At 38.8% G+C, this 72089-nt stretch overlaps 1 protein-coding gene across 1 annotated transcript; it reads left to right on the top strand.

The window, feature by feature from the left end:
• The first annotated feature begins 54846 nt into the window (after positions 1-54846).
• On the top strand, positions 54847-61002 carry LOC140238772 (uncharacterized). Its single transcript, XM_072318671.1, has 8 exons — positions 54847-55567; positions 56103-56204; positions 57328-57455; positions 58009-58234; positions 59246-59392; positions 60033-60083; positions 60377-60519; positions 60929-61002. The coding sequence occupies exons 1-8, from the start codon at positions 54925-54927 to the stop codon at positions 60989-60991; spliced, it is 1503 nt and encodes a 500-aa protein (XP_072174772.1). The 5' UTR covers positions 54847-54924; the 3' UTR covers positions 60992-61002.
• The last annotated feature ends 11087 nt before the right edge of the window (positions 61003-72089 follow it).

Here is a 72089-nt window from a genome sequence, read left to right as displayed (position 1 = left end):
AGCAACAACAAAACAATTTCAAATTTCTCGCTTCAGATCAATTAAGCCCTGCAGTAAAAAAAAAAGTACTTTCAACTTTCATCTAACTTTCTTCGTTCAGTTCCTGTTCTTCTAGACTGACATGATGATAAGAGGGCAGGTAATAAACGAATTGAGCAAACATTTTTCATTGGACTTGAGGAACAACAACTTCTACAACTGTGGAGATATGTCTGATATGCAAGTTTGCTAATCACCTGGTTAACTGTCTTTGCAGCGCCCTGCACAGCTCCATCAGTTCCAGATGATCTCATCCACTTCGATTCGTCAACGGGAGGAACCCTTGACACGTACGAACACGAAGACGTTATCGAGTTCGCCTGTGCGGACCCTTCAAAGGATGTCGACATCATCATCAACCCGATCTGCAATGACGGCACTTGGGAAGGACTCGAGTATCCTTCATGTGAAGGTTAATACAAAGGAAGACCTCGTCTTTGTAGATTTGGATTCTTAAGCTATTTTTGATATTTCGGTAGCTTAAGATGTGACTAGAGGGTGAAGAGATGATTGCAAACTGGACATGTCTTAAAACTAACAAAGTTTTCTGAAACTGAGTCCTTGCCCATGTTGCCAACATTATGTAATAGCGTAAAGTCGAAATTTCCTTCTCAGACGGGCTTTTCGTGACGTTTTCACTAATGGAACCATTTGCCCTATATTCCACCTAAAGGTGTACAAGCTATTTTCTAAGTTGTTGCCCTTTCTTTGATTTTCTTTTTCAAGTTGTCTTTTTCTCAAGAGGGATAGTCTCTCCAACTTTTTGTTCAATTCACTTTATCACCTGGCAGCAGCTAATAAACGTGAATGAAAAAAAAAACAAAAACAAACAAACACCTATGATGTAGACAATGTAATGCAGAACTTAAATTTCTGCCTGTGTCTCATTAACAACAGCTGAAGCTTTACTAGCCGGAGACTAGCAGTATTTCTAGGTAACTTAAGGTTAACTTAAAGTGTATCCCCACGTTTTGCATATATAGACGTGAAAACTTAATCTGTGAAGATGCCCAGCCAAGAGTAGGACTATTATCCTCTCCATTATGAGCATGGTTGGTACCGTTAGCTGACTATCAGACTATTGCACAATCTCCTTGGATGGACCAGAACGGATTGGCACTTCGCGCCCATTCGTGGGATAGACCCCTTCAACGGGTTTGCACCACCTGCTCTTTGCGGGGAGTGAGCGGGAGCTTTTACAGTCGGGTTATGGGTTATGATTCTCCTAGACACGGGACATCCAATCTGTGTCCTATTAAAGGTGTAGTGCGTTTTGCTTCCTAATAAGCTGGAAAGCGGGGACGTTGTGAGAACACACAGTATTACTCAAGTATAGACTTTAAGCAGAGGTATTTGATTGCTAGGCAGGTATGCCACTAAACTGAGCCACTTTCGAATCCACACTCGCATACTTACAATAATGAGTTCCTCTTTACATTACACAATAAAAATGAATGTATGAATACAAAATGTGTCATGGTCGAATATAATAAGAAATGAATGATGTGAAACTTATGTGATTTTCGTTTTCATTTCAGACCCTGTCTGCACCATTCCGGATGATCTCGATTCCGACATCATTCTGAGCCCCGGGGAGGGCGAATTCGTGGAGGACGATGTTCTGCTCCTTTACTGCCCTCCTCCTCCCTTCACGAGCTCGGGAACACCCTTCTCCGTCTGCAGGAATGGTGCATGGGAACCAGATCTGTCCGAGAACGCTTGTTACGGTGAGGAATCAGTTTGTTTTCTGACTCTCTGCAGGAATGCCCTACTTACCTTGCAGTTACCCCGTTGTCCTCACGAAATATTATTTCCCCACAGATTTTACACGTCGATAAGGTTAGGTGGATTGTAAGGTTCTGAGAAATTATGATTGGATGTCCATGACATGTTTATAGTGTAGAGTGGATAAGAAATACTCAACCGTATCATTCTTACTGTCGAGACTCTTCACAAGCGTTAGTGAGGTCGTATGCCAGAGCAGAATAACAAACTCCAAGAACAGGCTATTGATAAGTAAAACGTGAAACTCCATAGGCAGTGTTTAGAAAAATAGGAAATAAGCATTAATCACTGAAATGTGTTAAGATAAACTATCATAAACTGAATGACGTGAAATGTGACACCTTGCTTTATACAGCACCATGCAAGCCGCCAGAGGTCGAGGAGAGAGTCAAGTACTCATTGCAAGGAGGTCTGCTCTATAATGAGCAGTATGAACACGAATCCGTCCTCTCCTTCAACTGTTCACAGGGCGTCCTGAACGGCGCCACAAACATGGCGTGTCTTGATGGCTCGTGGAGTCCCGACACTCCACCCGTCTGTGTAGGTAAGAAACACAATCACAAAGATGGGGAAAAAAAGCAAGAAAGGAAGACAAGAAGGCAAACAACAACAACAACAATATGTGATATGATACAACGAAAGCTGTTACAAAGAATTAGTGTATTGTACGGTTTCACCCAGTAATGTATTCTATTAAATTTCTTCTTTCCCTGAAGCGACAGTGTATATGGTTCGATACAATACATGTAAATCGTGTTCTAAACAAGTAACTTTCAAGCTAGTGACCATTTTAGCAGCTTTTATCAGATAAAACATGTTTGTTAAATATGGTGTCCATAGTTCTCGAGAGAAATAAGTGATAATTCTGAAAGGGGAAAAACTTCCGTCTTGGCCCGAAATTTCAGCATCGTTAAAAGTCGCTGAAAGGTCGCGTACGTCTCAACAATAAAACGCATGAGTGTTTATGAAAGGCTACTCATCAATGTAGCCATGCATTTTCTAATAACTAAGGTTGCAATTGATTCCTGTCAGAATAGAAGTGATGCAGATGACGGTATATCGCGTTATCGGTTTTAGATGTGACCACACCAACTGAGTCTGCCACAACGTTGCAACAAACGACAGAACAGACAACAGTCGTGACAACCACAACTCTTGATGTCACAACTGAGAAAGCAACAACGGCGCAACCGACAGTACACACGACAGAAGCAACGAAGACGCTCCTACCACAAGCCACAACAACTGATCTCAACCTCCCCACAACAAAGCATGAAACAACGAAGGAGTCTACAACGCTTGCAGTACCCACAACTACAACTCCAGGTATCCTGTAGTGGCTGTGTGTGTGTGTGTGTGTGTGTGTGTATTCGTGTGTGTTTTGTATTGCGTCGTACAGGGACAAAATATATAAGAAGTCACATGCACCGGCTAATGATCTTTGATGTAATACATGTAATTTGTATTTGGTTTCCATGTTTAAACGTGACTTGGTTTCCAAGTCACGTTAATTTCCTGCTGATGTGTAGACCTAATTGGAAACGCAACAGTGATGCTTACATCTACTGTATTGCTGTCGTCTTATGTAGACCTATTTTTGTCATAGAATTTGTATTTTTAATTGTCATTAGGTTATTATTGTTGCAATTATCATTATTGTCATAATTGCAACAAAAGCATAATTGTGTTTAAACATCATTAGCATTACGTCCGCTCGTGTGAACTGTTTGTTTGCTTGTTTGTTTTTGTAGAAACCGGCTGCGTACTTCCCGCCTCTCTCGACACAGATATGTCAATAAGCATCGTCAAGTCTCGATATGTCGTCGGAGACTTCATTCTCATGTACTGTCCCCCGACGCCGTATGTTCAAGTCGGAAACGTCTTCTCGTCATGCACAGAGTTTGGATGGGCTCCAAGCATCAGCGACAATGCCTGCTACGGTATGGTTCTTCAGAAATGCAGGTCTTGTTTGGTTGTTATTCGGTTACGAAATTGCAATGGTGTGAATTGCTATTATCAGACCTAGAGGCTCAGCTGCACCACTGCAGAAAGAATAAAGTAAAGACCCTCTCAGTAATGTAGGAATAGTGTGTTGCAGCGGATAAGGCTCTCGAAGCTTTAACCGTTTGTGTGCATTTATTGCCGATTGGTACAGAAAAGTCCATAGCGTTTTGCACACCGTTCAAAGTCCCGGCACTGAAAGGGTTAGTCGGAGATCGTGGTTTCAAATCCTGCCCTATGCGTAGTTACATTGTAACATGCTTGCTTTTGTCCACCACATGGTAGTCGGACCTAGGATATATGCACTTCACAATCCGGTGATGAAGTTATACCTGTGATCACTACAGGGGCCTCCGGAGTAGAGCGTCCATGTCACGTTATTGCACTTTACAAAAAAAAAAAAAAATGCTCGGTGCTGTCCAAATCGTTATAACAATTAAGAAGATGATGTGATATTTGGTCACACGATCGAAGGATATCGTGGTAAAGGAAGAGTACGTGTACGTGTACGTACGTGAGTGTTTGTTTTACAATTTTTAAGATACTCCTTTTTGCGTAGTTGGGCTCACCCTGCAACCAATGGGTTTCAATGTATCATTCATCTAATTATCCATGTATGTACATATGTATGTATAGGTATGTATGTATGTATGTATGTATGAATGTATGTATGTTTTATATGCATTTATCTATCTATACCTCTATCTCTATTTATCTATCTATCTATCTTTCAATGTATCAATAATCTATCTACATAGTATCACTATGTTTGCATTGTGCTTTGTACATGATAAAACTTCCATAGAAGAAAGGAAATATTTGAATTCCAACTGTATTGTGTAACTTGAATCTCACTCTGAACCGGTCAGCTCCCTGCACAGTGCCGTCAGTTCCAGATAGTCTTATCCATTTCGATTCGTCAACGGGGGAAACCCTTGAAACGTACGAGCACGAAGACGTTCTCGAGTTCGCCTGTGCGGACCCCTCTAAGGATGTTGACGTCATCATCAATCCGATCTGCAATGACGGCGATTGGGAAGGACTCGAGTATCCTTCATGTGAAGGTTGGTGCATACAACACGCATGCCCCATGTTTTCGAGACATTTTTTTCATTTTTATTATTTATTTATTTGTTTATTTAATTCTTTACATTTTATTAATCAATCAACTAATTAATTCATTTATTTATTTATTTTATTTATAATATATCATATATCATTTTTATTTTATTATTTATTATCATAATATTTTTTAAACATTTTTTACCAGGACTTTCACATTCAGTCGAAGCAGTATTCAAACTATGTATGCAGAATAGGTATTGAAAGTGTGTTTTTAGGCCCTATGTGTATTATTGTTTTAGTCGGGGGATGTTCGTTATTTCTTATCTGTGAAATGTATGATTCGCACTATTTTTTTATTATGGGAAAATATAACTAAATTATTTAACAATAGTTAGCTACCAACATCTGACTTCTAAAGAGTAAGACCAACTTTTACTTTGAAATATATGCAATCTTCAAATTCTCCATTTATTCACTCAGCAGGATGAAATACTCTCAACCCCACTTGGAAAAATAGTGAAGGGATTGACAAAGACAGCGGGCAAAATGACGGGGGAAAGAGCTCTTAAGAAGAGATAGAATAAAAAAAAAAAACCCAGAGGGAAATGTAAATAAAATACTATTGGAGACTCTGAATGAAATGAAAGTGCAAAGGGCACTAAATGAGAAGACGAGGAAATGGAGAAAAGGGGAAAGTGTTAGTACGAAAAATTTCGTGCATTAAAGAACATGACTATTAAAGGCAGCAGCTTTACTCTTGTTAGAGCGGTGTCAAATGAACCGTATCATAAGCTATTCCTAGCATACTACCAATTCCAACTAACAAGCGCCGCCATCGGTAGTAATGATGACAATAAGGATGTAATGAAAGGAGAAAATTACTTTTCTAGCACTTCCATTGTGCATCTTCAGATCCGACGTGCACGATTCCCGATGGCCTTGATTCGGACATATTTCGGAGTCCAGTTAAAGACGAATATCAGGAGCAGGAGGTTGTTCTCCTCTATTGCCCTCCCCCACCCTACATACAGGAGGGGATGATCTTCTCCGTTTGCTCTGGTGGTGTCTGGGAACCAGACGTCTTATTGACAGGATGCTACGGTGAGATTCTGTGTTTCTTTGTTTGTTGGGTTGGTTGTTTGGATGTTGCCTGCTTTCTTTGTTAGCTGTTTTACGTGGATGTTTACTGAAAAAGGATGAAAGATAAAAACCGCCACCAACAGAGCAAAACAGAGAAAGCTTAATCACAAATATCGTTTATAGAAAGTTCTCTAAATCATCAATTCTTGAATACATATATTTTTCATGCCTCCGCCACGAAGTGGTGCCGGAGGCATTATGTTTTCGGGTTGTCCGTCTTTCCGTCCGTCCGTCCGTCCGTAATGAATTTTGTGGACAGCGTAACTAAAAAACCCTTTGAGGTATTCTAATGGAATTTGGCATGTATGTGTATTAGGGGGTGAAGTCGTGCCTATCAACTTTTGGGTGCACATGCTCAAGGTCAAAAGTGAAAAGGTCAAGGTCAAATGATCAAAATTTCACTATTTCCCCCATATCTATACAATGCCCAAAGATATTTTCTTACAACTTAGTGTATACATGTATTACCCAATTAAGACTCTCTGGTGAAAGTTTGGGGTCATGAGGTCAAAGGTCAAAAGGTCAAGTAAAAATGCTATAATTTCACTTTTTTCTCCATGTCTTTCTCCATATCTTGGAAATGGTTTAAGGTATCTTCATGGAAGATGCATGTACTGACTAGCAGTGATTATCTAGGAAATTTTGGGTTCATTTGGTCAAAGGTCAGGGGTCAAAGGTCAAGGGCAACACTTCAAAATTTTACTATTTCCCTCATATTTATGCAATGCATGCAGGATTATGTATTAAAACTTGGTGTATGCATACTGTGTAACCCAATAGAGATTCTCTGGGAAGGTTGTTTTTTTTTTTACCAAAAAAACTCAAAGGTCAAAGATCAAGTGAAAGTGCTGAACTTTACTTCATCTTCCATATCTCGGTGGGTCAAGTTATCTTGAAACTTAGTACATATTTATGCATGTTCTACCTGACAGTGATTCTCTTATGAATTTTAGGGTCAAAGGTCAAGGGTCAAAGGCCAGATGAAAATGGTAACAATTTACTATTCAATACAGAAATTGCACTTTTTCTCCGTACCTTGAAAGTTACTCAATGCATAAACTTATGAAAGGGTCAAAGTCAAGTAAAAGTCCTAAAATCCCCAAATACATGCTCTCCCATTCATCCCATTAAACCTAGGTCAAGGAAGGTGAACATTCAACACATTTGTGACAAACATGTCATTCTAGTATTTTACCAATTTTGTGAAAATGTAGTCACATATTGTCCACTAAGTTTATAGACCTATTAGGAGAATCATGCATTATGGCGGAGGCATACCAGTCGCCAAAGGGACATTTCTAGTTTCTTTTGTAATGGACTCCTAGAGTCGGTGAATATGGAATCTTATGTGTGTGTTTAATTCAGTCATTCATTAGTACTAGGAATTATTATGATCGCATGGAAATCTTTAGAAATCGTACGAAAAAACCATTTTTATTCCTTTGCGATAACAAGTAAACGATTTCCTGATATGAATTTCCACTTATCTTATCTACGTGCGTGTGTATATTTCTGCCTCTGACAGCATCTGTATATTAATTAGAATTTATGAAGTGACTGGCTCCTAAACATTTTTTTTTTTTTCCCAACAGCTCCCTGTGACCCACCAGTGCTGTCAGATGGAGTGAACTTCACGCTGACAGATGAGAGCGCCCTCTCAGACGGCAGGTACAAGCATGAAGCGGTAATCACTTTTGGCTGTATCTACAGTAACGCCCTCCTCGACGGAGAAGAGAACATGCTGTGTCTTGATGGCGTATGGAATCCAACTGACCCCCCGGTTTGCCTGAGTACGCTTCCGACACTTTTCATTGCACCCTTTTCCCTCTCTCTCTCTTTTTCTACCGGGAAACCGTAAGCCATTATTTTACGAAGGATTGGTCATGAGACACCGAGTGTAAGCAGAAAAAGGAAATAAAGATTGGGACACAATATTTTTGTTTAATATCTCTAAGATTTATTTGTTTTATCTTAGCATTTTCTGGGGTAAATTATTTGATGTATACGGCACGAACTTTTCTCTCTTTCTCTTCTTTCTTTAAAACAACAAAAACAACATTGGGACACAATGTGTTTCATGAATTGATCTGTACTTTATATGGCATGATCTTGTCATAATTGTAAGAGGATGTTAGATTGTTAGATCACACCACTGAAATGATGTTTACCTCTGTAAAGCAAATCATATACATTGAATGAAAATTGGACGCACTATGGTCCGTAACATTCCATATTTTAATAGTTCTGTTGCAGCATTGTAAAACTGACAAACTACACTGCAAAAAGTCCGGTGTTAAATAGTGAACACCGAGCTGGTGTTAAATTTTCGGTGCTCATGTATGGTGTTAAATTAACACCTACAGGTGTCATTTCCAAATTTTAAACTGTTTTTTGAAGAGTTTCTTAGTAACTGCACTTCTTGTTGATTTTTAATTTAAACAAGACGATCAAGAATTTTACATTAAAATACTAGATTTTTGAAAAAATGTGAAAATAAATTTACACCAAAGTAACACCAGCTGGTGTGGTCCCTTATTGAAGCTGGACGGGTGTTAAACCATTGATATTAACACCAGCAAATATCAAATCAGCACCATGTGGTGTCATTTTTTAATTAACACCAGCACAGTGTCAAAATAACACCAGGTACAGTGTCAAATTAACACCACGAAGTGTCAGGTGAACACTTTTCAACACCATCACAGTGCATTTTTAACACCTGTGGGTGTGGTCCTTTATTGAAGTTTGATCGGTGTTAGATTTAACACCCGTGGTGTTAAATCTAACACCGATGTTTTTGCAGTGTATATGTCATTGCTTCTTTCTATTAACACGCATGTACATGCACACTCTCTCAGTCTGAGTGCTGATACCACTTTTGACCCGTTTGTTCGCTTTGATTCAGACACAACGACAGCTCCCCCTACTGTCATCACGACTGACGCAATGACGTCAGAAGCGACAGTCACTCTGACAGATACATTCACGCTTCCCGCCACCACGGACATACGAACAACCGATGTGCCCACGGAATTAATGAGCACGCTGTTGGCAACGTCGGAGATTGACACAGATGTTCCCACAGATTCCCAGGGTCCATCGACTGAAGTATATTACACATCCCTCCAAAATACTTTCGAAACTGATATAACCGTCAGTTACAATCCATTGACAGAAGTGTATTACACATCGGTTCCAAATACGATGGACACTGACACCTCTGAGAGCAGTACCTTCACAACTTCGACGGAACAAACAGAACAATTAGCCACTTCAGCTGGGTTGCCAACCGTTGTAACTGAGATGAACCCTGAATCCACCCTTATGACAAATGAAGATTTAACGACCCAAACAGCTACGGACGCCATTACTACACCGGTCTCCTGGCTCACCTCAGCAATTAGTTCTTTTGCGACTACGGAGACAAACCCGACGAGTGTGGATATCAAGTCAACACCTGATGTCACCCCAACGTCAGAAAGATGGACAACCACATTGGACCAGACCATGTCTACTGTAGAAAACCCACTAACTCAGAGCGCCTCATTTTCGTCAGTAGAGCAGACACGCTTATCGTCCGTGTCGACTCCAATGAACTTCAAGTCATCAACTGGTCGTGCGGAAACAACTCCAGTAATCATTAGTTTGCCTCCTGCCTCATCGCCTCAGTCTCTTACAACAGAACTTAGCGATGACTGGACGACCTCTGAATTGACTAGCGCCAGTGTTTCGACAAGTTTTACTGCTACCACTACGGATCCCTATACATCCACCTCCGAAGAGCTAGCAGAATCATCAGAACCACCTACTCTACGATTAGTAAGCACAGCAACGACGCCTGAAACATCAACGGTGGACTCCGATGAGTTCACAACTAACTTCGAAAGTCCAACCACGGAGACTCGTTTACTTACGTCAGAGGAAGTGATACATGCTACTTCAGATTCACCATCGCTGGAGACGACATCGTCCGGTCGGGAGCGGAGATCCTCAACAACCGATGAAAAGGGCACGACCATTAGACTTCCTTCGACGGGTGGTACAGACCCGACGACGGGTGTGCCCACTTCGGTGCACACTACCCAAGAAGGGATCTCCACGAGTGATGGTACCACGTCTCCACCACAGGGCTCAACCTCACCACCAGAACTCACTGCAGCTGAATCTACGATGCCAACAGCAGAGCAGATATTAACTACATTGGCAATAGGTAGTAACAATCTCTCTCAGCCTTTGTATGCAGAGTATGCGAGAATGACGTAGGATAATGATAATGAATTCAAAAATCTGGCATTATATACTTGAACAATATTGTTTAAGTAAATTTTGAGACCAGAATACAATTGATTTCACTGCGAAAAACTAAAACAAAATCATGGCGTTAGCCGAAATTCATTTATTTCGAGTCAGCATGGGACGCTAGTTCAATTCATTTTTGTCGAGCCCACTGGAGGTGCGGGGAGACAGGGATCGCCTGCGGCGTCTGTCAGTCCGTCGTCCGTCCGTCCGAAACGCTACAAAAACTTGAATCACTCTCTGCTAAGGACTCCAGTTTCAATCAAACTTGGAGGAAAGAGTGTTTATACAAAGTTGCACATTTCACCAAACATAAAGGCCACCTCAATGTCAAAGGTCACAGACAGAGGTCAATGAACTTTAGGGCCCAATATGCTAAGTTTTTACGACGCATTTCGATTATGGCTCATAACTTTTGATGTATATGTGCATTTGCGACCAAACTTGGATGATAGATGTCCCTTAGGGAGTTGAAGGTCACCACGAGGCCAAAGGTCACAGACAGGGGTCAACGAACTTTTAGGGCCCCATGTTAAGTTTTTACGGCGCATTTTGATTATGGCTCATAACTTTTGATGTATAAGTCCGTTTGTGACCAAACTTGGATGGTAGATGTCCCTTGGGGAGTCGAAGGTCATTACAAGGTCAAAGGTCACAGACAGGGGTCAACGAACTTTAAGGGCCTAATGTTAAGTTTTTTTAGGCGCGTTGCGATTATGGCTCATAACTTTTGATCCCTTTGTCCGTTTGTGACCAAACTTGGATGGTAAATGTCCCTTGGGGAGTTGAATGTCACCACAAGGTTAAAGGCCATAGACGGGTTAATGAACTTGCGGGAGTTAGAAAAACATTAATTTCTTCTACGTGACTTTGGCACAATTTGGAACAATTTGGCACTTGGCTTTATTTTCAAAAACTTTACAGAGTGATTTGCATGACTTTGAATATGTAGCCTTGTGCTCTACAGGTCATTATTTCTTTTCCTCCCTGGAACTCACAATGCTTAGGAATAACTCTCCATGCTGATATTTCATAGCGGTGTCAATATCCGCGGTCACACGGGCCAAACTTCACGAAGTTCACAAAACTTCGCGAAGTCTAAGTTCCCGTAGTTTTGCAAGTGTGAAAGCAACTAATTCATGTTCATCTTATAGTAGTGGTGTTTGTCTTGTTTCTTCAAAAGAGCCCGGATGCGTATTGCCGTCTGACTTTGAAGTTGACATCACTGTCAGTCCAACTAAGAGCAGATACCAAATCAGCGACTTCATCTTACTGTATTGTCCTCCTCCACCGTACATCCAAGTTGGCTCCTTATTTTCGTCGTGCCTAACGACAGGATGGGGACCAGATATTTCGGACAACGCGTGCATCGGTGAGCAGTGGCGCCCTCGAATGAATGAATGAATGAATGAATGAATGAATGAATGAATTGATGGTTGAATGAATGAATGAATGAATGGATGGATGAATAAATGAATGAATGGATGAATGAATGAATGAATGAATGGATGAATGAATTACTAAATGAATGGATGGATGAAAGAATGGATGAATGAATGAATGAATGAATGAATGGATGGATGAATGGATGAATGGATGAATGAATGAATGAAAGAAAGAATGAATGAATGGATGGATGAATGGATGGATGAAAGAAAGAATGAATGAATGAATGAATGAATGAAAGAATGAATATAAAGGAGAAAAAGAAAAATGTTTGCACCAACACCATGTTTGTAGCAATGTGGGAAAATTTCTAAATAACGCGAAAGACTGATTCATATATTTCAGCTTGTTGTTCTTTTTAATATAATCTTCCAGTCTGTCGAGTTAGTATGCTAGCTGTACATCTCATCTGTAATTCTAAGCGATAGTTAACGAACTGATCATGTTTCATATTTTTCGGTATGTGCTCCACGTATAAGATACACAAGTTATGTCTCAAACTTAATCAGATAAAATGGCCGATGCCTGTATATAATCTAGCATATGCTTTTCAAACATAAACATACTCTTCGTGATTGTGGACATGTATTCAGAGTATACACGTATATGATATCTATAATGACTCTTAACCATTACGCGATGATGCGTCAGATACAGTTTTTTTCTCTTCACATGAAGAGAGTGTTGCACAAAATATTCACATCTTCGTTATTGCTGTGAGATTAGAGCAGAAACTGATATTTTCTGTATAATATTCACAGCTCCCTGTGCAGCTTCCGACATACCGACTAACTTCACCCATTCTGACGAATCGACGGGTACTACGTCAGAGAATTACCAACACGGCGTCGTGATAACACTGACCTGCGTGACGGCAGGCAAGGTTCCGAGTGAGAACATCTCCCCGAACTGCTCCGACGGAGAGTGGCAAGTTCCCGCATGGCCTACGTGTATAGGTTTGTAGGGTCGCACAGATGATCATTCTGCCATTGTACATCATTAGCACGATTATAAGTGGGCACTATGGCATCACTAGGAGACACTGTGGCATAGTGGATAAGACTCCCGACTCCCAATCGGGGGACTTGAGTTCGATTCCTGCCCTGTGTTAACGTCCATGGACAAAATGTTTTTAACCTATCATGTCCCTCTCGACCCAGGATACTATATTATCATTATTGCTATCATGATAGAATCATAATTTTGTTCATTCATGATTGTCATGTCCTTTCGGGTTGTTTTTGATAAAGCCAATGTATATGAATGTTGCACAATTTGTGTAGACAATACATTACATTGGACCAGAACCATTCAATATGAATGAAAGGAGACGTGCCAATAACGACTGAATGTAAAGCAAAGCCTGCAAAATAAAACACAATGAGCTTATGCACTTGTATCTGGAAATGTAAGAAAGAAAGATATCCACTACTCCCAAGTTCAAAGCATGCATGTTCTATAAGTCTACATTCTGGACCATTCTATTTTTGTTTTTTTATCGTAAAGGCACCATACGCATTCCATGCGTCAAAAGGCGTGACATTCCTGAGATTCGATCTGACATTTTATTTTTTTTTTCGGACAAGCAAGTACATCGCTTGACCAATGCTGTACTTGTTTCCATGATAGAATAATACTGACAAAAAAGTAATGAAACAGCCCAGAGTCTAACGTAGCGTGTTCAATGTGCAGAGCGCTATTCAAGATTGCACTCTGATATTGGGAACACTCGATTCAACATCTTTGCAATAGCATTTTGCTTTCAGATTTCAGTCAAACTGTCACTTTTTTTTTTTACATTCGATTTCACTCAGTTTATTGAAGTCACCTTCTAGATAGAGTAGACCTTCCCTTTAACAGCAATCCTGTAACTAAAATAGTGCATCCTCTCCTGGTCTCAAATTCAGACCCAGTTTGTAGGGTTCCGGACAACTTCGATGAGGACATCATCATCAACTTGGTGAAAGACGTGTACGACGAAGACGACTTCATCCTGCTGTACTGTCCTCCCCCGCCCTACGCCACCGTGGGCACGGCCTACTCGGTGTGTAGAAGTGGCAACTGGGAGCCTGACATATCGGGCAATGCATGCTACGGTAAGGACGACTTTTCTCCATCAAACGTGTTGATAACATAAAGGACATTGCGTTTTATTCTAAGGTCGTAAGGGGTAGGGGCATTTCATTGACCTGTGTGCAATTTGTAGACCGAGGTAGTTGTCATCTTTAGGTAATAGCATTGACTACAGCCGGCAAACAACCAGTCAGCCTGGAGCCTAAACGTTATTACATTTGTTATAAGTTTCAAAAGACTTCCTGAAACGGGCTCACGATGTCATAAGTCATTAATTTTTACTCACGTGTCACGTGCTAGTCCAAACATTTGGACGTTAACACGGTTAGAGAGCCCACTGCAATTTGGGTGAAATGATACTTTCTCACTCTTTGTAGAAGGAGTTTGTAAAACAAAAAAGTCTATGTTTTTAAACGTTGTCTTTGAAGAAGAACAAACAAAAGCATCCCTTACCCATTGGGTAAAACACAAAATGGAAGTCACGTAAGTGGAAAAGTTACAGCATTCGCACTTGAAAGAACTCGTGACAATGAAGGCAAATTGTACAAGTCGGTAGGTACGGTGTTTGCTCCAGCGACATTTGCACCGGTCTTATTTTCTCCAAGGAATTATTATTAGGTTTAGGGACGTAAGAGGGCTTTAGGTTCAGTTTGATGTGAAGATTAGGATTAGGGTTAGGGCTATATTTGTGGGTAGAATTGACGTTTGAGTTAGCGTGCATGGGAGCAATTGTCGCAGGAGTAAATGTCACGGAACCTAGCCGCGTACAATCTGTAAAGCGTTTGTTTAATAAAAAGACTGTGTTTTAATTGTTGTCTCTTTCACGCCAGAGCCATGCTACCCCCCTACGGCTGGGAGTGCCCTACAGTACACTATGAAGGAGGGCTTAGTGACAACCGGTTTGTACGTCCACGAATCTATTCTGTTATACACCTGTTCCATTGGGCAGCTATCTGGAGCAGACGAAGCCACCTGCGTGGATGGGGATTGGGACCCGGATGTTGTCCCAATATGCTTAAGTACATGTGTTTTTATATTTGCATATTTTTTTTTTTTCAATTCAATTCTGTTGAACTTATTTTCATTTTCATTAAATGAACAGGGAAAATTATATAGGGGACCTATAATGCATTAACAGAACATATTTGTAATAACTTCAAAAACGTAAATTAACAAAATATATGTGATAATAAGTTACAACGTAATTGTATTCTTAAAGGTATATATGCATAGTGCAAAATTAAATGAGGCTGGGTATGGAAACGGCACATTATATAAGCTAAAATGTTGGCAAGCATTGAATAGGTAATAGGTATATTTGATTAGTTTCATTTTTTTCGTTCGTTCTACGTCTTCTAATGATAGGCTACTAATATTTCTGAAAATAATCTATTGTAGGTTTGGCATCACTTGACATGAAAAAAAAAAGAAGAATGTACAATGGTATAATTGTGCATGACCACACAATAACACATCTCAACACATTTATCTATACATCATCGGAGACTCATTCGTTCACTCCAAATGTCACTTGCAACATTTTGTTCATTAAGTCAGGGAATATTTCATTTTTTTTTTTTTACTGATATGTGTGATACTCAATCGACTTTTTCATGTGACCAACAGCATAATATAATTACTTTTTTTTTGCGGCCTGTTTTATACCTTTCGATTACAGCATCTGGATCAACACTGGAACCAAATATGTACACTCAAGAAGAAATCATCTTGCCACCATATGGAGAAAGTGAGTGACACTATAGTTACTTACTCAGCTCACAGATAGTAATTCTTTCATGGCTCCTTTCAAATGACCGAGAAGTGTAAGCTGCACAAAAAATATTATATCTGCCAATGGAACAACATGATTTCAGATCTGTAGACAGTAAACTGACCACAATCAGTCCATTCAGCAGTGACCGGGAGAACGTACGCTGCAGCTGCTCAATGTGTCGTCAGGTCCAACTAACCCAAGATAAATTGTCGGGTGAATTAATCACACCTCACACCGTGACCATGGAATGAATTCATTGAAAAAATACAATCATAATACTTTTGACCAAGGTCTTTGCACGACACAATTGTTTCGCTGTATGGGTCTTTTGCCTTGTTGTTTACATTCAGAAAGTTCGTCCATATGACTGTCCACTACAGTAGACTCCCTTACGAAGTCCTCGGGACCGGCAATTTGCTTTTAATTTATCAAAATTTTGTTAATAACCGAACAAATAAACAAACAAAAAATAAAACAAAACAAAACAAAACATAGAGCAGATAGTGTTGCGGCCTGAATGTTTACTTCGTTGTAACCGGAATTTCGTTATAACTGAGTTCGTTATAACGGGAGTGCACTCTATATGTTTGTCTATAGATTGCACGTCGTATCCCACAATCCTCGACGACGACCCCATTATCATACCTCAGCAAAGCAGGCCCGACAACCATTTCATCCACGGCGACAGCTTCCTACTCTACTGCAACCACACGATCTCCACCCCGAGGATCTGGTTCACTTTCTGCTGGGACTCCCGATGGTATCCCGACCCAGCCGAGAGATTTTGCTACAGTAAGGACCTTTAGATAAACCTCGTGTGTTATAGAAACATTCTTGATCATTGCTTATGACCTCTTCCACTGGTCAACACTGAAACTTTCTAATGGTAGGGTATATCAAACATCCCATTTCATAAAAGATTTTTTTTTTTTTTTTTTTTTTTGGATAGCCGTTCTTGCCACATCTGGAATGGCAACTTATTATAACAACAGTCAATCGGGAAGCTGGATTCTTGTTATCACCATGACAATAAATCGCCATTTCAGCAGGAGTTGCTGTCATATCAACTTTTTTTAAAAAAATGAAATATGGCCACAGTTAATAACCTGAGCTTTCTTGCACTAGCAGAAAGTAAGAATAAAAATCAATACTCCCACCATCACCATCACCACCACCAACAACAACATGAAAACATAAACTGTTTTTAGCGATACCTTTCATATATCAGTTTGTTTGCTACCTAGTTCGGACATGTTACATTTATCCTCTTGGACATTAATGTTACATATTGTATTTCTTTCCTGATCTGTGTTATTCTTTGTACTTTTTAAAGAATATTGCGAGCTTCCCGCAATTTCATCGAATGTTGTGCATTCGTCGGACGGCGTGACGTCAACCACATTTTACAAGCATCTGACTGAAGTCAATTTCACATGTACGACACCTAGTAGACAAGGTTTGACCGGTCCTCAGAGCGCGCTCTGCTACGACGGAACGTGGGATCCCTCAGACACGCCCACCTGTGAAGGAACCTCCACTACTGATGCATATACTGGTAAGGCGATTTGTTTCTGTGAAGTCATCTTGTCTACTCGATTGCAAGCAAAGTGGGTAACCATCTAATGATGTCAAGATTCTTAAGCAGTAAATCAAATGGAAAAAAGGAAGGCAAGACACAGAGGGAACAGCGAAAGGAATTTACCAATCTATTGATATGCAGTAAAAAAAACCTGTGAAGAATTATGAAAATATTTGGGAGACAGTAACAGCATAAATTGTCGTAGCTCGAAGCGAATCAAATCACAGTTTTATTGAAGTTAATATGCATTGTCAGCGAATCGCAATCACATGACTAAATTGCAATTTCAAGCAACATAGACTACGTAGTACTAAAATGATTCACATGATAGTCTGCCCTTTCTATACGTAAGTGCTCTTTAATTCTTTTGATTCGATCGTATTGCTTTTATTTTTCTGTTCTTCTAGATGGACCATCTGAAACAACTGGTTCCCTTATGGAAACAACCAACATGGATACACAAGGATCACCAAATCCGCCTATTCTTACGACGATGACCACAATGGAACCCGAAGAAACAGTGAAACCTGTTTCTCGAAAACAATCCGTGCAACCGACGGATCCTACGTTTAATCCAACTACAGAAGGGACTGAAGAAATCATTCCTTTCACTGCAGAGGCCACAGCGTATACTTCAGAATACGCCACTACTTACAGTCCATCTGATCTTCGGACAGACGCGCAGACGGCAAGGACCACGGAAGAGTGGATATCACACCCGACATCTTCCCCGAACAAGCTAACTCCTTCAGCAACTTCAGTTTTTACTACGACGCCGCGGGACGAGCTACTAACGAGTTCAGCATCTGCCACGCCAGCATATTTTGCAACAACAAAAGCTTCGGAAGGGACTACAGTCAATCGCCAACAGCAGACAGTCACAAACGATATCACCAAGTCGTCGACAGACTTACCAGAGACAAACTTACCAGATTTCACGACGCGTGAAACAAACACATTCCTGTCACATATTTCCACACTTAATTCAGAAAGGACAACAATCTCGACATCAGAGGAACCAACAAAGTCTGATCCAGAGCCAACGTCAGTTGTTTCGACCCAGAGGACGACAACCCGTGGCGAACATTTTACTGTGGGCGAGACGGTTTCCATGACAACCGCATCCACAGTCTCTGTGACTGAAACACCGTCTCCACCCGGTCTTCCCTGGTGGGCAATAACCTTGATTGTAACGGCCATCGCAGTTACCATTCTTCTTCTCTCGTGCTGGTGCTGTTTCTTCTGCATGGGCATCGTCAACAGACACCGACGGAAATCGGACGAAGAGAGACAACAGCAGTGGACAGAAAACAGCCGTAGTGGAACGGTGCGTAGGCATGGAACCAAAGACAGCAATGGGAATAATATTGATAGTAATGATGCCAATACTACAATATGGCAAAACACATGTAGCATTGATAGTTGAAGTAACAATATGATAATAATCATTGAAAATTATTGTTGAACCTTTTTTTTTCAACATGTCATAACGTTTCGCTCGGTCTTTTAGTTCAGAACACAATGTAGCATGTTAATACGATCTATCAGTGAAGACGAATCGCAAAACAGTGTTCATGAACAGATTTACAATGGTGTTTTGATCTATCAGTGAAGACGAATCGCAAAACAATGTTCATGAACAGACTAACAATTGTGTTTTGATCTGATGAACTATTAGATCATAGCCTTTTACATTGTCTACCTGTTTATCTTCACAAGGAATTGATGCAACAATTACTAAAATAACAATCAACAGTCCTGACAGATCTGTCGTTTTTATTGCCTTAATTCAAAATAAGTTTCTCACTGGTAGTTGAACAGTTCTCAGTGACAACTGTAGTATATACATCTATGCATCTTCTCTCTAATTACACTGAAACCGAACAAAATGATTCCTATTCAGGAATACTGTAGTAACCTTATGACCGAAGACCTGTTTCGGTTAGATATATTATCGGCTACCATTAGATGAAATACTTAAATCTTCACGTAAAGCATATAATGTTCGTGATTTACTCTGCCAAGTCAAGAATTGTGGATGTCACTTATATCATTCTATCGTTATGAAATAAGGGAGCTTTTGAAAAAGAGAAAGAGAAAGAGAAAGAGAGAACGAGACAGAGAGACAGAAACACATGTTAACAATCTTCAACAAGACAATCCTATATCCATGCAACTTACCTGTTTATTCAATTAGAAACATATAGTTAAACAGTGCCTTTTCTATAAAGCGAGTCATGCACCATGTCGCTAATACAGTTTCCGAACACGTTGGCCTTTTCTTGCAGCGGTCAACAAGTGTGACGATAAATCCGGGCGCCTCGACGCAAAAAGATCCGGAAACTCTAGGACCAAAACAATCTCCTTCATCACGGCGATGACTGAACACGACCAAACAGAAACGAATGCGGCTGAGTAAACATTTTTGTTATTTGTTTTGAGTACCTTGCTGGGTGTCTTGTTTCTTCAGCTGTAACTGTCACAATTTTAAAATGTGAGCTAGTGTTACTGTTGCAGTGCAATTTTCAAAATCCTAAAATATGTCGTATTCATAGTTTTACGTCGTTTGTAAATATGTGGTCATTGATCTCCCACGAAAATAACCAACTCCTTGACAAAAATGTCTTGTACTTTATAACATCTATCAATGCAATTTTGTTAAAAACAATAAAACCTCACTCGTACTGGTTTATCTTTTTGTATGTATGGCTACCAATGAAATTTCGAGTGTTTTGAAGTGTTGGGGGCGGGCAGAGGTATAAAAAAAAAAAAAAAATGACTTGGTGAACCACTGAATAAACGTGCTTACATTTTAATTGAGATGGACACTATGTTCAGAATGTATAGAAGGTGTTTTAAACAAGTGCTGGGTGTTAGATCGAAATCAACAGCGTGTGGAAATGGCAAGAGTAAGTATTACGTAAAATACAAAAGCAGAAGACGGAAATCAACTTCCTTTGGCTGGACTGACAAATTGAACTGCCTTGATAGACATGCGGTATGATTATTGTTCTTATGTTGGGGGATACCAATGACTTTTCATTGTTTAGTACCTATCAATTTGTACAGATGATATGCAGATTTCAAAGCCAGTTTGGTTCACAATTTCTCAGGCCTTGTGCTATTGGGTTTTGGAGGGCTATTCGGGTCAAAGCTTTTAGTATGCCTACTCAGGAGTATTTGTTGAAATATTTATTTGTTTACTAATCGCTGAAAATAAAAATAAATCTTACAATGAAATAGTACAATTATTTTGATACGATGTAACTTTCAGATATAGACGTCAACCACACTTTCAAATACTGTGTCAATAACATATACCGATTAATTCATATCATTATTGATGGAAAACTATAAGTGCGTCTAATCAACACTCATAACTAGTGCATATGCCGACCAGTTGGTTTATAATTTATTACAGATTTTTATTTTGGTATTTAATTGTAACGGTCCACTGTATGTATTCCATTTTGATATCATGTTTTTACATCACATTTAAAGTGTCACTTTGCTTTCATGTTAGCTACTACATTCTAATTATTAGGTATCAAACACCTATGTTTCTGTTATCTGTTTTTTTTTTTCATGCAATTCTTTAGTGCCTTTTTGGTGAGATATGCTCTTGATCCATTTTAAGAGAAGGCTGTAAAGCTATGACATGTCTTATCGATATCCGTTTTGCACTTAAAGGGGCCCTGAAATCCAAATGCATGTTGATTAGTGTTGATTTATGATACCCTCAACATTACGTTTGCGCTAAAACAAATATCTAGAAACATTTCATATATTTTTAACGATTTTTTTCTTCTATTTTTCTTAAGAATACTTGGGAACGCCCACAAAAAATCCTTCCAAACCAATCAATATTAATATTCTTGAGATGACCTCATCTGTCAATCATTGCTAAAGTACTGGAATGTTTAACCAAAGACATTGGTATGCCCCTTCCTCTCGACTCAGCATAACTTGCATGTTATGTTGAGGGTCTCATAAGTCAACACAAATCAATGTGCATTTGGATTTCAGGGCCCCTTTAATATATAAGTCAGTGTTACTAAACAGAAACGCAGACAACCAATGATATCTTCTATGTGCATATCGATTCAGTGTATACAACTTGAATTGTTATTGACTGTGACAATGCAGTCATCCTAATTCGCTGAATTTACGAAATCATATCTATATCAATCATTATAACTATAATTACTATATTGTTAAGATTTACTGCATCGTATGCAAGGAACGAGAAGATGATAAGAGTGCAGATTTGTTTTATCTTTATGGAGACTCAGTAGAAAAATATGCTACAGCAGGGAAAGTGTTGTAGTGCGCTTCCACTGTTTCTTCAATCTCTTATTTTTGGTTTTGAGGCGAAGTCTGTTGCAAATCTCCCGTCTGCACCATGACAATCTTAATCACAGGTGAAGTTAGTCACTCCTTGCGTGTGTTTATATCCCTGGAACAGAGCTAAACACCAAGTTTACAGTGTAAGACCGCATAATACGAGACGGTGCAATGGGCTCTCTAGATGTTCTAACAGGATTGGAATGGCAAACTCTCGTTATAACAAAGTGTCTTTTTTTTTCTTTTCCCAACTCCATTTGAAGACATAATCCTATTGTTTTACGGCATAAACCATTGTCGAACGACATACTAAAATAAAGCAGGGACTTTTCTTGTTCCCAGGAGTTTGCATTGCATCAAGAATTCACATAAGCACAAGGTTCTGTTCCGTTTCTATTGCTGAATAATTAATGCGCACTATGCTCTTTCAAGAGAAACATCAGTACTCATTAAAATTCAATTATAATTGACGTTACGATTGTCTTGTGTGTCCTGTTCTATGCTCATTTACATGTTTGTTTGTCTGACTTATGTATGGATGTTTGTGTGTGTGCTTGTTTGTTTGTTTGTATGTGTGTTTACGAGCAAGAGGCATATCACGAGGATTCCATGTTAAATGTGTTTCGCATTATTTAGTCAGCACTATGGGTGTAAAATTGGACATTGTGGAAGCATTTTTTCATGAGAGAAAATAACGGGGTACTCCCACAATGCGCCTACTGTTAGTATATTTGCGTGTGTGCGTGTATATTTGCGTGTGTGCGTGTGTTTGTGTGTTTGTGTGTGTGTGTGTGTGTGTTTGTGTGTGTGGTACATAGAGAAAGTGACATCTACGGCAAACTGGTCATATTGTTAAGCTGTATTGAATGAATTACACAGGTAGTAATTTTCACTGATATTGTCTTAAGTTCTTAGCTCTTCCTTTCAAACACACACACTAAAACAAACTTAAAAACATTCAGGAACGACGTCAAATGTGTATATGGGGGGCATTTCATGACGGAACTTGTCGGATAAAATGTCCGACAAGTCAATTATATCCGACAAGTTCAGAGAAATAAGCCAATCAGAATAAAGAATTTCTCAAAACTTGTCGGATAAAAGAGACTTGTCAGATATTTTATCCGACAAGTTCCTTCATGAAACGCCCCCAGATCTTTTGAGGAACAGAAGACAAAGACATACTTATATACTATATAACTATATACATACTTATGTAAGACACACAAATATATATTGTGCATATATGAAAATGTATACATTAACATAATAATCGTATAGTATGTATTTATAACACAATATAAAATATGAATATATCATACAATATATGAAGAGTTTGTTTGCAAAAACCGATAAGTCCATATTTGCCAAATGGAGATATTTGCGATTAAAGGTCAAGAAAAATGAAAAGAATAATAAGAAATTTTGGTAATCGTGTAGAAATGCACACCATGCACACCTACCATTTCCTTCCTTAATTTGTCATTGAAAACTTCTTGTGGCTATCAGAAATGTCAAGATGGACCATATCTGACGGTTTCATAAAATTTCATAGTCAATTACAGAAGAAAAGTGGCTAATTTCGACTCAAAAGTACGCCGATCGACGGCTGTGTCAGCGTAGCATGATGGATGATCGATTATGTGGAAGAGCGATATTACGATGATAATCGATCGTTGTAGTCTGCGATACAGCCGCTTGTTTATTACGTCGGCTCGACAGTAAAATGTGGAAGAAAGAAAGTGATCTTGATGCGTCTGTTTTTTATCGTTTTAGTTAATTTTCTCCTGCGTGTGGCTGTATATCTGTCAACATTTTTTTTTTTTTTGCTGACTAAAGAATGGACAGATATATGTACAAAACAGTAAAAGATATCAAGAAAAAATGGGAATTATCCATCATGAATATTGCACAATAAAATGGATTTTTACTACAAAACAAAAGCAAATACTGGGGTTGTAGTTTTTGTATACATAATTAAAAAGATGAAATGGAAAAATAAATACTATCATAAAGACAATTACTTTCTACTATAAGTTGAACTTATCAATTAAAATCATATTATCATTTCAATTTCAATATTCTGTTTCTTTTCAGATAAAATGAGCACTTTATGAGAAGTCCACAATATTTTTAAAACATGATTCTATAACATACCATACACTTTTTGTAATACTATTCTCATTAATTTATTAAATTACATGTAGGCCTATAAATTATGTAGATTACCGGTACTAGAAACAAATCCCCCTTGAATTCAACTTTCTTCTCATCTTGTTTTCTCTCTCTTTCTCTCTCCCTCCTAACGTTCAAGTTCAAGTTCAAGTTCAAGTTTGAGTTTATTTGTTAATAGCCTAACCTTTTTCTTCCACTTTTCCTTCAACCTCATTCTATTCCCTTCAACACTATTCAAATTAAATTATTATTATCAACTTTTGTCATGACTTCGACTCAGGTGAGCTAACAATAAGAAAAAAAAATGCGAAAATGAAAGTAGGGGCTACACGTATTGCACGAGTCTAGTTCGATATTGTTAGTAAGCGGCTAATTAGAGACTACCAGAATCGATTATAATCGTTGACATCGTTCTCTGCGAAATCGGTGCAATACTTACGTCGGAGACTAGATTCTGTTCGCGACCGACGTACTTTTCTTTTCCGATTTCTCATTTTTCTTACCTTTTCGGCTTTCTAATTCCATGAAAACTCTCTGATATGGTTCAATTTAGCATCTCCAATAGCTGCAAAAAATTTGATTGACAAACGGCGAAGGAAACGGTAGGTGTGCATTTCTACATGATTACCGAAATTTTTGCTTCTTTTGACCATAACTTCAAAAATATACCTTTATATGTAGTGACCAATGTATCATTTAAAAGGTATTATTTTGTACATTAAGACAGAAATCGTACTTCAAAATCTTCAAAAATGGACTTATCGGTTTTTGCAAACAAACCCTTCATATGTTTATATCATATCTATAGAAGACTATATATATTAAGAGAGAGGCAAAGGGAAAGAGAAAGAGAGAGAGAGAGAGAGAGAGAGTGAGAGTGACATGGAGGGGATATATTCAGGATTTGAATTTAGTGTCTTATGTTGATGAACTGTTTGTGTTCAGATCATGTACAGTTCTGCTCATCTGTTATTTCAGTATCAATAAGTGCGACATTAGCAATTCCAAGTGTGCAAAGTAAACGTACTTATAAAGGTAGATTAACAAAGATTAATGAATATGAAAATTAATGAATATATAAAGAGTTTGAACTTTGTATTTCTTTTTTGCTGTTGACAAAGCAGGTGTAGATTGTACACCTCTCATAATGATTGATGCGCCCAAGATGTTTAACGGTGCCCAAACAATCATCAGGAGGCTATACATAAGTGGATGGTCAGTTTGCAATAGGTGTGTATATTGTGTTTGATTGATCTGACTAGTAAAAAAAAAAAGGAAACTGTTTATGAGTGGACTTTGTTGCCAGACGACCAAATACCAAACCTATGAATGCATGGTATCACTGGGGAGAGCGGACTCCTCGTATCGCCAACTTCATATTTCGTCTGCAAAATGTCGTAGAGGATGAACTCTACAATGGAATTTGACATAGTAATGCCGAAGGGTGCATCGGAAACATGGACTTGTATATAGTCATCGATTTATGCGATGATAATATTTAGGCATTCATCGGACATGCATAGGGTAATTCTGTTTTTCGCTGTTCTTTGCGAGTGTTTCATCTGGACTTACACAGGTAAGAATCTTTTTTTTTTATTTTTTTTTATTTTGTCGCTACATGAATGTTGTGCCGGTTGTGGTAGGGGTTGCCAATGCTTATGTAAAATACTTTAAGGAGCTTGATTTGAATACCGATAAATACTAAGACGTTTGAAATTGATTGCGAGGTAATTGTTTAAATGAACGCTGTCAAGAAGTATTCGGGCAATTATTGGGGAATACCTGTCACTTTGCAGGGATGTTATTTTCAGCTGTTAAAATATATCATACATTAAGTTCCAATGTTAAAATCACAGTACAGGCATCAAACTATAGGCATTGGTAACTTTGTATAACATGCTGTCTACCTTTACTTACATCTCTTACAGAGGATGTTGAAGACACAATGCTTTCGTTTCAACAGACATTCGAGAAGGCATCGACCTTTTATTAACGTCTATATCATTTTAGTGATTTAACCATTGAAATAGGTAGTGCCATGTTTCATTTTGCTTGAAGAACTCGAGTAGTGTCAACAGTTGTTTTTCCCGATCGATGACTCTTTATTTCATTCATCGAAATAAATTGTAAGTAGAATGTCATTTGACGCAAGTGAAATCTACCGTTTTGTCACGGAACGATGCAGCGTGTGCGCCACCCAAGTTCGCTGAACCGGGACTACTGATAAACCCTGTTCTGAACGAGTATCCTGACTTCACGCTGATAACCATCTACTGTGATACCAGTCTTTTCCTTGTCCATGAGGGACCGTCTTTTAGCTTTTGCTTCTTCGGTGCATGGAGCGTCGACCCTGCGTTGGCAATATGTCACGGTAACGTGTGTAAAGCACGCATTAATGATATACCCATGTGTGCTAACACATTGGTAACTACAAGCTAGAAACTCAGAAACAAACACACAAACACACAAACACACAATATGCAGGCAGAAATGTTCTTAACGCATGTCCAAAATAGAGTAGAAAACAATTTCGATTTGTCGTATATAGGGATGTCTTGCCCTGGTAGCGTAGAAAAGCAAAAAAAAAAAAAAAAAATCTTTGAAATACCCCACTAAAGAAATGAAGAGTTTGATCTCAAGACGGGTTATTAAAACTAATAATTCGTAGACATTTTAAAGTTTAAAGTCTATCATCAAATAGAAAAGAATGATACTTCACCAGTGATAACTCACTTGTTAGGTAACCAGGGGCCCGTTTCATAAAACTTGTCATCAGTGACAAGTTGTCATAGATGTGACAAGCTACTGAAATCCTTTTCAATTTTAATTAAAGTTGTCATAGAAATGTTGCAGTTGTCACGGATAACAAGTTTTATGAAACGGGCCCCAGGTATATTCTTGAAGTTATTAAAATATCGCATATTTTCTTTTCATTTTCTCTGTGTTATTTTTTCTTTATTTTAGTAGTCTTAATCGGAAACATTTCAAATCAACAAGAATGGGGCTTATTCATTTTGGCGATTGATAATAATATGAGTTATAAAGATTTTGCTATCAATAGCTCTAGACCTAATAAAGAGGGGACTTACGCTTCATAGGGCATGTTTGTTTATGTTGATTGTGATGTATACGCATAAAAAAGTCTTAGCGTAAAAAAAAACAAACCAAAAAAAAAAAACCCAAACAAACAAATGGGCCTTAGATGTCCGAAATCTTGCATTTCATGCGTGTTTCGGTGAGTGATCGGGAGGGGGTGTGTATTAATTTTGTTTGTGCGTGAGAGTTGGTGTGCGTCACGTGCGTGTGTGTCTGGTATGTCTAACGTAACCGTTTGCCACAATTCATGACTCCCCTGACTGCCCGTAGACCCATGCGTTGTTCCAGACGTTGGAGCGGACGTACTTCATGCAGACAAGACGTCAGGCGTTGCCGAATCTGAGCGCTACTTCCACAACACAGTTATCAGTTTTTCCTGTGCTGACGACCTGGGGATTCTTGAAGGGGAATCAGAGTCCACGTGTGAGGATGGAGCCTGGACTACAACAAGCTTTCCAACTTGCAAAAGTAAGATGGTCTTAGTCTTGTGTAAGTTAAAAAACTCCCCAAACTAACAAATTCAGAGAATGTGCATATCCGAGGTCCTTTCCCCTGTTTCTATGAAGACTGTAACATATTAATACCGATCATGCGCTTTAATGCTTCTGACCACCTTGGATTTTATTTCCTTTGGTGTAAGTTGAAATTGCAGACTGGAGTGAAGACTGAAAGTGTTGATATTGCCAGGGATGATGACTAAAGACAAGAACAAATGATAGAAAAAAGAGAGAATAAAGGAAAAAGAAGAAGAAACGAAAGTTGATGATTAATGGATACATTTCAGTGTGCCATTAGCAAGGCAGTGATTTCTACTTTTTTGACGGTGTTTAACGTACATGATATCCACCCATTTAAGGCACACAAAAGTCGTGCATCCTCGTATCTGTTTACACATCTAGGGGTTCCTTTTAAATTGCACTTTTTTTTTAAATTCGAATATTTTGACACAGACCCACATGCTGACATAGAGACAACGGTTCACATCACCACTTTGGCAACTACACCACAAGTCGGTATGTATGCTGATTGCTAGTTTGTTGTATATAGCACGTCCAAATTTGAGTTAATTTGTGCATTATATATATATATATATATATATATATATATATATATATATATAAAATATACATATATATATATATATATATATATATGTGTGTATGTGTGTGTGTGTGTGTGAGTATGTCTTTTTCGTTTTACTTGTAACTTTATCAGTTTGCCTATTACTGTAATGTGGTGTGCGGGAAAATGCTTTAAATATGTTCCTCTTGGTCCAGGTGTATCATCATATGAGTGGCAATCTGGTTTTACAAAGATGATGCTTTTATCATTGGACAAAATAATGCTATACTCATCAATTTATGAGAAAATGTGTTAGAAAAAGTGTGTCTTGAATGATATAATTAGAAAAAAAAAATACGTTCGGAAGTGCCTTTATTCTTGATTAGAAATAATGTAAGGTATCAATTTGTGTCTCATGATTCTTTCATTTTTTTTTCTGACATCTACTATTCATTACCAACCACACTTGATAGGATGTATCTTCCTTTCAGATTGCTTTTCCCCATATTTAGGAGAACAGGAAGCTTTTATAGTCCCGTTTGAGTCCAGAGGTTACGCCGAATTAGACATAATCTACCTTTACTGCAATGAAACTATACCCTACGCGGCTTACGTCGCCCTTTGCTTCGATGGAGGCTGGGTGCCCAGCGTTCCGGTGGAAATATGTCATGGCAAGTGAAAATTTCTACGTGGAAAATTGTGTATTATACCACTATGTTAGTCTCTCTTTCCCTCGATTCAAAGCTATTCTTACCACATGCTTCATGGCACTGTACTTCATTCATTCCATTTATTACGTTTCCAAACAAATTACATTTGTATGCATTTGTAACAGAAAGATCAATGAATGTAATGCATATAACTAATTAAAAAAGTGATATGAACAGTGATGTCATCCTCCGTACGTTTTTTCAATAATCATTTGATACTGTGTAATCTTGATTACCTAAGTGATATGTGAGGGTGCTTTCTTAAGAAACAGTAATTTATTGATATTTCAAAAGCCCCTGATCAAGTGATGTAAGGCTGTTATTAAGATGCCCTTTCTAATAACTCGAAAGCTTTTATGTCAGAAACCGTATGTATGAATCACTTTAACCTTTACTTTGGTTTTAGATATGGATACCTCTCTATACTAACATCATACCTCGAAGATACATAGGCCTAATGATGATATTAATTTGAATGAATATTGATGTTTCATTCATTTTGTCAACTGGAGCAAAAAAAAAAAAAAAAAACAGAAGAAGAAGAAATACAATGCAGAAAAAGAGACTGGTTACTATTTAACATTGCTAGCTCTCACATAACAAATTGGCACTGCAATGGCATTAACCTTTATTCATCGTTGTTGATGGCATCCCCGTAATAGCAAAATATGTGAAGTTCTATAATAAGCAATTCCCTTATCACTATCAGGATGTGTCATCCAAACAGAACTAGATCTGCTGTTTTAATGTCCAACATAAAGAAAAAAAGATTTTGTCAATTCAAAGCAGTCTCCTCTTGTCTTTAGATGCGTGTCCGGTGCCCACGGGGCCGGGGATTAGTTACACACTCACGTCTGGACTGCACAACGACGTTATCTTCACACACGGGAGCGAGATACAGTTTACGTGTGATTCCGGGACAGACAGTGGCGAGTCGACGTGCTGGGATGGAGTCTGGACGCCGCCACTGGTATGCCAAGGTAACACAAGAAATGACACCGGTCCAAACAGATACCAGTATGAAGTTCAATTCCAATTCATGTTCTCCGTGACATGCTCTGATATTCAAAGTAGAGTGAATTCGAACCAAAGATAAAGTTTGTTCGTTTATTTAGCTTTTTAATTTGACCTAAAAGAAAAAAAGTTGGTGGAATGAAAGAGTTTCGTTTGTTAAAAAAAATAAGATGATAGATTGCAATCACATGACAAAATCAGCGGACGTACTTCTGGCATCGATCGTCTTACAACACTCGCCTAGGTTTGTACAAGATTAGGAACAAACAAGATGGGAAAAATGTTTCAGGGCAACGATCTAGCAACGACGTTTCTTGCACCCGGAAACCCATCGTTTAAACCTTATTTTTGCAGCACAAAGTTTAGATTCATGTGATTCACTTATTATTTCTTAATTTTATGTCATGAGTCAAAAGCAAACATGTACACAGACCAACATGAGACCTGTGAGGAGACAATGTCTTCTAATGTAATTTGTCGCTACTAATGTAAGTCTTTCATGAAAACATTTGTAAGTCAAATAACGTGCTTGTTTCAAGTCCATTTTTTTTAATGAAATGCATACCTTAATGTTCTTTGAGTTTAATTCTTTTACCAACTCAAGCTTAAGCATGGAATAGGAGTGTACCTTATGAAACGATCTTTGAAGAGTGATGGTTTAGAATACATGAAACTTTTTATTTGTGGATGCAGTGAAATAGGCAGGCTGGCACGACTTATGAAATCTTACCACATAGGAGTAACATGCGTCTGAATGATTAGTGAATGTCACCTACGTTCCAGGAATTATAGCGCTGAGTGAAATCAATCATTCATTGTTCTTGGCACGTGCTTTGAACTTTTATATGCACAGCAAAATCATGACTTCGAGCAAAGAATATTTTGTAGTGGTCCACTGCGAAACGACAAAAATAGATGGAGATAAAGACATTACAAAGATTGACGTTCCTAAAAGAAATCGTTTATTTGAGATGCACTTTAACGCAAGGGCCTATTCTCATGTGCAAATTCACGAAACCGTGAATGATGCATGACATGTAAACAGATCCTACTGTTGCAAAACTTTGCCCCAGTAACCCTCTTCGGGAGCATTGAATGCCTTTCTGTCAGTCAGATTCAACATGTGATGAATTTTAGCATAACGACCGAATTGGCATTTTGCTACCAACGCCTTCCCCTAGATATTTAAGTTATGACGAGACCTGGAAGATGACACTCGACGATTTCATACACAAATAATGAATTTGCATGTGTGATATACTTGCTTTCAATTTTCTTTCTGGTTTGATCCCATTGCTGTTAAACTAGCAGATTTTAAACTGTACCGATGTTTTGCTTTACGTTTGTTTTGACGTGTGTTTGCTATTTGTATTCCCTTCTCTTCCTATGTACAGGGTCAACTACGCAAGACGTCACCACCACTTCGCATCAGCCAGGTGTGACAGATTCGAGCGCAGTAACAGGTTCTATACAACCCTCAGTGATGGGGGCCACAACTGGAAACGGAGACCATTCAACACAGACATTAGCATTGCAGACCACTAAAAGGGCTACGGGAAGTTCCTCTATGACGAAATTTGATGATATGCTCACTGTGTCTGCAACTTCAAGTATGAGCGAGGCAACACAAGTTACTAATTTACTTACTGAGGCAGACTCAAGCGGACCAACCGAATATTCCTTGCAATCCACTCATGAAGGGTCGACAAGTTCGCCTAATGTACTTTTAAACAAAACCATTACAATGCCATCATTAGCGACTGAAGACGCATCAACTATGGTCAAGTCAACCTTAAATACATTCCTCTCATCTTCCTCGAAAGGAACAACAAGGACATCTCAAAGGAGGAACGATCAGCAAACACATACTCCTATTACTCCAGACCAAACGGAGTTTCGACAAGAACCACGGAATTTCGCCACGACAGATATTGTTACAATAATGCAAACAATGACTGAAAGACCGTTAACAACCAAAACGGAATTACCCTCAGAATTAAAGTCAACATATCCAAGCGAAGAAGCTGTTACGACGGACGCGTTGTTCACTCAGTTTTACACAAAAGAAAATCGATTAACTTCAATCGATACTACTTCTCCGAGAAACAGTGATTTAACGGCTAATTCAGCAAAAACATTAGAAACACTAATGACGGAAGTTACACTTGATTTTAGCGAAGCTCCAATCACACCCGACATCTTGCCCAGTAAACCAACCACAAACTCTTCCACTGTAATTCCTTCGACTCTCACCACAGAGAAAACTACTAATCAATGGCCTGAGCATTCCACTTTTTCATCTACAGCTACAAAAAATCAAACAACTCTAGTAAATACAACAGAAGGGGAATATCGTATGGAGAGTACCCAAATGACGGTACCTGTGACAGAATTAGTGACCATGGCGCCCTCTTCAGTTGCCATTCAAAATGTTTCACCATCTTCGCACGGAATGACAAGTAGCTACGGTACTGCTCAAACGCTTTCTTCCCAAATCCTAACGTCAATAATATCCGACAAGGGTGGTACCCTTGCGGAGAGGATAACATTTGATACGGATCCTGCGACAGAAATGACTACAACATCCCCTCCTCAGACAGAAACTGCAACAACGGTAGTCTTTGATTATTCCTCACTTGCCACTTCGGATAAACAATCCACCTCAAGACCCACATCACCGCAGATAACAAATGGTAATAACGATGCAGTTAGTGTAAGTCTAACTCCAGACTATGAAATTTTTACCAGTGAAAAATCGTCACCTCAGCTAACAACATCTGAACAACGAAGTATGCCTTCGAGAAATACCCTCCGACCTCTGCCAGTTGAAACTGTATCTTCCGTCAAGTCACCAAGTACGGACGTCATCACTGTCATACCTGACTTAGAGCACACTGTTTCAAGAACCCAAGATCTGCCTGATGTCTTCACAGAGTTATCATCCAGTATAGCTGAAACTGGTCTTACTAGCAAAGGTTACACAGTTACTACGTCCCCGAGGAAATCGATGCCAGGGGAGCATAGCGTAACGGGCTATACGGCTTCCTCACTGCACTCCTTGTTTCCGATCACAGTACCGAAGAAAGAGAAGCCGAGAGAATCTCCGGTGCCACGTAACACTGATATGATGATGAATTCCTTTCCAACGGTAATAGATAATATTGTGCTTGAAACAACGATGGATAGCCCAACGGCATCTTTCGTATCTTTGATCGAGACAGAACCTGTTGGTACTTCACCACTTTCCACCCGAATGGAAACTGAAACTGCCTCATCTATCAGATATGAATACCGTACCACTATGCTCCACTTGAGTGAGTTGGCTTCTTCTGCCTTATCACAAGCAACCGAAATTTCAGTCGATGCATCCAGCAAAAAATCGCTTGTCACGACATATACTTTCCACCCTTCATCAGGGTCTGGTGTACCAGGAACATTACCCTCAAGTGCTCCGCAAACGGATTTAGTGACTACTTTTACCATAACATCCAATCCAGACAGTAAGATAACGACGTTAAACGATTTAGATCAAACGGACGGTTCCGCAACGTTGTTAGATTCTGTGACGATTTCAGATGTTTCCACATTTTCCCCAGTGATCAGTGTAGAAGAGGAGTTAACAACTGCAGTAGTGGGGGAAACCGTGTTCGTCACCAACGTTGATGTGGGTATTTCCACCGAAAACATCCAAACTGATACACTATCAGTAGCATCTACCGTAAACGGACATCCTTCTTCCTCGTCTAGCATTGGTTTGGAGTTATATTCATTTCAAACGGGACCAGCTGATGCCACTACCAGATCTGGTACCCAATTTGCAAACGACATTGAGACTGACAAAACGAGTCTTGGATTTTCTCAGTCATTATCGCCTGTGTCAACTTTGCATACTTCAAACGATTTAATCACAGAAAAATCAACGGTAACAGGATCTATTCCTGTAAGGTCATTCACTATACCAATGACCGCATACTACAGTGAAAGTCTAACCTCAATCTTGACGGACCTATCTACAAAGTTAGCACCAGCTCCTTTGACTGATGAAACGTTTCCTGCTGGAGGAACAGATGGAAAAATACACGATTATTACACCGAAGTCTACGACCATTCACTTAGTGCTAGCACTCTTCTGTCTCAAACAAAAACTGATTTCACCAAGGGTACAGAGAAAGGCACCAAACAAACTGATTCATCAGAAGTATCGAACGAAACAACGTTAAGTACCGCAGCTAACACTTCCACAGAGAAGATCACGGAAATGCGTCTTGGAACTACACAGTCAATTTCTCCGATTGGCAGCACTGCACTTCCCATTGTAAACACTGGTATCGGCTCGGTCAGCTGGATCACGGAAACAAATGTACCAAATTCTAGCACGCCACCAACGGGCAGCAGTATGATATACTCTCAAGTCCCCGACAGTACGGATGAAAGGGCAGGTGTTCAACCTGTTACAGTAATACAGAACACAAATACCCTTACGTCAGCAACATCAGCAGAAGGTAAATCCACTTCAATCACTCCTGTTGCCATGGAGACGGAAATTCTTACTAGAGACAGAGAAACCTCGCCCCTTGTTCTTTTAACGGAGTTACGCAGTGTGTCATCGCGAGAATCGGAGTATAATACGGGAGGAACAGTATCCATTTCTGATAATATGATAACAACATTTGATGATCCAAGCTATATTGTCACGTCGGCTATTGATATTTCAACGTCGTTATTATCTTCAGTTCCGGCGAATGAGGGTACGACTGACATAGCGTCAGCAACATCAACAGAGGACAAACCCACTTCATCCACGCCTGTCGCTATGGAGACCGAAATTATTACCAGGGATAGACAAACCTCGCCCCTTGTTGTTTTGACGGAGTTACGCAGTGTGTCATCTCGAGAGCGGGAATTAAGTACGGGAGAGACGGCATCCATTTCTGATATGGTAACAAAATTTGACGATCCGAGTGATGTCACGTCAGTCATTGGAATTACAACGTCATTATCATCTTCAATTCCTGTGACTGAGGGTACGACAGCAGCATCAACAGAAGATAAACCCACTTCATCCACGCCTGTCGCTATGGAGACCGAAATCATTACCAGGGATAGACAAACCTCGCCCCTTGTTGTTTTGACGGAGTTACGCAGTGTGTCATCGCGAGAGTCTGAATATAGTACGGAAGGAACGACATCCAGTTCTAATAATATGATAACAAAATTTGAGGCCCCCAGTCACGCTGTCACGTCAGCCATTGAAACTGCAACGTCATTATCATCTTCAATTCCTGTGAGTGAGAGTACGACTAACAGAGCGTCAGAAGCATCAACAGAAAGTAAGACCATTTCATCCACGCCTGTCCCTATGGAGACGGTAATTCCTACAAGAGACATACGAACCTCGCCCCTTACTGTTTTGACGGAGTTACGCAGTGTGTCATCGAGAGAATCACAATCAAGTACGGGAGGAACGACATCCTTTTCTGATATGACAACAAAAATGGATGATTCGAGTGATGTTGTCACGTCAGTTATTGACATTTCAACGTCATTATCATCTTCAATTCCGGCGAATGAGGGTACCACTGACATAGGCTCACCAGCATCAACAGAATATAAGTCCGCTTCAACCAGGCCTGTCGCCATGGAGACAGAAATTCTTACTTCGCCCCTTGTTGTTTTGACGGAGTTACACAGTGTGTCATCGAGAGAATCACAATCAAGTACGGGAGGAACGACATCCTATTCTGATATGACAACAAAATTTGATGATCCGAGTGATGTTGTCACGTCAGTTATTGACATTTCAACGTCATTATTATATTCAATTCCGGCGAATGAGGGTACGACTCATATTGTGTCAGCAGCAGCACACACATCATCCATGCCTGTCTCCATGGAAACGGAAATTCTTACCAGAGACAGACAAACTTCACCCCTTAGTATTTTAACGGAGTTAGGCAGTGTGCCATCGAGAGAATCGCAATCAAGTACGGACGGAAAGGCATCCTTTTCTGATATGACAACAAAATTTGATGATCCAATTCATGTTGTCACACCAGTCACTGAAATTGCAACGTCGTTATCATCTTCCTTTCCGACATATGAGGGTCCGACTGATACTACCACAACACCGACACCGCCTTTGCTGCAAGACCTAACTTCAGACTTAACTATTGACGTCTCAACGTATACTCCGCAATATCATTTCAACACTGAAAAACATGGCAGTTCATTTCCTCAAAACGTGCAAACAGATATCTATACGGAAATTATTTCGCACAAAAGCCCCAACCAAGACAAGACATCTGAAGGTATCCTCATAACTGGCCGTAGTGAACCAACAACTTTCGGCATGGTTAGCACAGATTCCACTGATATCCTAACTGCGAGTGTGCCAAAGTTCACTACAGATATGGAAAATGACACTGCATGGTCAGTTTCAAGCACGTCGGACGGATTTACTGCGTCTTCGTTTTCATCCGAGACAAGGTTTCAAACATTTACAGAGTTCATTACCAAGCAGTTAACTCAGAATACAGACCATTACACAACACATGTGGGGAACAGAGTTTCGACCAACCCAACCAGTTCGACCACTGAAACAAGCACTGATGGATTAATTCTGCAAACAGAGATGGAAGAAATTGACATGCCAACACCAACATCAGCTTATGCAACTACAGAAAGTGAATCAAGTACCTCTTCAGTTACAAAATCCACAGGACAAAGACTCCCCTCCGAGCAGAGTAATGCCTCTTCAACAGTTGCTTTCGATAAGCTTTACACATTTCGTAACATGACAGCAGAAAGTGGCACTGGTCTGCCCTCTCATACTACCACAGAAGCCTCCTACGTCTCCACAGTCTCAAGTTCCCTTTCCGGAGACGGGGGAGGAAGTACACTATCTAGGCCGAAAACAACGGCTCTGAAAATGTTGACAGTGATCCAAAATACAACTGAAATCGAAGAACAATTAAGCTCAAATGACAATTGGACTGTTTTGTCAACAATATCTACGCATGATGAACGTACTCAAAGCAGCGTTTTCACGGACAAAGAAAACCCCGATACATCTTTTGCAAATAAAGTTACACCATTTTCAGATTTTGATTTCACAGCAAGTACCAATGAACTCGGTGAGGAACCTACATCACTGCCAACTATCCATGACTTTATTACCGATATCCTTACGTCAATTCGAGCTGAAGCAAGTTCCCAGATCAACGCAATTGATCATACGAAACCTCAAGTTAATCCGCATACGAGCACTCCCGCCGAATTTAAGACTGGCACTGGTACCTCTGATACTAGTAATACCGACAGCTCTCATGATCCTGTCAGTGTAACAGAAATTGACAGCAACGCTGTAACAGATTCTTCTACAACTCAAAACGAAAATGAAACAGTTACTGAAATAACACACTCATTAACTGAAAGTTCTGTTCCTACATCGAGCAATCCAAACCAAAGTTCTCTGACTTTACCGTTGCGTCCTAACGACACTAAAACTACCGCAGCAAAAGATATGGACGGTTGGACAACATGGATTCTAACTACTTCTAGAGGTGATGAAATAGCGCATCCAGTCACTGAAGGGAATCTTAGCCCAGATGAAACGACACAAATCCAAATAGAACATCACACAATCAATGATACCATGATATCACTCTCGAAATCTGCTACTGATTTTCCGACCACAAGCGAAACTGCTATTGTAACCCAATCTCTTGGATCTGAAGAACCATTTACAACAGAGAGAAGTAAAACGATAAGTTTTAGTGCCACTAACTCCCTGTCTTCTCCTCAAACAGCAATTGGCACAAAACGCACTCAAATGTCAATTAGTAGGGACATCACCACGAAAGTTTTGTCAAGTACTATAGAATCTCCAGGAGGCATTTCAACTACACAATCTAGTCTTGATTCTCAGACAGCACTCTCAGGAACAAGTTTCGAAGGAACAGACCTGTCAACGCCTTCCGTGGAGCCTGTGCAGGCAACATCAACGCATCGAGAAATGCAAAGAACTACAGGAATTTTGGAATCAAGCCAGGAGCCTTCAAGCACGATTCTCACCGATTACATCTCACCGACCCCAAATGGATTTGATTCTGGAGGTAAGGCGCCATCTATTCCCCCCACATATTACGATACCATATTTTCCAACGACAGTCAATTTGTTTTTGTTACTTTTAAGAGGTACACACTTAGGTCTTGAGGATTGATCTGGATACGAAGAAAATAATGTGCTGAACGCTGTTTGGTGTAGCTAACTTTCTCTGAAAAGCAAAGTACAATTCTTATCGTCTGAACTTGCAGAATATTTAACTTCTGCTGATTATCATTCCATTTTCAAACTTTCAAGTACTTGCTTACTTCTGTGTGTCCTAAAAGAACCGGTTATTAGTACTGACATGTCTGTGATAAATTGCACGTGTACACAAACTTACGCTTGTGTTCCCTTTCGAAAGATAGAGTTATTGTATGTGTATTTGTTTAAAGCTAAAACCATAAATAAATAAGTCTTCATAAAAGTGAGACGTGGAAGCCCTCAATGTTCTGGACAATACAAAGCAGTGTGCTGATGCCTGTGATGTTACTCACACCTGTAGGCTTCTCTATCCTTATAACATGTTGTGATATTTTCCACCAAGGTAATGTGAGTCCATTGCTTGTCGTCCTTGCTGGTTTTGCTGGTGTCGTCGTGCTCACACTATTACTGGCTTGTATACTGTGCTGCTTCCGACGAGTAGTCATTGTAGATCGAACTCGCAGGCTGCGAGCCCGATCTTCACCCGACATTTCGTATATTACGGTGGGTAATATATCATTGTAACTTCCACACGATAGAAAGATTCCATATATAGGTGGGTGGTGGAATAGTGTTACAAGGCTCATTTCCAATGCGAAATACTGAGATGTTAGATTCCACGAAGTTTTTCCTCACCACACAGCAAAATCTGTAGTACTGTACGTATCACTTCCAAATCGCGATGTTCCCCACTTTTATTCTTACCGACGATGACGTAAAGAAGAGTTTGTTCTGCATTTCTCGTGTCACCCTTGTGAGTAGTCTAAGAATTTAGTTTAAGTAATTGCACACATACACACACACACACACACACACGCACGCACTGATGATGTTGCTAGGCTCATGGCAAGTCGCTTTCTCTTGAAGTGGAAAAATCTTCCCAGTTATCATAATGTCAATCAATGGTTTATCGAAATGTAAATTTCTTGTGTGACAAAATTGAAGTAGCAGTCACCTGCTTATTTTCAAGGAACAGAAAACTAATTCATTCACTGATGATAACAAAAAATGTTGAATTAAAAGTTGCAAGGTGTACAAATTTTGTCATAGATTAGTCTATGATAATGTATTCAAGTCCTCACTAATTTCTGCAAAATATTCCGAATGCAATAATAGTAAGTTACAGGATTAGAATCGCAAGTGATGGTTCATCCCAAAGATGCTGAACAGTAATCATGTTTTCTTTTCTTCTGTCTTTAAATCACAAAACACTTTGCTTACCTTATATTTTCAGGATTTTAAGCGCTGCCACATCGGTTATAACCAGACAATCATCCACGCATTTATGCAAGACGGCAATGCAATAACACACCTAGTTTCCAACGATGTAAAGGTATGAATTATTTCTCTTTTTTTTTAATTTTCTTATGACGAATAATAACCGGAGTGTTTCTTTTCTTTTCTTCATATTTGTTTTGCGACAGGGTCGTTAATCGGAGAAAAGCCGAAGAATGAAATCTTCTCAATGAAATAGGAGCTCTAAAATGTTCGTGAAATATTGATTTTTATTAACAATGAATATTAAAGATGTATATCATGTTACAAAAACAAATATAAACTGCAGTGCGTAAAATTAGAAACTTATGAAAGGTCTTGAAATTCGGTTCAAAACAATTGCAATAATTGTTTCTACAGTATTAAAAACAGCACTGGGTGTACAAAGGGGTATATACCGTTTACTGTGTAATAAAAATCTTCCTTTTTTCATGACTTGTCCTTTCTTTGAAAGGAAAATTCTGCATTTCAACCTATTCTCACCGAAATGTGTGTTGTATTATTTTTATCTTCACAGATTGACATGGAGCTTTAAAAAGAGATGATGATTTCTGCTTCGGCGTGTTTAAAAACTGAGACATTAAGCATTAAGTGAACGCAAACATCCTCAGTCTGGACATAACAGTGCGTTCTGACCCCCTGGCTAAGACATATGCAGTAGATGAGCCCGCGTAGCAGTGTATACTGCTTACTTTTTTGTATTATTTAACAGCACAGCCCCTCTTCATTTCCAAAATATCTTCTTCTTTTTTTCCAGAATAATATCTATTTACTTCCATTCAAATAATACCACAAACAGCATTTCATTTGCTATTACTGTACAACGTAACAGAATAATTCCTTTAACCTTTAACATAGGTGGCAACTATTCATCTTTTCAATATAGCAAATGAAATGTCAATAAATCAGCAAATTACAACCCCCAAAAAAGGCAATAACTATTCTCCGTACCTATACCCTTCCTAACAATATACCTTTAAAAAAAAAAAACAAACAAACAAACCCTCCATATTCGTTGCATGCCATATTTTCGCCCTAATAAGGTCATCCTGCAAGAACTAGTAAATGCAATTAGTAATATATAATTCGTTTAAACACACACATGTGAATATGTATATATATATATATATATATATATATATATATATATATAATATGTTTAACTGAAGAATTGCTATTAATACACGTGTGAGTTACATATCACACATGCTCTGTGTTTATTGGCACTCAATGGTAAACAATAGATACACTATACTTTCCGTCACTGAGGCAAATTTACAGTGTCATCTTTGGCTGCCAAATCAAGACACTTTCTTGTTTTGAATATTTATATTCATTATTCTTCAAAGTATCTCTATATTCAGAATAGTTCTATCAATATGCTGACTTCACTGCGGTCTTGAGATACAATGAGTTGTACAACAGAAATGGCAATATTTTGATTATTAAATTTATAGACTTTTTCCAAATCTGTCGTAGATTTGACTTTGATTTAAAAAAAAGTCAGATTTGAGTGAAAACAGGTTTATTATACACAATAACACCGATAAAAAAGTGTTAACGATTGAGCGCTAATTGCGAAGGATTTTATTTTCATCAACGGATATTAAATTAGACTGGTGAAAAATACTTCAGATCGTAACAAATTAGACTCGGGCTTTGATTTCAGAGAAGACGGGCCGACCAAGTTTAATTACATCTACATCAAGTTCAGTGATTTTCCTTATTTCTTCTCTAGTTGTGATTTTTATCAATTAACTGCGGTCTTTTTCTATTCCTTATTTACGTTATTGTTTGTTTGTTTTTTCGCCCCTTCTTCTGTCATTGTATCTTTGCAAGCAAACTGAAATATTTATGATGATCCATGACTGATAAAGTCGCAGGAATTCAAATTCCTAAGTCTGGATTTTTCTAATATTTTAAACAAATGTCATATTTCTTATTCTACTACCAAATCCCCTTTCGCTACAGTGTGCTCTAGTTAGTACAATTAACATTTCGAATCCGTCTCTAATTACGTCTTAAATCGGTCATCCTCATAACGTGAAATTTAGCATAGTTGCTCACACATCATAATATCGTAACCTGCACAGACTTGAATATCAGTACCAAGCTCAGACCACGTTTACGCCTGTACATAATAAGCTACAGCAAGTGTATGTCACTTTTTTTTTGGTGAAAAGAATAAAGTAATAAATGTCAAGTTTCAGGTTCCTGGACCATTTGTACGTGTAACTTACATGAAAGACGATTCTTTAGAGTGTGTATTTGGCTATTTTCTTTGTGTGTGTGTGTGTGTGTGTGTGCGTGCGTGTGTTTTTTGTTTTTTGTTTGTTTGTTTGTTTGTTTGTTTTTTTGTTTAGGGGATGTTATAGCCAAATTTGTTGCACGCTTATCGATAATTTGTTGTTTTTTTTTCTTCAACAAGATTGATATTTTCTACTTCTATCACCCTGCTACAAAATAGCAAGAAATCAGGCCACTAAATAATATGTAAAATAAGCACAGCATATAAGAATTATCGGCAGTGACGAAAAATTCAGGCAGGCATGCATGTAAGGAGACACGTCAAACACAACGTGCATTATAATAGCACAAACACACACACACACACACAAACACACAAAAAAGGGAGATTCACGCAGAACAAAAACAGTAAAACATTGCGACACTTTGAAATGTCGACGTGATGCCGTTATAACGATCTCTTTTGGGGGGTTTGTAATCTAATGTCAAATGTTATTATTTCATGTATTTATTTCAGCGTTCATGCCTGATATTGTAAATGCGTTAACATGTTCGATTGCAACATGACGTTTTCTGTGACTTTGTAACTTTGCATTTCTTTCCATAGCTGATAGACTTTCACACAACATTTTTGTTAACATCAACTTTGATTTAAAAAAAAAGACATTTTGTGATTTGAATTCTGTCAATGCGGAAACCGCTTTGACATCTCGTTTATATTATGTCAGTCTAAGAATGAAGGAAAAAAAAAACCTGAGACAAAAACAGAAACCACGACAAGTTGGCTGTAGTCCTTATATGCAATGAGGAACAGATAGAAATATTAGCTGAACTTTTCACATTTTAGCGGTTGGCGGTGCATATTTTATGATGCTGGTACTTTGGATCTTCATTGTTGACAAATTTAGATCATAACATATGATCGATGAGTTACCGATGTGTATCGATGTACTTGAAATCATAAATGTAGACTTCTGTGCCAGGGTAAATACTCGGGTGGAGCCAGTTTTATTAATCATACTTGACCACTGAAATTCACCAACAAGGCTATTCGCTCATTGTTTTCCTTTTTGTTTTGCTTAATGTTTAGTTTCGTATTTGTTTTAATTTTAATCACGGGGAAATGAATATAGCAGTGACTGGCTCCGCGCGGCACAACCTTTCACATTACTGCTCACTAAGTAAACATTGTGTTTTTTTTTTTAATTTCTGAAATGTCCACCAAGTATTCACTTCACAAAAGGACTGTGCTAATGTCAAGTTAAACAAAAAGAATATTATATAAGTATTGATAATGAATGACAACGCGATTACTTATTCACGTTTTGATTTCCGATGCAACAGTAAATAAGACCAACGACGCTTCATTCTTTGGGAAGCGGCCTGGCCTCAGGATTACTGTGGTTTATGAAGAGAAATATCAATATCTTCTGGTTAGAAGTAAGAAAAGCTCTCTTAGAACTGATTGAACATCGACCTTTGATTGTAAAATCAACTCTGGAAGTGTGAAATTTCTCTCATAGGTGTGCCTTTTAGTAAAAGCACACACACCTTGCATATTTCCATTTTTTCATATGACATACTTTTATGCCGTTAAAACAAAGACTCATTAGTATCGGCACGTTACCGGATCAATAGGCAAACATGGTCTGACATAACAGCAAACAGAAGTGGTGATCCTGGTGCACTTCGACTTATTCATTTGTTGTTGTTCCACCCCCCCCCCCCCCCTCGAAAGTATGCCAGTCGTGAAAACAAGCACCCCGTGGATTCTCGCATAAACTTCATGACACTCCAGCGCAAGCACATTAGAAACTGGTTATAGTGGATACGCTCTTGAAAGACATTATAAAGCTGGGATTGATTATAAAACGAACACACACACACACACACACACACACACACACACACACACACATCGACCTACAATTGTACAGTCCCTCACACATTAGCACAAACAGAAGTCGCAAGTGCTTTTACCCGACACCACTGCTAATGCTGCTTATTGCATCAGATGTACGACTTCTCCCATCGACACATTGTCAAGAAGAGGAACTTTGTGTAAGCCTAACCTAAAATCATGGAATCACTGTCTGTACGGAACTGTTTATTGCTACTTCTTCAAGCTCTGTTGTCTCTGCTGAACCTGTCGCTTTTCACCGACGCAAGTACGTATTGAATGATGAATTTGTGATGAGTATAAGTAGACTAGTGACAATGATTTTTCTGCTTTCACTTTGTATAATGCTTGCGCCTGTTTTTTTTTTTTAACAATTAAACACATGGCATCTATATACGTAAGCCATTAACACCATGTGTAGATTTAGTAAATAAACACACGATATTAAATGTATATTTGTTTTCCTTTGCTAATAATCATTATGTTTTCATATATTTATGATATTATAATTTCATAAATACATAACACTTTTACCCGTTTTCCCTACGTTACAATGGGACAACAGAGCGATCTGCATTGTTCGACAAAAAAACAGGGTCTACGAAATTCACTGGTGCTGCCAAATATATTTTACGTGATTGAGTTAATGCAGCAACATTAGAAGAGTACATCAGTGACGGTGAAGAAAGTCGGATGATAAATTCAAAAGATATGACTTTTTAATCTTTCTCTGCCACTATCGCTGGATGAGAATACTTCAATAGTTCTTGACGTTGCTGTAGAGCGACGGTATCTTTTCTTGTATAAAGAAAATATTAGGAGAATTCAGCATAACTTTTATTCTGTTTTCTAGAATAACAGAAGAGCAGTGGACCTACTTCTTCAAGAAAGCAGGGAGATAATATGACACAGACACATTAATATGTTAACAAGGCGAGTGAATGCATATTTTAGAATCCGCAGTGGCGCCATGTACAGTTGTTGTCTTCTAGCCGAGCGATGCTGGCACTGAAACTTTAAACATTTCTAACTTTTGAACGGATTGTCAGATTTCCCTCCAAGTGTACTTATGTGTCCACATAATATTGCTATACATCTACACAATCCACACAACGTCTAGTAAACTTTCTTTTTCTTTAATATGTTAAGCACTACGTATATCACTTGATGGCCTGAATGTCCCTGCGGTCTCGTCTTAAACAGGTTGCTCGAGGCCTCTCCAAAGTGACGCCATCCTGGAACTCTATCCGGACAAGTCCATATATGAGGAGCTGGACACTGTGGTTCTGCACTGTGACCCAGAGAAGAATTATGTGGGCTATGGCCCCGGCGTGGTATACTGCTCAAACACCTCATGGGTCCCAGACCCAACCGATAGACATTGCTATGGTAATGATTGTAATTAAAACTTGTACATGTAGTGAGCAGATATTTCAGTTTGTTACGAATCTACTCCATTTGGTCTGTTTGTAAAGATTGGTATCAACACTGACCAAGACACGAGTGTTAGCATCAGTGCATTTTAGAATTGTTAAATGATACACTACCTTCTTTAAATTGCATCTCTTTGTTGACCTTGCTCCCTGGAAAAAATGTTCATACCATAGCAAGTCAAGAAAGAAATAAATTTACTGTCCTGTCAATTGCACATCACTAATAGAATTTGATAAGTGAAAACGAGATGATGATGATAATGAATACGTATGTTATTTTGTAGTGAAATTTATTTGAATTACTCGCTAGGCTCTATTTCACATTTCAGTAAAACATAGATACAAAGTCCTCACTATATCTCTTGATGTGTAGGACAGAAGAATTATGGATATTTTTCAAAGTACCAAACAGTCAGAAATATATCGTCGCTGGGGTGACAAGACCTCATATCTACAAAATGTCAAATGTTCAGGAGAGCAAAAAAAAAAAAAAAAAGCAACAAAACAACAACAACAACAACAACAACAACAACAACAACAACAACAACAACAACAACAACAAAACATGCCAGCCAAAGCACTATTACAAATGATATAGTCTTTCCTTTGACATGCCGTGGTGGCTTCATTTTTGGGTTAAGATAGCTGGGATTTGGACAGGACATCACTTAACCATTTATCTGATCATTAATCCAAAAAAGTCAGTTTTGCCAAAACTTAAGATACAAGGTCTTGTCACCCCAGCGACGATATATGAGTTTAAATCAGTGTATTAACATGAATCATACATATCGTTTCGTGCAAGTAGGTACCCATATTATCTGCGTATCATCTGTCAAGCAATCGGTCATGGCCCAGTTCAGTTCGGTTGAATTAAATTCTGTTTCTGCATTCCATTGTTAATGCAATGTGTCAAAATGTCGGCACAACTATAAGTAAATTTGACGTAAGTTATAAGTAAAACATACGAAAGAAAATGTATAACGCACACATGTTTGAAAAAAAAGTCGTATTCAGTATTCACATGAAAGGAAACAAAGTAGATTAATTATTAGAAAATGTTGGGAACACTGGAAACCATCTTCATGAGCATAGCTCGTGTGGGTCCATGGCCCTAGATAATGTTTTAACATAAAATAAACTAACATACAATAAATTCTAATCATATATTGCCGTTATTGCCGTTGTGGACAATGGTCAAAAGTATCGTGGTGATGAAAATAAAGTAATGGTGAAATAGTAAGAATTTATTTATCCAGATAACGTAAAATGAAATGTGCACGCCTATAAATGTTCACTCTTGAATGAAAATATATGCATCGTGCCCAAATTGACGCAGTTTGCAAGAGCTGTGAAGCAACTCGAAGCAAGTCAAAGAACAGAACAGACCAAAAAACAAAAACAAAAAACAAAACCACAAAATACCGACAACAACAACAATAACACCAACAAGTCCTGAAATATTTTGATAGATCTCTGACCGCGGCATTTTTTTTTTTCTCGCCAGAACCCTGCAATGCACCTCCGGTGGGCTCCTCCGTGGTCCACTACGACTCGTCAACTTTTGAAGAAGAGACGGTCTACCGTCACGACACCATCATCCAATTCGCCTGCTCCGAGCCGGAAACCATGTCCCTCTTCCACCCCCTGGGGCAGGAGAGCGCGATCTGTACCGACGGCCTGTGGGACCTCGATGAGCTTCCCGTGTGTTTGGGTATCTTCAAAATACATTAATCATTGATATCGCGTATATGAGATTATAACACTCTGTTGGTTGCTTCATAGTAGACTATCTTTACGAGAAAGAAAAGCAAGAAAAAAGAACAGAAGGGAGAGTCAGCTAAATTATATATAGAAAGATAAAAAGACATAATGTTAAGAAATGCCCATTCTATTGGTAATTCAATACAAAAAGCTGACAACAAGACGACGATAAAGTAATAAATGTAGATTAATAAATACGTAATGCGATGTAGAAATGTAACGACTTACGGTTGCTTTATTATGTGAAGGTTCTTATTGCAATATGATGTAATTACCCCCCCCCCAAAAAAAAAATCAAGAGTAAAAACAAACAAACAAAAAGAAAAGAAACAAACAAAGAATATAAGATGGTGCCACGTACAGGGGAAAACGACACTGTGGTTCTTCATTTCGTTTTTGTTTTTTTTTTTTTAAATCTAGCATTACCTTCATCATACTCTTATTATTGCTGGCATTATTTCTTTTTCCCTATTGAAAGCTAAATGTTTGGCCCCGGACGGCGCCTCGCAGACGGGTTATTACAAACATGGTGCGACCGTCAAATTCAGCTGTGAGGCAGGGTTTCACCCCAATGGCGACTCGACTTTGGATTGTTCCGATGGCCAGTGGTCAGACACGTTGATTTGTGAAGGTAATCAAATGCAAGGAAAACATACGTCCAAAGAAGTTTTAAAGCATTTTTTTTTTTTTTTTGGTCTTAGATATGCAAACGTTGGGTCTACTCCTGGGATTGTCATGTTAGAACCAAGCAAGGTGAATATGCATATTCATTTTGGATAAAGGAATTTATTCCGTTGATCATATTCGTGATAAGGAAATTTCACATTTGGTATGTCGAGTTATTGCGGGAAATGAGATAGGGAAGTTTTGACCCCCTAAAAGGTTGAAATGTTACCTTTATAAGCTATTTTCCGGGAATATCATCTTCTCTTGAAGTAGAGGTGAGAAGGATTATAATGTGTTTATATGAGTGTGGTCGCAGTCTGTGTTCTTCTAATTTGAACTGAAAGCAAATGAACCTAAGTAGAAATGATCAGGTTTTGCCACCCCCGCCTTTTTACCTCGCTTTCATCCAACCAAAATCGAAAGAGTATGACAAGCAACGTAAGGGCAATTATTAAAGGATATTTGTTGAAATGATAAGGGGAAATAATGTTAAAGAAACTTTCATTCTTACTCAATGTAAACAATTATGAAGTTTTCTCGGGGAATTATCATTAACTGCCCCAGCTTCTGCTCCACATAATCTTTAAAGGTGCTAGAATATGAGGGCGCCATTCGTAGACGTAATAATAGCAGCCATTTTCTTTAAAGTGATTGACAATTTAAAGCTAGTTTCCTGTCAATCACGGTAGATCAGATAGGGCCTATAGGTCTACACGAACGTTTCCGTTGCTGGCTTGGATGCAAATTTTGTCCTTGAAGGATCTATAGGAAGTAGGTACAACCAATCAGGAACGACGGCCGATTCAAGAGACTAAAGGAGATTGACATTATTTCGACCATTTTTTTTTTTTTTGACATACTCACCGAACGAATTGGTTTTTGTAAGACGTTCGGATCATATTGCAGATGCGTAAGCGTGGGTCCGTGTATTAATTAATAGCGCCCTCTTGAATCTTGAGTCTCCATTTACCTTTAAAAACTTTTGGAAAATTGATTGATGTTGTAACACTATCTGAAAGAGCAGAAATAAAACATAGATATAATATTGTCTGCATCTTTACAGTTGCATATTCACTGCGTGGTTAAACGTCCTGAAAATCGCATTCAAATGTTTCGGTAGTATGTTCTTGAGCGATGGAGATTCTTAAAGAATTAAATGACCCCTAATAAAAAACATTATAATGCATTTGGTTTTCCTCCATGATTTGAACAGCAATTCCATCAGGAACTCAAGTATCGGTCGCCTTGACGGAGCCCGATCAAACTGAGCAAACAACGCCCGCGATTACTACTGAAGCGCCTGTAGGTATGTAGGCCATTTATATACCGTGCTTTAAGGCATTTCCAGTGACTCTTCCCAGTATGACTATGGCTCTGGTTCATTTCAGTTATGTGTCTGTCTGACTATCTATTTATCTATTCATCTATCTGTGATGTATCTGTGATCTATCTATCTATCTATCTATCTATCTATCTATCTACCTATTTATCTATCTATCTTTCTATCTATCTATCATTATCTCTTCTAGATATTATGTACTATTTTCTGTTCTTTATTCTTTTCTTTCGTATCTTTAAACGCGATTGTAAGTATACATAACCATACTTTATATAGTGTATAGTGAGGTGCCCGCACCTCGTCAGGGGCCCGAATACCGTCACCCCGCTTAAAATTGTTTTAAGCGCACTAAACAGAAAATTATGCCCGGGACTGTGTTCAGTACGCTTGAAACTTGGCAGGGCTACCACAACCAAGCAAATTGTGGTGAAAACCGAATAGTTTTTCGCGAAAATCTGAAATTTAATCGGAATACGTGTTGTAAGTATCACCACTGTCCCCGCACGCATCTTTTACGTGTATGTCTATGGGAGCATCACGGTCACCCGCACACGTCTTAAAGTTACGTGCTTTGTTCATGGGAGCGCGGGTGACGAGTTGCGGGCCCCTTCCTCAGCGCGCAACTTTTTTGCATCGTTCGCGTTTGACGACAATAGCTGCAAATTTTCGATATCGATCAGTGAACTTGTGATTCCATTGCAATTTTCAGCATTTTTCCTGTATGTGAGTTGGATTTCAAAGAATTTCAGTGGCGAAATGTGATTCAAATATGCGCAAACATTAACTATATAGACGAGGTGCGGGTCACCCAAGTATACATGTATTTATATTTTGCTGCTGACAATTCGTTCACGATATCACGTGTTAAATGTGATGAATATTTGATTTTAATGTTGTATAACAAAAATGAAAGTAAATACACGGTACAACAAATAGTAAAGAAGTGCTGCTGAAGCGTGATGTGTATTCATCATTGATGAAAAAACACATCTCATTATTAAACAATCATGATTTTCTTCGTATTTCCCACATTAGCCTGCCAATATCCTGCTTCGTCGCTTGATCCCGATGCCATTGTGGATCCCGTGAAAGACGGCTACGCCCTCTTTGACATCATAGACGTAAGGTGCAATGACGCTGAGCGGATGACCAGCGACGGTCCAGATCGTTTCGTCTGCTACAGTACTGAGCTGTGGGTTCCTTATCCCGATGATTTCTTCTGCTACTGTGAGTTATAAATCGTTATCATGCAGGGGCTGCTGAACGAGAAAATCGGGGGGGGGGGGGGGGAGGGGGACAGCACCCTAACTTCATCTAAGAGTAACTACTCTCACCAAACGCTCTTGGCTCCAATAAAGGAAAGGAAGATTATTTGAAAGAAAATTATACAAAGCAAAACCAATGAATTTTCGAGTATCCCTCACTTACCCTCTTCCCTTTAAGTAAAGGAGGGCTGAGGGATAGAAACTTGACTAAACTAACCAGATATACATAATATATACGTTGTTTACAGTGTTATATAACAACACAGACATCCACGCACACATACACACACACACACACACACTTTACAAAAATCACCTTCGATCAAAGTGGAGAAATATTAAAAGAAAATACAGAAGGGCAGCAACCATGTATTGGTTGCCATATTGGAGATTCGTTAACGTCAGACAAGAATGTTTGTAGTGATTTTGTGAAAGGAAAAATGAGAGTGAACCTTTTGGAAAAGACAGATCAGGATTGACAGTATAGGCCTACTGCATTTGGAGATGGTGTCCATCTTGAGCTCCCACGTGTGTATACTGATTCTCTTGTGAGTGTGTCGATTGAAGATTTACACCATAAACAGAACAAAAAGACGGTGACTTTAATTATTTTTCTCTTATACTCACCTTGTCAAAACGCGTTATACCATTGTCACTCTGAAATCATTTTGGTATCATGCACCTGACGTTAATTCACTGGTTTTTCATACACAATCATTTCACAAACACGAACACAATTTTCGTCCGGGGGAAAAAAAAATGCAGCGCCATGTGCAGCGCCATCTGTCGACGACTCTGTGTCAGTGACGACCCTCGAAGGTGAATTCACGGAAGGGATCTACCTCCACGGCGCCATTATTGAATTTAGCTGCACCTTCCCCAGTCAGCTGCTCTCCGGTGTGACTATCACCTCGTGCGCCGACGGGATCTGGGTACCTGATCAGGTTCCGACATGTGTAGGTAAGAACTCCTCTGGCTTTCCAAATCCACTACAAGTGTGTCCGTTTCAAATCAAATGATTCATCTGTGGCTGACACGATAGTTGCTCCTGCAATAGTTGCTCAGGTCTTATTTTTTTCCAAGCACTCAGGGTTAGGGTTATGCTTGTAGGTACAATTTATGCTTGGTTTAGCACGCACATATTTCATGGGAGCAGTTGTCGCAGGAGCAAATGTCACTGAACCTTGTCAGTGATTCGTCATCATAAAAGCATGAAAGATTCGGTCACTGAACATTGCTTTTCTGAACTGCTTTAAAGCCTAAACAGAACAAAAAAGAAGACCTGATGACTTTGGTAATTTTTCCAGAGTACGGGCGCGTTTACACCGACCACGGTAACGGCAACCGTCCGTTTTTTTTTTTTTTTTTTTTTTTTGCTATGGTGCGCCAAAAGGAATCGTGCGTGGTTCTAAAAAACAAAAAACAAAACCCAAACTGTTATTCTTATGTCAAAATAAGGAGCAAGAAAATGGCCAGTTGAAGATTGATTTTGTAACAAAATCATTAGCGGGGAAGTGATATTGTACTTGTAACAGAACCAGACATGATATATGAACCAGAACTGTAATTGATCGTGCTTTTTTAGCTACAAATCGTCGAGGCAAGTAAATCAAGGCAGCCGAGACAGGATGCGATGTATTCTGCGCGATTTACCACGACAGCCAGGAAAAGTAAAGTAAGATATTATTCTTGTGTAGTGCTAGGCAGGTAAAGTGAGTTGATTTCGCGATTGCTTCTCTGTCATCGTAATCTCATGTCTTCATGTTTTCTTCTGCTTTGTTTTCTTCAGATGTTCTACCCTTTGAAATACAATTTGAAATCACGCATGTGGATTTGTATGTGGCGAATTTTGTCGGGGATCTGGCAGTGCGAAACAGTACAACGTTCATCGAACTGGAGACGCTGGTAGTGTCATCGGTGAGCTAAACTTATTGTCCCTCTAACCCCCCCCCCCCCCCACGGTCCTCACTGTCTTTCCCGCTTTCTTCCTTTGTTTGTTTGTTTATCTCTCTCTCTCTCTCTCTCTCTTCTCAAAGAGATTGACATAAAGCAATTTGGTCCCATTAAGTCACATTGCTCGACACGTGAAAGTGTAACCACGACAAACAAAAACAACAAAAAAAAATTGCTCGAATCTATCATCATTCTTATTAATATTAATAACTATAATATCTATAAAGCACTTTTTCTCTGCAGACTCAAAGCTCTTCAACAGTTTTATTGCCCTCCTTATAATTCATATCATCATAAATATTCATGGTGGACAATCATGATCATAAATACACTGTGAACACTGATAATAAAGATCATCGTAATCATTGATATATATATTTATTTATTTATTATTTTTTTGTACCCGCACAATAAGCAGGGGAAGTTATATAAACCACTTTTCTTCTTTGTTTCTGTTATCACTACTGCTACTATTACAATCAACGTCACCTGGTCAATGTCGGATATTTCTACGTTGCCATTTTGTTGACGATGTCTTAAACCACATCGGATATTATAGTCAATCAGTAAAAGTCATCACTTTTCCTTTGTGAAACTCCTTGTATAAAGGTGACTTCAGTGGCCCGTTGCATAAAAGTTACTATTATGGTAACTTTGCCATCCAGTGGTAACTTCCATGGAATTCTTGATTTTGATTGGCTGTTCAGTTCAGTTCAGTTCAGTTTTTATTTCTGCATTTCAAAATCAATACAAATCAACAAATCAACAAAATACTTACATAGTCATTTACAGAGCTAATATTCGTAACGTTTGGATCATACATACATTTTTTTTTCAAGAACGAATATTATATGTAAAAGGAAGCAATAGGAAATGATAAAAATGAAATGCAGGGGACCATCATCATAAGCTCATCATCATACTCATTGTTGAGTATTGTTGCCATGGTAGTTACCAGTAGATGGCAAAGTTACCATAATTGTAACTTTTATGCAACGGGCCCCTGGATAATTTTCAGATTTTTATGTTTGAACAACTATAGACTAGTATACTGAGGACAGAGTTTCAAAATTTATGATAATTAGGATGAAGGGCAAGAATAAGAATATTTTCGAAATTTATAACCAATTGCAATGAACGAGGATGATGACATGGCAGGGTCACCATAAGAATGTATGAGTTGATGCTTAAGGAAGCAGAACAAAAGAAGAAGGCATGCATAGATTATACACAGGTGAACTCGCAAGTAAGCGGTATTGTAATGAAATTACACTGCTATGCATTTCTGAAATATGTGTGCCTCCTATGTCATCATCTTGTTCAGTGTAATTATATTTGTTTAAGGTTTTTCAAAGTTTCTCTGCTCAAGAACCACAATAGATTCCACAAATCTATACATGGAGCTGTTGATTAATGTACTACATGATGTGAAATTATGAAAATCGTCAGGAATGCCCCTCTAATGACGTTAACTTCATTCGGATCATTCTGCCACCAGATCGACAGCGTGTACGCGAGTCATCCGGGGTACCAGAAGTCATTCATCCTGTCCTTTCAGGACTTGACCAGGATTGGTGTTCGTCTCGTTGCCTTCTTGGACGCCGCTTCCGACTACGCCACGGCGAACGATCTCAACGAGACACTCTTCACCGCCCTCGAGAATGATGGCACCTTAGAAAGTAGCTCAAGGAGCATCACTATAGATGTCATGTCAGTTCTAATCTTAAGTAAGCACTCTTCTTCTTCAAAAAAAAAAAGTCTAACAGCTCTATCAAACTTGAGAGGAATAGGTTATAATTGTGGTGGCGCAGTAGCAAAAAACAACAACAACAACAAAACAACCCAACAACAACATCAACAAAAACTAAGTCAGTCATGCTATGTCCATGATAAGTATTTACAAGATGTTTTGGTATGAGTCTTCTGTCTTTGGTGAAACCAGTCTGTGGTTACTAAAATTGATAGTAGTAATGATTATAAAAGTGATAAAAAATTATACCTTTATTCTAAAAATTAATGATAAGTACGTTTCATCCACATTGCGCGCTTCACATTTTCTCTTATGTCATACATATCAAATTATTATTTTTCGTTGTTGGTAATATAATTGAATATTTTACCTAGAAAGATTGTAATTGATATACTGTATGATTACATAAAGTTCTAAAAATAGTTTTCTGATCCCTATGCTTATAATACTGATTTCTTCTATCATGTGTTGCAAAACCCTAGCCCCTTGCATGCCGCCAAACCTCGGCGAAGATATGGGCTTCGACGCAAGTGAGGAACCAGCGAATGGCATGTGGTACGCCCACGACACAAGGATTACCCTCTTCTGTCTGGACACGAGTCTTCAAGTCGAAGGACCTGAGGAGATTGTCTGCGAAAACGGTGTCTGGATGCCAGAGACAGAGTCCACGTGTGTTGGTAAATTCCCGCTACCATGCAAACCGACCCTCATCAAGTGCTCATAATAATAGTGCACACTGGATGAGGGCGAGGCTGGTGGGAGAGATGTCAGGAGTAGTGCACTTCTATAATAGGGTAGCAAGTTCAATAGAATGCTACAAGAAGACATGGCTACCGTTAGCAGATATACTGCCCGCGCAGGCCTAGTCATATTGCTAGTGACACTTGCTGCTTGCTCGTCGACATGTTTGTAGAGTATGAATGTGAAAAACTCTACATCATTTTGATATTCCTTTCATTCTTCCGATTATTTTCTGAGATAGTCTTAGCACGACACTGTTATGAATTATAAGATATTATTCCCACATATCTAATGAATACCACTGCCGTCATATCCTCGACTCCTATGTGTTGAAGGTGCCTCGTAGCAGTAGTGTCGCTTCGTAGTACGTCCATAACAATAACGACTACATAATAATAACACCATCGTCATCACTTTGACTCGGCGCTTACTCCAGAAGACACTGCTCTTCCCTGTGATGTTGGAGTTTTAATCATAAGAGTAACTGATCTGCTGACCTATTTATTTCCTCTACGAATTTTTGTATTATTTTCCTCAGTCCCTGCAGTGACTGAAGAACCAGTCGAAGCCACGAGTTCATCCTCGACGACAGCAGTGGGAGAGAATAGAAGTTCAAAGGCGGTCACAGAGTCAGGCCGAACTACTGGCGGCTTCACGACGCCGAGTGATGACGCCACTACTAAAATGGAACCATCGAGTGAAGCAGTCCCGACAACTATGTCTGGCCCCGGAGAAACTTCTCACGCAACCACAGAAAGCGTTATGCCTACATCCGAGGGGCAGGAAAAGACAACCGAAATGATCACTGAGGCTCCATTGACGCCCACGGCTCCAAGAACCGACGGTGCGGATACGGAATTTTCCCTGCCTCCAAGTACTGCTCCTACAACTCTTCCGGAAGTTACTGGAAACACGGGGCGGATTTCCTCCGCTAATTACCTGACGACCTTATCCGCCACTGAAGAAGTTCAGACAAACACCGGCGCTCCTAAGAAAAAGACGACTGAAATCATAGCAACAGATGTGTTTCTTACAGAGGTACAAACATCGCCAGACGTGACTACAGCAACTACGGAAGAAGAACCAACGACTTCAGCCTTGCCACTACCGCCCTCCGTAGTGACGACAGAAGGAGTAGATTTGTCGACACAAAGTTTATCCGTGACTATTTTCCACGTTACCACTGACAGTGAAAGCCTCTCCACAGTCGCAGAAGATTCCACCACAGACACACAGGAACCTACGGTGACAACAATGTCGGAATCTCCGACCACCTCAGCGGATGACGTAACTACGGAAGTTTCGACGACCAAGTCGACAACGGAAGGTGGGCATCAAGACAAGAAAACTGATTTTCCGACACTGTTGTCACTGTAGGTTTAATATAATTTCTTTTCTGCAGCATTGCTTTTGTAGCAAATTTATTCAATACGGCCTTATAAAAATGACTTATAACATTTTTAAGAGCCATCTCACAAGACTTACTACGATTGTAACTACAGTATAATGACTTATTTTGTGGTACCCATCCCGTCTGTATTTAATACTGTCCTTGGAAAATAACTGTAATTTTGTGTGTAAATGCATTATAATCAGTTGTCAATCAATCTACCTATTGTATCTTTCTATAACTTAGATATATCTATCCATCTATCTAATTATATATCTAATTATCTATCTATCTATCTATCTATCTATCTATCTATCTATCATGTCTATCTACATATCTATCTATCTATCTATCCATGTACCTATCTACCTCTTTACCTAAGTTTTGTAGAGAACGTGTTTTGTGTTTTGAAGAACAAGAAAGTACAAGTCTGAATCATTTTGTTTCCGATTCAACACCCTCCAAACATCAGATACTTGCTCGAGTTGTAATCCAACTACCGAGGTGTGCGTCGACCAGGAATGTAATTGTAGACCGAGCAAATACCGACTGACTGTAGGCGGTCAATGTCAAGGTGAGACACATGTCAGGGCCCGTTTGGTATGGAGCTGACCTTGACTGTGAGTTCGTTCAAAAGTCATTAGGCTCCTTATTGCCATCAACTTCACTCTCGATTGTGATATTTGGTAAAGCAAAGCCGTACTGTGTGTGCTCTCAATTTTTACCTTGGTAACTATGCAAATGCAGATGTGATTGCGAACCAATGTTATTGTATTTTTCTCTCATTTTATTAACTTCTTGTTATTACTAGTTTAGAAGTGGATAGAAGTTTTTATTTCAAGTCTTTCCGTGGGGTGGTGATGATTGTGATGATGACGATGTCGGTAGTGATGATGATGATGTGTATAGTTCTTTGTCTGACTGTTTTCTGCATGTTTGTGAAGAAAAAAAAAAGTAAATTGAAATATTTGAATAACTACCTTCTGTCGTCACTTTTTACTTCATTGTTACTTTACCGATACCAAGCATTCGAGAGGGAAAGAAAAGAGAAGTAAAATACACGGTAGAGGGGAAATAGATCGTAATAACTTTTATTTGATAACATGTGTTTCTTTGATTGATAGAAAGAAAAGAAATTCTGTTGCAGCCAATGACTCATTTCCTTGTAGTTTTACCAGGCAAATCAGTCGAATGCAGGTGTGAATAAAAAGTCTTGAATGAAGACGTATCTCTCAATAAAAAAAAACATAAAAGGAAAAGAAGGTTTTTGCTTTAAGTCTGCACAAGAATCGATGTGCAGTTATTATAAATCAAAGTTCGATCTAATCGGTGAAATTTAGTGATTAATGAAATTTTTAATCATGTTGTATTACTTAGATTAAAGATTTCCATTCTGACAATAAAATCAAAACATGAAAATAAAATGTAGAAGTTTGGTTCAAAGCATATAGAAAATGATTTGTAGCCAGCTAAACTTGAATGTCTTTTCTCAAATATACAAGTACATAAGATCCAACAAACTACTATATGACAGGGGTAGGTTTCTTATTTTCTTCAAAAGAGCTTATCTTAAAATCATTCCATTTCCTGATGTAGACATAAATCAACGCATGTCTCTTCTTAACCGCTGTCTTCAGTAACTGCGTTTGATATCTTTTCATTCTTATCTTTTCCCTTTGTGTATCTGGTTTGAACAGATACAAACTCATTCGTTCTGAACTATCGAATAATACTGGTTGACAACAACGCTGCCGTGTTTTCAAATGACCTCCTCAACAAGAAAAGTGTTGCATACCGGGACATCGAAGTCGACATTACCATAGCGGTAAGTCTAGAAATTAACTTTTGTTTAAGCTATTAAATGAACTTTATGATTTCTTTTGCAGTTGGGAAAGGCGTGTCGGCCATGAAAGTAGCAATTATGCCTTCATATAATTTTGTAGACCCTGGTCCAGTTCCTTCACACAAGTGTATTCAGGCCACAATTACATTTATGCTATCAGTTGCCATTTTGTAGTCGTCATGATTGTCGGTACAGGTACATGGCAGATCTCTGTTGGTGATTCAATATTATTGTACAGTATCAATAACACTGCTTGAGATTGCTTATGATTCTGATTACTGGTTAGATGACGTTAAACCTGATTAGGAATGGATAACATTAACGTCCATAGAGAACCTTTCGCAGCGTTGGATCGTCGTTCATTACTTTCTAATTTCAAGCATTCTGTAATTGTGTCCTCTCATGTAAAGAAAAAAAAACTCTCTTGAACCTCCAAAAGTATTGCAAAACATCACTTACTTCTTCTTTCACATTGTTATATCATCTATCGGTATACAATTAATACTTTTTTGTTTGTATTTTGTGTGTTTCTCAGATAAGTACAGTGTACGGGGGCCTGCAAAATTTCCTTGGCTGTGAAGTGCTCGAATTCAGGAATGGCAGCATCGTTGTATCATCTTTGGTATACTTCAGTCGCACAGCCTCAATATCCAACGACACAGTGGGTAATCAGGTCGTGAATACGGCCGCGTTGGACCTGGATAGGATAAATGGGACACTTTCTTCGTATACCCTGGACACTGGAAGTGTTTCAGTAACTGGTGAGTGGCAACGACTACTATAGTTTGAAAAAATAAGGAGCAGAGTTTTTTTTTTTTTTTTTGAGGGGGGGGGGGGAGGGGTCCGGAGGCTAGGTACACTACTATGAAGGGCAATATCAGCACCCCCCCCCACACACACACACGCGCGTTCACATCCACAGCCATACATAAACTAACCACGGTACGAATAAGAGATAAATTATCACTTATGAATCTATTCTCTTGATATATGGCACTGCTTTCCATGGATGAGTTATCAAATAGGCATGACACTTGTAAGTTTTTGCGCTAATAGGTACCTAATACGTTATTGTTATTGTTATTGTTCATTTTCCATCTGTGAAGATGGCTGGATAGCCCATATTCAGCTACACTAAGCTGGTCTTCCATGGAGTCCAGTTGGATGTGAGGTGGGACCACTTCACCGGGTTAAACACCCTGCTCTTTGCGATGAATGAAGGAAGCGGGATCTTTTACGTGCATGAGCTGTGACTCTCTCATGCACGGGACCTCCATTTTATGTCCTATCCGAGGGACAGAGTGTTTTGCCTCTTGCTAGAGGGGACCGTATGTTTACACACAACATTGCTCAGTCCAGACTCGGGTTCGAACCCGGGACTTTAGGATCGTAAGGCAGAGACGCGCTGCCGACTGAGCCAACTCACCGCCCTAGTTGTGAAGGATACAGTAAATCTAAATTATTCCAAGAAGATGCGCCCACTCGCCGTTAAAATAATGTATGTGTGTTTTGTTTGCTTGTTCATGAGTGGCCTCACTTTGTATCCAGTGCATTTGAAGAGAAGTGAAAGTCTACTACATTTTATTGCAGAGGTGTTAATATCATGTAAAGACACGGAATCAATGTACGAGTTTAGGGCCTGCGCATTGACGAATGGTACATTTTTAACAAATAGTGTTTATTGATTTTCCATAAAAGCGCGGACATTTTTCTCTTTGGTCTTCATTTACTTTTTGCTCTCCAATAAATTGATACGAATTTTGCTGTAACAGAAACGGACGAATGCACGTTGGGCCTGGACGACTGTTCAAGGTTCGCTGAATGTTCAGAGACAGGTGAAGGAGGATTTTCCTGCACGTGTTTACCCGGATATCATGACGCTCCGGGTAATCAACCGACTGGGTTGATATGCATCTCAGGTGAGGGGTACCTGACGGCATTCTTTGAAACCCGTTGAGGACGAGTCCCGAGTATACTCGGGCAGGTGTCTATGGGAAATACTTGTAGCAAATCAGTCCGTCATCAACGGATAATTTCAGTCATGGTGATCGTAAAACAAGGGTGAGGCATTCGATGGATGACATATTGAGATGTTATGAATATAAATATCTGTTAAACTTTTGTTTTCATGCACATAAATATCCATCAATAGTATAATGTTTGAAATGGAAACTAAGAATGTTGTAATTTTCTGTTTGCTTTATTCTGTCCCAAGGTATGTAATTTCTGAGTGGTATTTGATGAGACTACAAGACATGTTCAGCGCCGACCTTTACAACGAAACCCGCGTTTCAAACAGCTGGATGTGGAATGCAATGTCACAGCATTATAGTCATTAGTAGAACATCCGTGATGATAAGGAGAATAATGTTACCTGTGACGATAATAGGGCAATGCGTTGCTCACGTTATGGTCATGCCCATGTACAGGAAAACATAATGAATTATATATTTGCAAAATATGTGCCCAATACGCATTCTCTTCCGGCGACCAACTTGTGAAGTTGACTATAGCGTGATGACTTACAACTACATTCGTCTTTACGTTGTCATGTTTCAGATGCAACCACTGAGTCCACAACGACTGAAATACCGGAGGCTCCAGGGCTTGGTAAGAATTATTGCCGTATTCTAGCATGTTAAGACACTAAAGCAGATTAGAAAATGTCATAAAAAATAGTTGTTTATGATTCATTCAGTTTGTGGACAAGAACAATAAACCAATAATATTTCGGCATATTGAAATCCCTTACTCCTTTGACGGAGCACATTAATTGTCAAGAATGAGATGCGTGTCACAAGAGATAGATAGATAGATGGATCGATAGAAAGACAGATATAGAAAGATGGATGATTGATATCGTAACATTTCCTGGGACTCCTTCCATTATTGTCTTGAAACAGAATTATGGATCATAATCGTTATTGCCGTCGGTGGGGGCGCTGCACTTTTACTCTTCCTCGTCATCCTTATTTGCGTCGTGAAAAGATGTCGACGGGGCAAGTCAACCCATCCGGAGGAACCGTTTGAGTCTATGAAAGTAAAGGTGTGTACAAATTCAGAAATGGTGACTTTCCCTCACCCACATGTCACCTTATTTTTGAAGGTAGAAAGCTTGGACTATTTTTGTTCCCTCTTAGATTGCAGTATATGAGTCTCTGTGTTCTATATTTTTCGTCTCTTTCGTCATCATTTTAGTCACCATTTAAGCCAGTAGACCACATTTCAATTGGTCAAGACTGTTGGAATCTGACAAACAGGGATTGAGGAAAAGTAAGATGACGGTATTTTTTTCAGATTTGTAGTAACATTACAGGAGGAAAAAGAAAAAGCGAGAGATATGATTAAAGATCTACTTGCCTGGAATTCAAAGAATCTGATTAAACGATTCTTAAATTCAAAATTCTGAATGTGTTTTTCCTTCTTTTGTTCGATTTTCCAAAATTCTTTGACAGAATGAAAAGGAAGGCCAAGACATTAAACCAACTTCTCAACCTGAGAAAAATACTGAACTTTGAGTTGAACTCCGTCGTTGAAGAGGTCCTCCTCGCTGCACCGTCTGATGTTATCATGTTCCGAATGACACAAATCATTGGTTGTCTGCTGGTGAAGAATGATGGCGCCCTCACCGCACACGTGACGTCAGTTGGAATCAAAGATTAAAGTGTTAGCTGTATGAATCTAGCGCACAGACAATTGTAAAACTGTAACGATTTAAAACACTAAACGATGTAACTTGCCGATGGTAACACTGCTGACGACGTCAGAATTAGCGCATCGTACGCGTTGATTACTACATTTAAACCTTATTGTCGTATTCAGCTTAAAACAGATTTGTCTTCTTCTTTTCCTTTTTCTTTTCTCTTAAAGCAATGGTACACGTGGATGTAAAACAGATGTACTATAGAAGGACGTCATACTAAGTTGCTTATAAAAATATAAAGCTTGTGCAATAATCAGTTTTTCATTAAAACACTTTTTTTCTCTCTCTGATCGTACATATTCGCATAGTATCGTAAAGTATTTTACGGGTTGTTTTCACAACTATCGCATCAGAAGAACTAGTTTCGAGATTAAAGAGAATCCAAATGAACATATTCATTAGTAACAAGTAACTTCATAGGCAATAGGCATAAGTGCAATATCAAACAGCGATGTCATATCTTGCATCGTGATAAGAAGATTGCCTCTATTGTGTAGAATGGTAAGCTAGCTACTAAAATTAACTATGCTTGAATTAGCTTATATTGGGTTTCATGCTACTAGAAGGATGTATTTTATTTTGTCTACGTCATGAACCTTTCAATACTGTAATCATCGGAGACATCGTGCGATTAAAATCCACCATTCCTTTTTGCTCCACACAATAACAATTTGGCAGACGTCTGAGTTTGACGTATGCTACCCCTATCTATTAAATAAGATTATATACAAGTATACATTATATTAAATGTGTATGATGTTATCGTTACTTGACTGAGTGTTTGTGTGTTTTGTTATTGTTTCAAGAGCTTTCTCGCCCTGCACTGTATGATCACATCACAGCCACTATAGTTTGAAGAAAGGTTGTGTCTTTTGTTCCAGTCAAGTTTCTTCCCGCTTTATTTGAGATCATGTAAGCTCTACGGAAGAAGGTGCGTTAGCCAAGGCATTGGTTCTGTTTCAAGAATTTTAAGCACACAGCGATAAGGGAGAATAAAAGAGCGTCTTGTTTGCACAGTGACGTTGGTATATGCTTGGATTTTTGACAACACTCAAATACGAATGATTGATGATAGGCTCGTAGGTAGACTCTTTATTAAAAGAAAAGCTTCTTTTCTTCTCTTCCTTGTGTTAGACATAGTTCATTTTATTTCTGGATTGATGAATTCAACCATACTCAAAGATTTCATGTTTAAATTGTTTTCTTCCTGGCAAGTCCACATATATTCTCAAAAGCTAACTCAAAGCTGGCATATATTTGTTACTTTTTGTGCTATTTACGTGAAATATGAAAAAGATCCTCCACCAAAAAAAAAAAAACAAAAAAAAAGAGAAAGAAAGAAAGGAGGAAAGAAAAGACAAGAGATAATGGCAGTTTCGTGCCGAGAGACAGAGAAAAATATGAGTATTTATTGTCTATTCATTCATTGAGACAGACATTTGATTATCACTGGTTACGTATGACAAATAAAGTATATCATTCAAATACAATGATATAAACTTACAATATACATACAGTTATACTCATCTCCATAATAAGTTCATACATATAATTACAACTATCAACATTACTGTTATAAAATTACAGAAAAATGTACTATTCAAACCTTTATTTAAAACCGAATTATCTAAATTACTCTGTTATTAATACTTACCACACAAACAACTACAATTCAATTCAAATATCATAAACATATTAACTTTTATAATTATATATATATATATATATATATATATATATATATCATATACATATATATATATATATATATTTGTGTGTGTGTGTTTTCTATCTTTGAAATCCAATATTCCAATTTCAAATTCCAATAGAAATTTCCACATAAAAATGCAATTCCAAAACCCCGAAAATTACTCCTCACTAACAACTAACTCCTACTTAATAACTTAACCTCAAACACCAATAAACTCGTAACATTCCATTACACAAATCACAGTTATTATTTCATCAACAAAATATATTACCTAAAGATAAAAAGGATATATATATAGAGATATATATATATATATATATATATATATATATACATATCATTTCATAAAGAGAGGAAAAGAAATACCCAGAGTAGTAAAATGTGTTCATGAACAAATGCAAACCCATCAAATTGTAGAATTTACCTGATTTATAACCCCCCGGGACACAAATGGACGCAAGATCAAGATATAAGTAGTGAAAGATCACAAGAGTGATTCTAAGTAAATACGCTACAAACACACTTACTAATTAAAGTCTCAATGGTCTCGATGACATCTCTTTAGAAGTTATACATGCTACTATATAATATGGACACGTTCACCCAAACATTTGTGCGAATTGACTGAATGCAGCAATATTAGTAAAACACATCATCGAAGTTTGAAGAAAATCAGACGATCCGTTCAAAAGTTAGGCAATTTTACAGTAACTGTTTAAGATATTTTGTGGAATTGCCTTCACATTTTCTTTACATCGTTTTCCTGCAGTGATTTGATGTAAAGAAAATGTAAAGAAAATTCCAGAAAATTTCTCTTTTTTGCGAAAAGAACACATTCCTTAGATTTATTTCAACTTAAACATGCTAAGGGTGATACTGTTCCACCTGCTAAAAAGGTAAGAGGTAAATTTAAGTGCTCTTTCCTTTTGATACAAATACGAAAATGATTATTTTTTAATTCTGTTTAGGTTTTCTCACAAACAGTTGTAGTCTTCTCATCCAGCTATAGCGGCATAGGAACTTTAAAACTTCATACCTTTTGAACGGATGAACGATCTAGTATAGAAAAAACTAAAAAGAGTATACGAGGCAAGTGAAAGCACTCGGGTTTGTTTATTTTTCGGGGGGCGGGGGTGGGATGTATCAAGTGCGCATGCGCAGATTAATGCAATAACCTTATATACAATTCCACAATGAAACCAAATACATCGATCCGAGTGATTATATTCCGCACCTGCCAAAGCTTCATTGCGTATTTTTTTTTTCAAACGGGAGAATGAGCGGAGGATGTCATGTACAGACATCCAACTGATTCCAGGTCTTGCTTTATAATGGCAACCAAAAGGATACCCAGGATGGACGTGGGCAAAATCGTACAAGTTGGAATTCTCTTGTTATTCTCTGGATTCTTCGCCATGACTGCTGGAGAACCGTTTCTTGGTAATGATTTTCTCCCTTCTATTTTTCTTTCAATTCCTATACGGGTAGACATTAAATTGAAGTTTGTACTCTGCTCATGAAAAATCTTGGTACTTGAGGTGTTACATTTATAAAGAGTTGTTGTAAAAATTATCTTTCAAGTGATAATTGAGGCAATAAATTAGATATACCAGTAAATGAAATTTAATAAAAAAGGGGGAAATCCATATACAATATAATACGTGCATTTTCATTCCCATACAAGAAGTAGAAGGACGAATTGCTAAAGAATTTAAACAATATGACACCATGCAGTTATGTTACATAAGATATGACAGGGGAAGAAGTCATACTATTTTAACTTTATCTACAGCAGACACAAGAATCTTGAATATCATGAAAGACATTATTTATCATTTACAGATGAAACAAAAGCCCTGCTTAAGTACTTTAGTTCTAAAATTTGAGTTAGGGATAAATATTTATCAATATAATCACTGTTGTAAATTATTGTTAGATATACGAAAAGTAAACAATAGTTAAAATACATTTGTTCCTATTTCTTTTTAAATATATGTAACAGAGAGCAGGTATATCCAGCCGACATTGGATTCTCTATTATCCCTGCATTACTTCAGAGCGTTGTTAAAAAAAAGAAAGATCATAGGCACACCAGAAATAATTCAGAATGCAGGAAAATATTTGAATTAAAATGAAATCTACAAATAGGAACTCTTACCTGTTGTGTACACGTACTTCTATAGAACTGGCCTGCGGACAATGCAATCCAGACACAGAACGCTGCGTGGGAGATGACTGTACTTGCCTCGGTCCCTTCCCTCCTGGAACTCATCCATGTCCAGGTAAAATTCCCCTTTCTCTTCCAAGATTGATGAATTCTCATTATATTGGATAATTCGTGATACGCACGGTTCAAATGAGGAAAAAAGATTAATGTGAATGATAATATTGAAAATAATCGTGTTTTTTTTACTATCAACTGAAATGGACCTATTTTGATTCAAACATGACACAAATATGTTTAAAATTTTTTAATTTATTTCTAGAAAGCCAGTGTAATTTCTCTGATTGTAGCCCAAGTCGAGAAAAAAAATGGCCTAACATGAATTCTGAAAGAATATATATATATATATATATATATATATATACATATGAATGATGTAGCATCGGAAGATCCGTTCCTCTTATTAGCGACGAAAAATCGAAACTTGCATACTCCACGCTTAAATTGCCAATAAAAAAAGACTTTTAATTTGACATATCTATCAAGTTTGGTACAGGTCTTTCATTTAAAATCCGAGTTGTGTTTTTTTTTTTTGATAGAGTAAATACTTTAAATACAAAAACCTGTTCTTCTGTGATCAAATGTCAAAAACGAGAGAAAGCAAGCACTTTTAATGTTAACAAATATTGAATTGATTACTTGAATATTTTTATAGCATTATTAAGCTTTGATAAGGCAATTTGATGTCACCGTCACATCGCAACATAGAAGCATTTTGTTGACAGATAGGTAATGGATACGGTTGATTGGCAATGTTAAGAGCTTTTAAACATTATTCCTCGAATGTGAAATGGACACACACACAAAATACCTTCAAGGGATGGTATATTATTGGTGAAGATGAAAATTGGGCTTTTAACTTTTTGCGAGATACCAAGGAACTACTTATAAAACAGCACAGAGCCTGCCAGCATTCTTAGAGGAATTCAACGTTTATTTGATGAAAATTTGGTTTTGAAATGGCTGAGAAATCCCCAAACAAAGCAAAACAAAGCAATCGTAAGACCCATTTTTTTTTATATGTATTAGGATTGCTCTGTTTTGGATATCTCAGCCATTTTAAAACCAATTTTTGTCAAATAAACGTTGAAACGTTGAATAGGAATTATATGCTCTTTTATATCTTATAACAGGTTTCTCATTATCTAAAGAGAAATGATAGAAACCTGAAGTTTGGTTCTTCTGAAGAGAATAGAGGAGCATTGAAAAACTTCCTCACTTATTCTCTCTAGTATTCAGCTGAGATGCAGAAATTATGTGATACAATGTGTCTTCTTCTCTCTTTTGTTTTTGTTTTTTTGTTTTTTACTTAAAAGATCCGTGTTTCGGAATGTGCACAAGTGAGCAAGTCTGCCGAGAAACACCAGCTGGCTTTGAATGCACTATTGAAGTGATCGTGAGTACAACAGGTAAAATTAATGGCATTTTCATTTCCCTGCTGACTTCACCAACCACACACACATATACACGCAAATTATATAGCCTGAATCCGCTTTACCATAATGAAACATAAGATATATACAGATGAAATAGATGAATTGATTACAAGTAGGTTTGGTTTGAAGATTTAAAATACAATGCCTTTACAGCTTATTTTTAGACTTTCGCGAAATTATTAAAACTTTAAAGATTTGTTTAAGAAAGAAGTAACTAATGGCAATTTAAATTTGACTTTTGTAGTGGAATATAGCTTTTAAGATATGCATAACAGGAAAGACTGATATTTATGATATGTACATGTATGTACATATGCAGTTATATAGTTATATATCATTAATATTGTGATTTTAGCTTACATTAAAGTAAGATTTTCCCTTGTCTCCAAAGTGTGGAACCACACTAGTGCTGAATTACCGAGAACCACAATACCGCAGACGACTACCGAATCAAAGACATCAGAGAGCACAACGAAACCTGCAACATCACTATCGACAACAAATGTATCTTTGTCAGCCACAAGCACACATGGCGCATCCGCTACTACTGAAATGGAATTAAGAACCACTTCTCCCGGTGAAACTACATTCCAAGAAAAGTCAACGATCGTTACGACTCATACGAGCCGCCTTTCCACGGTATATTCAACAACTCACGAAGCAACATCAGGGCACGAACAGACAACAGGTATGGCAATAAGTCCGGTGTCAACAGTTAGGGACTCAACCGAACTGGTATCATCAGAAATACCGGTGCATACAACCACTACCAAAAACACATTGCCTGAAGAGACCACAACGGCTTCATCTCCTATAAGTAAAGAATTCACTTCAGTGATAACCACAAACGAAATAAAAACAAGCAAAACTACGGTTGACAAAGGAACATCTACCAACGAAGTCACGTCTGCACAAACTGCAAGTGAAAGCTGGACATCGCCAGAATCGTCTTCCATGGAGCCATCTACCGTCAAGGAGAGAACCACGATTGCTGACCTTACTTCAGTGAAAGCTACAAGCCCAATGGGAACAACGGAAGAGTCAACCAACAAAGTAACATCGATTACAACGGAAGAAGCCACAATAACCGATGAATATACATCCAAACCAGTGTCTAGTAAAAGGACAATATCACAAGAATCAACGAGTCAATGGACGTCTTCCACCGAGGAAGCCACATCTTCTCCCAACGAAGTTACTACCGTTCATGCGACAAGTAAGAGAATTGCCTCAACGGAATCAACAAATCTGCCCTCATCACAGGCAACCGAGGAAGGTACCACCGTCGATCAGTATACTTCTCAGGAGACTGCAAGTGTTGGAACCACACTGAAAGAAGTCACTAGTGTACCTTTATCTACTGTAGAAGGAGGAACTACAAACGAGGAAGCCAGTACAGTAAAGGTCACGAGTCAAATGACGACCAGGGAAGAAGCAACAAGTGGTACTTCGAGCCCTACCAAAGAAGCTACTACTTTTGAACTCCAAACCAATACCAACGAAGTCACGTCTGCACAAACTGCAAGTGAAAGCTGGACATCGCCAGAATCATCATCCATGGAACCACCTACCGTCAAGGAGAGAACCACGATTGCTGACCTTACTTCAGTGAAAGCTACAAGCCGAATGGGAACAACGGAAGAGTCAACTAACAAAGTAACATCGATTACAACGGAAGAAGCCACAATAACCGATGAATATACATCCAAACCAGTGTCAAGTGAAAGGACAATATCACAAGAATTAACGAGTCCATGGATGTCTTCCACCGAAGAAGCCACATCTTCTGCGAACGAAGTTACTACCGTTCATGCGACAAGTGAAAGAATTGCCTCAACGGAATCAACAAATCTGCCCTCATCACAGGCAACCGAGGAAGGTACCACCGTCGATGAGTATACTTCTCAGGAGACTGCAAGTGTTGGAACCACACTGAAAAAAGTAACTAGTGTACCTTTATCTACTGTAGAAGAAGGTACTACAAACGAGGAAGCCAGTACAGTAAAGGTCACGAGTCAAATGACGACCAAGGAAAAAGCAACCAGTGGTACTTCGAGCCCTACCAAAGAAGCTACTACTTTTGAACTCCAAACCAATACCAACGAAGTCACGTCTGCACAAACTGCACGTGAAAGCTCATCTTCCATGGAACCATCTACCGTCAAGGAGAGAACCACGATTGCTGACCTTACTTCAGTGAAAGCTACAAGCCCAATGGGAACAACGGAAGAGTCAACCAACAAAGTAACATCGATTACAACGGAACAAGACACAATAACCGATGAATATACATCCAAACCAGTGTCAAGTGAAAGGACAATATCACAAGAATCAACAAGTCAATGGATGTCTTCCACCGAAGAAGCCACATCTTCTGCCAACAAAGTTACTACCGTTCATGCGATAAGTGAAAGAATTGACTCAACTGAATCAACAAATCTGCCCTCATCACAGGCAACCGAGGAAGGTACCACCGTCAATGAGTATACTTCTCAGGAGACTGAAAGTGTTGGAACCACACTGAAAGAAGTAACTAGTGTACCTTTATCTACTGTAGAAGAAGGTACTACAAACGAGGAAGCCAGTACAGTAAAGGTCACGAGTCAAATGACGACCAAGGAAGAATCAACCAGTGGTACTTCGAGCCCTACCAAAGAAGCTACTACTTTTGAACTCCAAACCAATACCAACGAAGTCACGTCTGCACAAACTGCACGTGAAAGCTCATCTTCCATGGAACCATCTACCGTCAAGGAGAGAACCACGATTGCTGACCTTACTTCAGTGAAAGCTACAAGCCCAATGGGAACAACGGAAGAGTCAACCAACAAAGTAACATCAATTACAACGGAAGAAGCCACAATAACCGATGAATATACATCCAAACCAGTGTCAAGTGAAAGGACAATATCACAAGAATCAACGAGTCAATGGATGTCTTCCACCGAAGAAGCCACATCTTCTGCCAACGAAGTTACTACCGTTCATGCGACAAGTGAAAGAATTGCCTCAACGGAATCAACAAATCTGCCCTCATCACAGGCAACCGAGGAAGGTACCACCGTCGATGAGTATACTTCTCAGGAGACTGCAAGTGTTGGAACCACACTGAAAGAAGTAACTAGTGTACCTTTATCTACTGTAGAAGAAGGTACTACAAACGAGGAAGCCAGTACAGTAAAGGTCACGAGTCAAATGACGACCAAGGAAGAAGCAACCAGTGGTATTTCGAGCCCTACCAAAGAAGCTACTACTTTTGAACTCCAAACCAATACCAACGAAGTCACGTCTGCACAAACTGCAAGTGAAAGCTCATCTTCCATGGAACCATCTACCGTCAAGGAGAGAACCACGATTGCTGACCTTACTTCAGTGAAAGCTACAAGCCCAATGGGAACAACGGAAGAGTCAACCAACAAAGTAACATCAATTACAACGGAAGAAGCCACAATAACCGATGAATATACATCCAAACCAGTGTCAAGTGAAAGGACAATATCACAAGAATCAACGAGTCAATGGATGTCTTCCACCGAAGAAGCCACATCTTCTGCCAACAAAGTTACTACCGTTCATGCGACAAGTGAAAGAATTGCCTCAACGGAATCAACAAATCTGCCCTCATCACAGGCAACCGAGGAAGGTACCACCGTCGATGAGTATACTTCTCAGGAGACTGCAAGTGTTGGAACCACACTGAAAGAAGTAAGTAGTGTACCTTTATCTACTGTAGAAGAAGGTACTACAAACGAGGAAGCCAGTACAGTAAAGGTCACTAGTCAAATGACGACCAAGGAAGAAGAAACCAGTGGTACTTCGATCCCTACCAAAGAAGCTACTACTTTTGAACTCCAAACCAATACCAACGAAGTCACGTCTGCACAAACTGCAAGTGAAAGCTGGACATCGCCAGAATCATCATCCGTGGAACCATCTACTGTCAAGGAGAGAACCACGGTTGCTGACCTTACTTCAGTGAAAGCTACAAGCCGAATGGGAACAACGGAAGAGTCAACCAACAAAGTAACATCGATTACAACGGCAGAAGCCACAATAACCGATGAATATACATCCAAACCAGTGTCAAGTGAAACTACAATATCACAAGAATCAACGAGTCAATGGATGTCTTCCACCGAAGAAGCCACATCTTCTGCCAACGAAGCAACTACCGTTCATGCGACAAGTGAAAGAATTGCCTCAACGGAATCAACAAATCTGCCCTCATCACAGACAACCGAGGAAGGTACCACCGTCGATGAGTATACTTCTCAGGAGACTGCAAGTGTTGGAACCACACTGAAAAAAGTAACTAGTGTACCTTTATCTACTGTAGAAGAAGGTACTACAAACGAGGAAGCCAGTACAGTAAAGGTCACGAGTCAAATGACGACCAAGGAAGAATCAACCAGTGGTACTTCGAGCCCTACCAAAGAAGCTACTACTTTTGAACTCCAAACCAATACCAACGAAGTCACGTCTGCACAAACTGCACGTGAAAGCTCATCTTCCATGGAACCATCTACAGTCAAGGAGAGAACCACGATTGCTGACCTTACTTCAGTGAAAGCTACAAGCCCAATGGGAACAACGGAAGAGTCAACCAACAAAGTAACATCAATTACAACGGAAGTCGCCACAATAACCGATGAATATACATCCAAACCAGTGTCAAGTGAAAGGACAATATCACAAGAATCAACGAGTCAATGGATGTCTTCCACCGAAGAAGCCACATCTTCTGCCAACGAAGTTACTACCGTTCATGCGACAAGTGAAAGAATTGCCTCAACGGAATCAACAAATCTGCCCTCATCACAGGCAACCGAGGAAGGTACCACCGTCGATGAGTATACTTCTCAGGAGACTGCAAGTGTTGGAACCACACTGAAAGAAGTAACTAGTGTACCTTTATCTACTGTAGAAGAAGGTCCTACAAACGAGGTAGCCAGTACAGTAAAGGTCACGAGTCAAATGACGACCAAGGAAGAAGCAACCAGTGGTATTTCGAGCCCTACCAAAGAAGCTACTACTTTTGAACTCCAAACCAATACCAACGAAGTCACGTCTGCACAAACTGCAAGTGAAAGCTCATCTTCCATGGAACCATCTACCGTCAAGGAGAGAACCACGATTGCTGACCTTACTTCAGTGAAAGCTACAAGCCCAATGGGAACAACGGAAGAGTCAACCAACAAAGTAACATTGATTACAACGGAAGAAGCCACAATAACCCATGAATATACATCCAAACCAGTGTCAAGTCAAAGGACAATATCACAAGAATCAACGAGTCAATGGATGTCTTCTCCCGAAGAAGCCACATCTTCTGCCAACGAAGTTACTACCGTTCATGCGACAAGTGAAAGAATTGCCTCAACGGAATCAACAAATCTGCCCTCATCACAGGCAACCGAGGAAGGTACCACCGTCGATGAGTATACTTCTCAGGAGACTGCAAGTGTTGGAACCACACTGAAAGAAGTAAGTAGTGTACCTTTATCTACTGTAGAAGAAGGTACTACAAACGAGGAAGCCAGTA

This window comes from Diadema setosum, chromosome 15, assembly GCF_964275005.1.
Source record: "Diadema setosum chromosome 15, eeDiaSeto1, whole genome shotgun sequence".
Classification (NCBI taxonomy): Eukaryota; Metazoa; Echinodermata; class Echinoidea; order Diadematoida; family Diadematidae; genus Diadema; species Diadema setosum.
This window is presented reverse-complemented; position numbering and strand designations above follow the sequence as displayed.

Coding starts and splice junctions, on each gene's coding strand:
- LOC140238772 (XM_072318671.1), top strand. CDS start 54,925: ATGGAACCATCGAGTGAAGCAGTCCCGACAACTATGTCTGGCCCCGGA. Junction 56,205..57,327: donor TGTAGGCGGTCAATGTCAAG/GTGAGACACATG, acceptor TGGTTTGAACAG/ATACAAACTCATTCGTTCTG. Junction 58,235..59,245: donor TGGAAGTGTTTCAGTAACTG/GTGAGTGGCAAC, acceptor TTGCTGTAACAG/AAACGGACGAATGCACGTTG.